The sequence below is a fragment of the Rattus norvegicus genome, chromosome X, assembly GCF_036323735.1.
Source record: "Rattus norvegicus strain BN/NHsdMcwi chromosome X, GRCr8, whole genome shotgun sequence".
Taxonomy (NCBI): Eukaryota; Metazoa; Chordata; class Mammalia; order Rodentia; family Muridae; genus Rattus; species Rattus norvegicus.
The window spans coordinates 18,077,446-18,149,196 of NC_086039.1; the positions used below are offsets into that span (position 1 = coordinate 18,077,446).

At 41.5% G+C, this 71,751-nt stretch overlaps 1 protein-coding gene across 2 annotated transcripts; it reads right to left on the minus strand.

The window, feature by feature from the left end:
• Positions 1–29,810: 29,810 nt before the first annotated feature.
• Akap4 (A-kinase anchoring protein 4) lies at positions 29,811–40,104 on the minus strand. 2 transcript variants are annotated; one of them, NM_024402.1, is given in 6 exon segments: positions 29,811–30,154; positions 30,510–32,624; positions 34,612–34,713; positions 35,073–35,120; positions 36,427–36,522; positions 40,024–40,104. In NM_024402.1, coding segments are annotated over 6 exon segments (2,544 nt in total). In that variant the 5' UTR covers positions 40,051–40,104; the 3' UTR covers positions 29,811–29,998.
• Positions 40,105–71,751: the final 31,647 nt, after the last annotated feature.

The window sequence follows — 71,751 nt, forward strand, 5'->3', positions numbered from 1 at the left end:
CATCTGCTGTCACCTGAGTTTTTGATCTTAGCCATTCTCACTGGTGTGAGGTGAAATCTCAGGGTTGTTTTGATTTGCATTTCCCTTATGACTAAACATGTTGAACATTTCTTTAGGTGTTTCTCAGCCATTCGGCATTCCTCAGCTGTGAATTCTTTGTTTAGCTCTGAGCCCCATTTTTTAATAGGGTTATTTGTTTCCCTGCGGTCTAACTTCTTGAGTTCTTTGTATATTTTGGATATAAGGCCTCTATCTGTTGTAGGATTGGTAAAGATCTTTTCCCAATCTGTTGTTTGCCGTTTTGTCCTAACCACAGTGTCCTTTGCCTTACAGAAGCTTTGCAGTTTTATGAGATTCCATTTGTCGATTCTTGATCTTAGAGCATAAGCCATTGGTGTTTTGTTTAGGAAATTTTTTCCAGTGTCATGTGTTCCAGATGCTTCCCTAGTTTTTCTTCTATTAGTTTGAGTGTATCTGGTTTGATGTGGAGGTCCTTGATCCACTTGGACTTAAGCTTTGTACAGGGTGATAAGAATGGATCGATCTGCATTCTTGTACATGTTGCCCTCCAGTTGAACCAGCACCATTTGCTGAAAAGGCGATCTTTTTTCCATTGGATGGTTTTGGAACAACTTTTAAAATGGTCGTTCCTCATTCCTTCTGCCATGTCCCATAAGCACAGTGCTAAGTTCAGGAATGTGACCTTATCCCAGGTCTGAAACAATTAGCACGTAACTAACTACTCCTTGGCTACAGTGATTGATTCGGGATACAGTGATTTGGTCTCAAAAACTTTGCCGAGAACTCTGAGTGAGACACAATTCTTTCTCTCTTCTTCCCATGAGGAAGGAACTGTACTTGGAAGCTGTTATTACAGTTTACCATCACCAAGAGATGGCCTGCCGATGAATAAAACCAGTAGCAGGGCAGCCATGTTTGATAGCCTGTCTTTTTAGTTACACAAGCCGTTCAAGTTCCAATTTTGTTTAAGCCAGTTTGAGTTTTCTGTTATTTGCACTTGGGAACAGTTTTTGTTGTCCAGATAAGTTCTCCTTATGTAGCCCACACTGTCCTCAAACTTGTGATTTTTCCTGCCTCAGTTTCCTGAGTGTTGGTGTTATGGGCATGTGCTTTGATATTTAGTTAATTGTAAGCATCTTGACAAGAACCTTTCCTTTATCGCAATGATCAGAGCCTGTGACAGGCCCTCTGCACTGACTCATTCAGTATTAATTATAACCTTTATTGTGTGTCTTCCTGTATTTTGGAAGGGGAATGGATTATGCATCTACTTTTCACTTTTTGGCAGCCTGAGTTCTAAGTGTGACCTAAGTTGGAAACAGGGCTAGCTTGAGGCTTGCCTCTGGTTATGAAGTAGCCGGTATAGAAGCAAGTCTTAAGTCTGTTCAGTAGTGCAGATCATAGTGGGGGATGGTGCAGTCTCAGAATCAACTGCTAGGGTGGCAGCTGTGTTGTTTGGTAGACGGAGCAACTGTTTGGTGGCGTCTTTCTATGGTGTGGATTTGGGGAGCATTCCTCCAAGCAATATCTAGATCCCTTTTCTCTACCCTACTACTGATAACTCCATAAGCCATTTAAATATCACTAATCCTTTCATGCTGAAATTAGCTAGAAACGATTCCATTCTTGAAGTAAACTCTGGTCATTGAGGAGCCTCCAGGCCTATGACCCTGTGCTCAGGGTCATGAGGGTCAGATTGTGTGGCAGAAATACGGCAGAAGCTTACAAGTGTGCTTATTTCTAGGTATTCATAGTTATTTCTCCCCCTGCTAAGACTGCTTTTTTTTCCTGACCTGTCTAGACGAGTCCTAATCCAGTCTGGTAGCCTATGAGCAGTTTCGTGCACTCTAACGTCATTATTCTCCTGCTGACATTTTCCTTCAACTCCACCCTCCAATAATAGGCTTCTTGACTGAGGCACATCCATTATTGTTACCAGCAAAAGGAATTATGGGGGGGTCAGAGGAGTCAGTATGATGCCTGTGAAGTTTGAACATTTCCAAGCATTGATCAGACTCATAAATCTCAGCTCTGTTTGACTAGAAAAGATGATACCAAACAGTAATTTCCAGAAACCATCAATGCAGAAACCTTAGTCAATGAGTCACGCAGACCAATTTTTCCCTGCCAGAAAGTCAGCATTTGATTATACTTTCAATTTAGCTCTTGCTTCTTGCTACTCCAGGCACAGGTCAGGACATGCAGTGGACAGTCAATAAATATAGCCTAAAGAAATGAATTTTGGACCAGCTCTCTATTGCGGGATGAGGATTATGCTCAGAAAGCAAATGTGAGCTAGACAGAGCCAGGGTGAGGATTCAGCCAACATATCCAGGTTTTAAATGCAGGCGCAAGAAAGAGGCTATGAGGAATGGATAATTTTGATAGATAGTCCCAATAAAAACTCATTATTCATTTAGCAAACATTTACCAAATGACAGCCACAAAGTGCTGATAATGAAGAAATGAACAAGGAATAATTCTTCTTACAAGTTTAATCCAATGTCAGGATACACGGAGCACAGTCTGAATTCTAATTTGTGATTAGTAATTGGAATCACAAGGTGCAGTGGGAAGTCAGTGACAGATTCATTGCTTAAGCCAGGCATAGTAGTTCACACCTGCAGTCCTAGCACTCAAGACGCTGGACTGAGGAAGGTCCTGCAAGTTTGAGGCTGTCCTGGGATGCATGGAGAGTTCTAAGCCAGTCTGAGCTACAAAGTGAGAGGCTGTTTTACTATTCCTTCCCCTGTTAAAAATTATTAATTGACTAGCTAAAGTTCACTTAGGCTCTGAATATCTTACTAGTCACACCTGTATTATTTCCTTATAAGCAAGAGCTCCCCACTGTTACTGTTTCATTCCTGTCACTATATGATGGGGTTTGTCGTCCTCTACCATCCCCAGATGACCCGTCCTCAACAATCACCCAGAATCTTACCTTTTATCTCTGCTAGTAATTTTTCTTTCTTTCTTTCACCTTTTTATTTGTATATGTATGTGTGTATGTATGTGTGCATGCATGTATGTGTGTCCACACCTGCCTATTTGGAGGCCAGAGGACAACTAGTGGGAGTCAGTTCTCTTCTTCTGTTATGTGGGTCCTGGGGATCACATTCAGGTCAACAGGCTTGGTAGTAGCCACCTTTACCCACTGAACAACCTTGCCAGGCTGTCTTAGTAATTTTTTCTGTACACTGCCCCTATACTATATCACAGCAAGAGAGTCCCACTTGTTCATACTGTATTCAGAGTTGAATACAATCTCTTCCTGTGCAAATATATCAGTTTGTTGTCCCTATTCCTATAGGGTTGGTCCTGAATAAAGTCTGCTTTACCAGTATCATTAAAGTTTCTTTAACAAAACCAATAATTGTACCTGCAAGACCCATATAAAGCAATAGACTATATGGAGTTGGGCATATGCAATATTTGGTAATGCGATGCCATTCACCTAGGGCAATATTGGATTACTTGTATAAATGTCTAAGGCACTATAAAGGTGGGTCACCTTGAACCAAAATCATTTAAAATATTTATTCTTTGAGAATTTCATAAATGTATACAATGTAGTTTATCATATTCAATCCCCATCCCTCCTTGAACTCTTCCAAGACCTCCGCTTAAAACCCCCTTCCAACTTTATTTCCCTTTAAAAAGAAAGACAATCGAGTCCAATTAGTGATGCCCATATGTTTATGAGTGTGAGGTCATACACTGAAGCAGAGGCAACCTAAGAGGCTACAGACTTCTGAGGAAAAATGACGCTTCCTACCTTAGCAGCTAGCTGTAAAATTGCCAGTAGCTCTTCAGCTAGGGGTGGGGTCTCATGATCCCAACCTCCACCCCAGCTGGATGATGAGTGGCTTAGTGTTATGCAACTTTGGCACAGTCACCTATATAAACACAAAATAAATATTTCAAATACTAGTATGGATACATAAGAATACACCAAACATCTGAACGACTAACAGTCAGTCATTATAAAGTAAACATCCTACAACTACCTTTTTTTTTTTTTTTGGTCCAGCATCCTGGGAACAACCCGTTGGATGGCCTAAGGTCTTGGTTTGCCTTATTCTGTTCCATACATTAAAAAGTCTTAACTCCTAGAAAATCTGTCTCAGTTTTCTACGATGGGCACAGAAGATTGAGGAAGAGGAACTCAAATCCCACATGGGGAGCCCTGAACAGGGATTGAAAATTACATAGCTCTTTGTGTGATATGGATGTGACACATAGATTATACACCGTCATTATTTCTTTGACTGCTTTCTTTCCTCCTGACTGATATTGACAGCCATCATCTCTGGTTTACAGGAATGGAGAACACCCATCACTCCCAGTGAAATTGTGTTAGTTACATTTCTGTGGCTGTGTTAAACACAACGAACAAAGCGATTTACAGAAGGATGAGTTTATTTGGGTTTATGGTCCCTGAGGATTAGAGTCTGTTATGATGGGAGCAGGGTCATGGCAGCAGGAGAGCAGGAAGCTAAGAGCTCACATTTCAACCATGAGCACAAAGCAGAGAGATCAAATTGGAAGTAGCTTGAGGCTTTAAATCTCAAAGCCTGCCTCAGTGATATACTTCTCCCAGCAGGGCTGTCCCACACAAAAACCAATCACCTCAAACAGTGTCAACAACTGGCAATCAAGTGCTCAAATTTTGGGACTACGGGGACATTTCTCATTCAAACCACTACACATAGGAATCAATTGGGATTTGGTTTAAGTTAGTGCTAACTTAACCTTGAATGTTGTGAACATGTACACTAGTTTTCAGGGGCTGTCATAACAGTATCACAGACTGTATGAGAAACAAAATAAAATAGCAACCATTGTCATCATCACCACTCCCACCACCACAACAAAATCCCAGGAATTTTTTTCTCACAATTCTGAAGGCTGTATGCAAGTCTAAGGTCATGGAATTGTCAGGTTTGGTTTCTTAGGAGGCCCCCTTTCTTGCCTTGTAGATGGATAAGTTGGTTATTTTTTTTCTTTTTTCTTTTTTTTTTTTTTTTTTTTTTGGAGCTGGGGACCGAACCCAGGGCCTTGCGCACCACTGAGCTAAATCCCCAACTCTTTTTTTTTTTTTTTTTTTTTTTTTTGCTATGGCCTCACATAAATGTCCCTTTGTGGCCCTGCACCTGTGATATATATACCTTTGCATGCCCCAGTTTCTTTTTCTTCTACGAACAACTGAGCCACCTGGACTAAGGAACGTCTGAACGACTTTATACTAATCACTTCTTTATGGCCCTACCTCCAGATACAGTCACACTCTGAAATGCCGAGAGTTGTGGTTTCAACATTTGAATATTGAGCATACATAATTTAGATCATAGTACTCGGTTTTGTCATCATTCAGGCCTATATAGTGCTGACTCTCACAAGTCCAGGATGAGATCTGCAGCTATCCAGCATCAGCCTAAAGCTTCCTCTTCCCACAATGGCATGTTTAACTAAAAGTAGTGACTGCTGCATTAGCTTGAGCATACCACACACACAAAACACCATCACTCTATTATTCCCTTGATGGCTCTATGAAATGAATTCAAACCTAAAACTGTATTTCGTGAGTTAGAGGTTATCACTAAGATGTCCTGTAGGGGGAAATCTTGACAACATTTATATTGGTCCTTGCCATAGCACTGCAGATTCTGTCAGACCAAACAGCAATTATACGTCCCCATTTTATTAATGGATGTAGTTTATTGCAGCAAGAAAAGGGTTTCCCCTACCTATTAGGTCCTTTGATCTTTAGGAAATGAAGTTTGATATTGTCTTTTCAAATTGTCTGTGAAGATATTAATAAAACCACATTAAGCATGAAATAATGCAAACTAGAATCTATCTATGAAGTCAACAGATGGTACAAATATAAATCCTGGATGGCTCTATTTAGTCTATAAGCTTCTTTATTGTTGGGAATATGCACTATTTATTCATTTGGAGAGAATGAAAATAGAATTTGTTAAATAGCACCCATGTGCACAGGCACACATGGTGTAAAATTCTGCTAAAACAAATGTGTTTTCTTTATTCCTAAAATCAATGCATTCAAAATGAAAGTTTGGGGTTATTTTTTAGTTTCTTAAAAACATGCAGAAGCCCATAAGATTTTAAAATGTCTGTCAATGTCACCAGCAAAAGGAAAATATGAATAGGTCATAAGACATAATTTTAATGTGTCGAAAGAGAAGTATGTGTTTCTCTAATTTGGAAAGACATTGAGGATGAAAGTGGTATAAAGGATTATGGTAAAACAGAAACTCATCAGCTGTTCCTAAAATGAAGACCCTCAAAGAGATCATGCGCAGCCTAGGAAAAGTGGGCCTGACTATTTCAGAATTGCTCCATACAATATGTTTGTCACAACAAAAACATCATTTGGCAAACCATGACTCACTATTTGGGAAATAAGACGTCTTTAGAACTAAAGGTCAACCAGTGAAATTGAGCAACCTCAGAGAGGACATTCTAAATTTCTACATGAAGACTAATGTGTTCAGAATCCAATGTCAGAATCACATGTTTAAATCTGCTCTGGTCTTTAGAATTATTTTCTTTTCTAAAAGAGATTTAACTTGTGCTAATATCCAATTTTCTTTGTAGTATTTAAAATATTATCTAAAGATATCGATAGCACATACTTTATAGATGTAATAAGTCTGATTGAGAACAGCTGGTCTGTCAAAACAAATACAAAGAAGCTGGACATTCTTAGAAAACCTGCTGTTGCTAATAAGTAAAGTTCTAAGAATTCAAAATTCAACATTTTTTATTGTTGAACAGTTACTTAGCTTAGTGTCATATTAGACCACCAGTCAGAGTCACTATGATGGGAGTTTTCCAAGAGCAGACTCATGGGACAAAGTGAATTTTACTGTATATATTTTTGGCATGGGGTCCCACTATGAAGCTCAATGTGGACTGGAACTTGCTAATCAAGCTCAAGCTAGAGTTGTCTTGAACTCACCATCCTCCTGCTTCAGGCTCCTAAATGATGGGATTACAAGTGTGCATTCCCAGGCCACATCTAATTTTTACATTTTATTACATGAAATTTTACCATTGTAACACACACACACACACATACACACACACACACACACACACACACACACACACACACACACACACACAGAGAGAGAGAGAGAGAGAGAGAGAGAGAGAGAGAAGAAAAGCAAGTATTCTGCTATTCCATTGGACCAAAAGAAACATGGCATCCTATTTTTAAAAATCAAATATGGTCAATATCTGTTTAATTAGTTTATAATGCTTACATTTTCCTTTAAAAAGTTTTTGTTTTTAATTTGTGCACCAAAAGGACACAAGATAAAAATCCAGTGTCAGGTGCAGGGTATTTCCCCTTACGTTCTTAACGGGTGAGTCACAGAGGCCCTCAAAACCATACCTGCTATTGTTTTTGCTTTTGGTTGCCCACTAGAACTTTATATTAAGAGTCTATTGCTGAAGACATCTGTGATGGTTTGCATGTGCTTGGCCCAGGGAGTGGCACTATTAGAAGGTGTGGCCTTGTTGGAGGAAGTGTGTCACTGTGGGGATGGGCTTGGAGACCCTCATCCTAGGTGCCTGGGGATGCTCAGTCTGTTCTTGGCTTCCTTCCAGTAAAGATGTAGAACTCAGTTCCTCCTGCACCGTGCCTGCCTGGATGCTGCCATGTTCCCCCCTTGATGATAATGGACTGAACCTCTGAACCTGTAAGCCAGCCCAATTAAATGTTGTCCTTTATAAAACTTGCATTGATTGTGGTGTCTGTTCACAGCAGTAAAACCCTAACTAAGACCACACCACACACTTTGTTCACAGGACATGGAGTAATTAAGCTAGTATTAACCTGGAGATGTCTGCCCTGCCGGCCAGCTTTCAGAGTAGTAGAAGACTCTATGCAGGTTGTTGGGGGAGAAAAGCCATCAACAGTTTTACCCAGCAGTGAACTTTGTTAGTTACAATAATGCCTGGCCTAGTAATATATGCCCATGGGTGTAATAGTGTATTAAATGTTATAGGTGTAACAAAATGCTTTCTGATTCGATTTAAGGCTTACTTCACTGGAATGGTACTAGTACTCATGCCTGGTACTACAAATCTAGCCAAAACCTTGGGTCAGGAACATCATATATCTGAAGGGGGAACTCACTATTATTATGGTAAAGAGACAGGGAATCAAATTGCCTTCTAGATATTTATTCTTATATCCATAGACCAGTGCAATTTTCACCTTATCAGAGAATTCTTATTTATGCAGAAAATGACCATGAATGCAGACACAACTGGCCCAAGTGCAGAGAATAAGTATCCAAATAAGATTCGTGTGTATGTGAGCACCATGAATTAGATACAAAAGGCTATAGGAAAAGAAAGAAAAATTTGTAAAGAGGACATGATATGAAGCTGGGAGCAGGATATGGGGAAGGAAGAGCTGGAAGGCATTGGATGGGGAAGAGGATGGATATGCTCATAGTACATCGTATGTCTACTGTATGTCCATATACAAGTCTCAATAAGTAAAAATATTTTTACTGGGACTGGTGAGATGGCTCAGCAGTTAAGAACACTGTCTGCTCTTCCAGAGGTCCTGAGTTCAATTCCCAGCAACCACATGGTGGCTCACAACCATCTGTAGTGGGATCTGGTGCCCTCTTGTGGCATGCAGGTGAACATGCAGTTAGGGCAGTCACATAAAATAAAAAGTATCTTAAAAAATTAAAACTTCCAAACTAATGGAGTTAAAAAAATAACAGAATAATATAGTTTACAAAATTTAAAGATCCTTACTGGGTCTTAAAATTATTAAAATGAGTAGCTTTATCAAAAGACAGAAAGATCTTACTACATTCTACATCTTGGCACCCCTCATCGAAGAAGCTTCTCTTTACATCAAATGGAGAATGTCACTGAAAACCACAACCGAGGGGCCCAGCCCTGTAGACAAATCTACATCACAGATCCTGCATCTATGGCTCACTGAACATCAGGGGAGCAGAAGAATGGAAAGATTGTTAAAGCCAGAAATACCAGGAATGACTACAAAAAACGACTGGAAAAAATGGATACTATGGCTTCATTTAAATGATACAATGTGTTTTGTTCATATTTACCCCATACTTTTTTAGCCTAACTCCTTTAAAATTCACCCTAACTCTTTATCATCTAATTTTGTATCTTTTTTTTTTTTTTGAGCTGAGGACCGAACCCAGGGCCTTGTGCTTGCTTAGCAAGTGCTCTACCACTGAGCTAAATCCCCAGCCCCTAATTTTGTATCTTAAAAAAAATAACCATCAAGTTCAGTTTTAATGTCCTATTCCCAGATGCGGGGCTATCCACTGGAGTGTGCTTGACTTATCAGCAGAGGCCATACCCTTAGAGAAAACTGACTCTAACAATAAACATTTCTTTTATGTTAAGGCAATTAATACCACGTGTAGGATTATCTACTACATGCTATTTAATAACAGGGCTTGTTTGGTTTAGTGTGACTGTGTTCAGGTTAGATCTGTAAAACATTGCTCATCCAAGGTACTCCCTTTGCAATACAGCACATGTATGGAGGTCAGAGACAAATCGTGGGAGTCGCTTCTCCTGGGGCTGGAACTCAGGTTGTCACGCTTTGCTGCAAGCGCCTCTATTCACTAAGCTATCCCACTAGCTGGCCCCTGGATTTAATTCTACTCGATTCAGGTGTGAGTGTGAATGCTGACGAGTACACTGGAACTTTTCCATCTGATAATCTCAAGAAGCAATCCTATTCTTATTGTCTTTAAAGGTCCTACTTGTGACAGGGGAAATCCAGGAGCTGGGGTTACATACAGATTTACATTTTTCTATTTTCCATCTGAGCTGTTTTTCAGCTCTTGTGGAAAGCATTTCTATACATTTCAAAGGCAAGTCCCTACTTCCCTGTGGGAGCAGCATGCAGAATTGCAGGCAATATGGGAACAGGAACATTTTCCCTTACTCTGGATCCTTTCTTAAAGTAACATTTCTTCTGCTTTTGATAATGAGATAACGAGACTTTTGATTTGACAAGTCTGGCACAGGATACGACAGTTTTACTCCTGAGAAATCCAGGTTCTCGTTGTTGTAGTTGTACAGTGTTGCCTGCAAGGGTGGCTGAAATTAGTAATTAACAAAGATCTAATTCTTTCTTGCCCAGAGGTTTCAGGTGGAGAAGGTGAGAATATTTAGCTTAGTTTCTGATTACATCCTTATGGAATCAATTTAAAATTATCGTGTCTGTGTGTATGCACAGTGTGTGCACACAATGTGTGTGTGTGTGTGTGTGTGTGTGTGTGTGTGTGTGTGTGTGTGGCGAGAGGGGCTAATACATGTATGTAGCAGGTGTGTGGTCAAAGGACAACATTGTGGAGTTTTTCTCTCCTTTCACCTTTATATAGGTTCAGGGATTGAACTCAGGTCACCAGATTTGTAAGGCAAATGCTTTTACCCAATGAGCCATTTCTTCAGCCCCATAACTACTTTTGAGAGCATGAATGAAAAATTAATTGTTATTGGGTTACTTGTGGAACTGAAAGACATGTACAAATAAGTGTTACTGATCTTGGTGTTTCCCCCCCGAAGCTTTACACAGTTGACTGCCATCTACATAAAGGTCACCCAGTAGTAGTGTTTGTGAGACAGGAAACACAATATACAACATTACCTAGTCTAAATCTCCCAGTCTGGTGATGAAAACACTATCCAGTGAGAATAATTTCAGTTTTGATAACTGCTAGGAAGAAAACGAAAAGCTTTTTAGAGGTTAAGGCTTTACTTCATACTTGGACTAGGTACCCAAGTGTGGCCACTTTGAGAAGGTGCCATTTCAACTGACGTGTTAAAGAGTGCGAGGACTTGTGGCAACTAGAGACAGTATTCCAAGTGATGAGAGGAATGCTGCAGAGAGAAGAAACCAGAAGGAGTTGCAGGATTTAAATGTCCTGATCTAGATTGTACACATGGTTGATGACAAATGAGAGGAGAAATTTGAATGGAAAGTTTGTGGCATTTCTAGGTGGCCTTTAACAAGAGATCTTGAAGATCTCTGTTTCTCTGTCTCTCTCTCTCTCTCTCTCTCTCTCTCTCTCTCTCTCTCTCTGTGTGTGCATATAGTGTATCTCTCTCTCTGTGTATCTGTCTCTCTTCCTCTGACTCTTTCCCTCCTTCCTTCTCCTCCTCTTGCCCTCTCTCTTTCTCTCTTCCTTCCATGTCCAACAGAGAACCCAGGTAGCTGGAGACATGGTGGGGAACTAAAGGGTTGGAGATGTCTTTACAGAAGAACATATGGGTTCCCAAGAACACAGCTTACAGCTGTACACATAATCAAGAGCAAAAGCAAGAATGGAACCCATATATGACTTGTTCTTCATTCTATTAAATCATATCTTTAACCAGACTTTTCATTACTGTGACAAGTACCTGAGAAAACATTTCAACAGAAAGGTTTCTTTTACCTCATGGTTTTAGAGGTTTCAGTCCATGATCCCTTGTATCCCTTACTCTGGGCCTTTAGTGAGGGCGTGATGGCAAAGCAGAAAGAGCAGAGTAAGACACTTGAGAGCTCTACCCACAGTGACCTCCTTCCTAGGGCAGCTAGGGAGACTTTTCACCACCTCCTCAAAATATTGCCACCTGCTTGGGACAACGTCTTCCACCCATGAATTTGTGGGTGATATTTTCTCTCCAAATTATAAGTCACCTAAAATGATTTTATAAACAAATCTTTGGTGCTATTCTGTTGTTTGTAGACCAGTTTTATTGCTATATACTTTTGTAGATAGTACTGCATTTCATAAGTACATCTTCACATATATACACATATATGTATGTATATATGCACATATATATGTATATATATATATGGTCCTGCTCATTTTCATACCTCTCTACCGTCTCCTTTCTTTTCCCTTTCCTTTCCCATTAGTGTCTTGAATTCTTCTTAAACAGTTTCATCTCTGTATTCATGTAGTAAATATAAAATTTCATTGCTCTACATGTGGGCATCCAATTTTCTCAGGAGCATTTGTTGACTTGTCTACAGTGTGTGTTTTTGATAACATTGTCAAATATCAGATAACTCTAATTTCATGTTTTCTATTTTGTTCTGTTTACCTACATGGCTGTGTTTGTACCAGTGCAATGCTGTTGTTACTGTAGCTCTGTAATAAAACTTTAGGTGTGGAGTGGTAATTTCTCCAACATTATTCTTGTTCCTGTGTGTGTGCATGTGTGTGTGTGTGTGTGTGTGTGTGTGTGTGTGTGTGTGTGTGTGTGATTCTTACTGGCTTGTTCCTCATAACTTGCTCATCCTGTTTTCTTAGACCATTCAAGACCACCAGCCCAGGAGTTTCACTGCCTACTACAGTCTGGGTCCTCCCATTTCCATCATTAGTCAACAACTACACACCAACCACAGGCCAATCTGTCCAGGGTATTTTCTCAGTTAGATTTCCCTCTTCCCAAATGACTCTAGCTTGTGTAAAGTTGATATAAATCTGGCCAATACATAAAATGACAAATACCTTGTGCTTTCTCTTATTTGTTAATCCTAGATTTTACATAAATATATAAAACTATATTTGTTCATAGCAGCCTTATTTATAATAGCCAGAAGCTGTAAAGAACCCAGATGCTTTTCAACAGAGGAATGGATACAGAAAATGTGGTACATCTACACAATGGAATATTACTCAGCTATCAAAAACAACGGCTTTATGAAATTCGTAGGCAAATGGTTGGAACTGGAAAACATCATCCTGAGTGAGCTAACCCAATCACAGACAAACACACATGGTATGCACTCATTGATAAGTGGATATTAGCCCAAATGCTTGAATTACCCTAGATGCACAGAACACATGAAACTCAAGAAGGATGACCAAAATGCGAAAGCTTCACTCCTTCTTTAAAAGGGGAACAAGCATACCCTTGGGAGGGAATAGGGAGGCAAAGTTTAGAACATAGGCAGAAGGAACACCCATTCAGAACCTGCCCCACATGTGGCCCATACATATACAGCCACCAAACTAGATAAGATGGATGAAGCAAAGAAGTGCAAGATGATTGGAACCGGATGTAGATCTCTCCTGAGAGACACAGCCAGAATACAGCAAATACATAGGCAAATGCCAGCAGCAAACCACTGAACTGAGAACGGGACCCCTATTGAAGGAATCCTAAAAAGGACTGAAAGAGCTTGAAGGGGCTTGATGTAGGGAGCAGCGCAGTAAAACAAAGATGGCGCCGACATCCAGTCCTGTCTGGTAGTAAGCAACTTATCGCAGGCTTGTCCCCTTGCCAGGACAACCATAGGATAATGAGGTGATCCGGCGCCCTCCTGTGGCAAACAACAGTACTGCGCATGCGCGGGTTTGCACCTGGCCTCAATCTGGCTAGGGCAGTACCATGCTAATGGAGTGATTCATGCTCCACCAATCCCTGGAGGACAAGTAGCAGGGGTGATAGTGGGTGATTCGTGCGCTGCCAATCCCTGAAGGATAATTAGCATAGCCCCAGCCTGTTGTGTATATAAGGCAAGCGCTTTTTTTTTTTATTAACTTGAGTATTTCTTATTTACATTTCGAGTGTTATTCCCTTTCCCGGTTTCCGGGTCAACACCCCCTAACTCCTCCCCCTCCCCTTCCTTATGGGTGTTCCCCTCCCCATCCTCCCCCCATTGCCGCCCTTCCCCCAAGAATCACGTTCACTGGGGGTTCAGTCTTAGCAGGACCCAGGGCTTCCCCTTCCACTGGTGCTCTTACTAGGATATTCATTGCTACCTATGAGGTCAGAGTCCAGGGTCAGTCCATGTATAGTCTTTAGGTAGTGGCTTAGTCCCTGGAAGCTCTGGTTGCTTGGCATTGTTGTTCATATGGGGTCTCGAGCCCCTTCAAGCTCTTCCAGTCCTTTCTCTGATTCCTTCAACGGGGGTCCTATTCTCAGTTCAGTGGTTTGCTGCTGGCATTCACCTATGTATTTGCTGTATTCTGGCTGTGTCTCTCAGGAGCGATCTACATCCAGTTCCTGTCAGCCTGCACTTCTTTGCTTCATCCATCTTATCTAGTTTGGTGGCTGTATATGTATAGGCCACATGTGGGGCAGGCTCTGAATGGGTGTTCCTTCTGTCTGTTTTAATCTTTGCCTCTCTATTCCCTGCCAAGGGTATTCTTGTTCCCCTTTTAAAGAAGGAGTGAAGCATTCACATTTTGATCATCCGTCTTGAGTTTCATTTGTTCTAGGCATCTAGGGTAATTCAAGCATTTGGGCTAATATCCACTTATCAATGAGTGCATACCATGTGTGTTTGTCTGTGATTGGGTTACCTCACTCAGAATGATATTTTCCAGTTCCAACCATTTGCCTATGAATTTCATAAACGCATTGTTTCTGATAGCTGAGTAATATTCCATTGTGTAGATGCACCACATTTTCTGTATCCATTCCTCTGTTGAAGGGCATCTGGGTTCTTTCCAGCTTCTGGCTATTATAAATAAGGCTGCTATGAACATAGTGGAGCACGTGTCTTTTTTATATGTTGGGGCATCTTTTGGGTATATGCCCAAGAGAGGTATAGCTGGATCCTCAGGCAGTTCAATGTCCAATTTTCTGAGGAACCTCCAGACTGATTTCCAGAATGGTTGTACCAGTCTGCAATCCCAACAACAATGGAGGAGCATTCCTCTTTCTCCACATCCTCGCCAGCATTTGCTGTCACCTGAGTTTTTGATCTTAGCCATTCTCACTGGTGTGAGGTGGAATCTCAGGGTTGTTTTGATTTGCATTTCCCTTATGACTAAAGATGTTGAACATTTCTTTAGGTGTTTCTCAGCCATTCGGCATTCCTCAGCTGTGAATTCTTTGTTTAGCTCTGAACCCCATTTTTTTATTTTTTATTTTTATTTTTTTTATTAACTTGAGTATTTCTTATATACATTTCGAGTGTTATTCCCTTTCCCGGTTTCCGGGCAAACATCCCCCTCCCCCCTCCCCTTCCTTATGGGTGTTCCCCTCCCAACCCTCCCCCCATTGCCGCCCTCCCCCCATAGACTAGTTCACTGGGGGTTCAGTCTTAGCAGGACCCAGGGCTTCCCCTTCCACTGTGAACCCCATTTTTTAATAGGGTTATTTGTTTCCCTGCGGTCTAACTTCTTGAGTTCTTTGTATATTTTGGATATAAGGCCTCTATCTGTTGTAGGATTGGTAAAGATCTTTTCCCAATCTGTTGGTTGCCATTTTGTCCTAACAACAGTGTCCTTTGCCTTACAGAAGCTTTGCAGTTTTATGAGATCCCATTTGTCGATTCCTGATATTAGAGTATAAGCCATTGGTGTTTTGTTCAGGAAGGCGAGCGCGTTTGCCGCTCGAGGTCCCCGTATCAGCAAAGTGGTGGTCCTGCAATAAAGGCTGTTGAGAAGAATCCGACCGTGTTGCGTCTTCCTTGCCGGCCGAGGTGGTCGCGACAGCTCAAGACCCCATATGTACAACAATGCCAAGCAACCAGAGCTTCCAGGGACTAAGCCACTACCCAAAGACTATACATGGACTGACCCTGGACTCTGACCTCATAGGTAGCAATGAATATCCTAGTAAGAGCACCAGTGGAAGGGGAAGCCCTTGGTCCTGCCAAGGCTGGACCACCAGTTAACGTGATTGTTGGGGGTAGGGCGGTAATGGAGGGAGGTTAGGGAGGGGAACACCAATATAGAAGGAGAGGGGGAGGGGTTAGGGGGATGTTGGCCTGGAAACTGGGAAAGGGAATAACATTTGAAAGAACCCAGACACCCTTCAACAGAGAAGAAATACCCAATTTAATAAAGATGGAAAAAAACTATATTTGTATACACACATACATGTGCAGGTGTGTGTATGCGCATGTATACATACATGTATGTTAGGATATATAGGTGCTGGTGCCAATGGAGTCCAGAGAGCTTGGGTTACCCTGGGGCTGAAGTTACAGGTAACTGTAATGCTGCCTGATAAATCTGCTACAAACTGATCTTACGGCTTCTGAAAGAGAAATACCCATGCTTGAGCCATCTCTCCAACCCCAGGACCAGTCAGTGCATTTCCTGGTAGTGATGAAACCCAATTCCAAACACAAGGGAATACCCAGTTTAATCATATTGAGAATCCCCTCTGGCCAAACCTTCCGGACACTAGAGACTGCTGCGAAAGGTGGGGAGGTAACACCCAACGGTGTTTCCCAGATAGTGTGGACTAAGCCTCTACCATTTAGCTGGTATGAGAAAGAAAACTTGGAAGGTCAGGCAATGATACTGGGTGAGAAACCTGCCTAACAGTGTCAGAGAAAGATGAGGCAGTGAATATTGAAAGACAGAGGGCAGAGTAGTCTGTGCAGTTTGACATCTTTCCCTTGTTTGTCCTTTTACTGTGTGGTTGGCTTCCTTCAATGGAAAGTGCTATCAATTCCGAAATGATTGGGTGTGGCATAAGACAATAAGCTGTGAGGTTTTGGTAACCTTAGCAAATTACGTTCCTTCTTTGAGACAGGCTTTTCCTACCCAATGATGGTACCTGTCTCATAGGGTTACTGATGGGATTATGTAATTTGGAAAGGAATAAAAACAGAGATTGACATACACTAGGCCAACAGTGCATCTTCTTTATCCTTACTTTCTCTCACTAACTGAAAATACAAATGGATTTTGGATTGTCCAGGCCACTGTGTACTTTTTTGAGGCTGAATTATGGAGCCACTTGGCTGGAAGAACCGTTAGCGATCTGTTGTTCTTTCTTAATTTCATGCATGAAGAAATTAAGACCCAAGGGAGACACACACATTTGGAGGAAAAGAGAAAAGCTTTTATAAAAGTAAACAGTGTGGGAGAGAATGCATAAGGGGATTGGAGCACCTGCAATGCCATGGGACTGATGCGCATGCGCAGTTTGGAAGTGTGGACTGGAAAGAGGAAGAGGAGAGGCAAGGCCAGAGAAGAGGCAAATACCAGGATATAATGGTTTTAGTTGTAAAGTCAAGTGGTTAGATTTTATATAGACTATCATTGTCCATTAAAAATATAATATGAGGGCTGGAGAGATGGCTCAGTGGTTAAGAGTACCGACTGCTCTTCCAGAGGTCCCGAGTTCAAATCCCAGCAACCACATGGTGGCTCACAACCATCTGTAATGTGATCTGATGCCCTCTTCTGGTGTGTCTGAGGACAGCGACAGTGTACTTATATATAATGAATAAATGAATCTTTAAAACAAACAATATGAGCCACATATGCAATATAAAATTTCCTGGCAGTTGTACTAATAAAAAAAAAGGAGGAGGCTGGTATATGACTTAGGGGCAGAGTGCATGATCAGTGCACAAGAATTCCATTCTCGGGGCTGGGGATTTAGCTCAGTGGTAGAGCGCTTACCTAGGAAGCGCAAGGCCCTGGGTTCGGTCCCCAGCTCCGAAAAAAAGAACCAAAAAAAAAAAAAAAAGAATTCCATTCTCAGCACCATATTTACAAAATAATAAAAGTTATATCCAAAACATTATCATTTAAGCATGTAATAAATATCAGTGATTATCAGTGATATTTAAGTATTTTTCTGGACATGACATCATTATGTCTTTACACTGACAACATATTTTAATTGTAAATAGCCACATTTACAATGGTTCAGAAGCACCTGTAGCTGAGGGGTGGGGCTAATGCATTTGTGTCACTACAGAACTGGTATGATATATGCTTCAAACAAAAAAGTTTGTATATGACAGGAAGGCTATGTTCAGACAAGAGCCCACCCTTGAGTTTTGCTGGGTGTGGTTGGTTGGGTTGTGTGTGGCACAAGGGCTGTACTTAAACCACAATTCCATCCTGACACAACACTGTCAGCCCAGGAAAAAAGAGGATAGCCCAGAGGTAGTGTCTTTATCCTGATTCTTCTTATTTTTTTCCACTAGGTTGTGCTCCAGTAGTACTCCCTAAGAATGTCAGACAAGTGCCTGAGAAACATCACACCTCTTTAGAAATTTAGAGCAAATTCCATTTTTAATTCTTACTTCTTCAGTCTGGAGGGAAAATTACCCTAGGTTATTCTTGTGATCCCTCAGTTAGTTATGTGCCCAAGTTCTGAGGCTTTATTTGCACTGGAATATTGTCCTGTAAAACATCTATCTAATCCCATCTGCTCACACTGGCCACTGCTGAGATATTCCTAAGTCCCTGAGCAGGGTCTGCAAGTCTGGAAGCACAATGACGTTTGTTTGCTTGCTTTTAACGTTTGCCCATTGTCCTACCTTCCTAGATTCCCTTCCTCACTGTCCTGAGGGTTTGCTCGCTGTAAACTTTCCAGAACCAGGATAAGTAGGACCTGCAACTGGCACTGATTCTTTTCTCCTGTTGTGGTGAAACTATTTCCTTAAAGCTGAGGAAACTCCTTTCCCTGCATGTTCCTTCTTTTACTTGTCAACCTTACTTTCATCCCTCTGGGGCTCAGGAGGGCTATTAATAAACTCAGTAAGTGTTGGAAATGTCAGCTCTCTGATGTGTTAGAAATACTGTGAGAGTCAAGAGGGCAAGAGGTAGCTATCTGCTTGGCAGGAGGAAAAGAGAAGAGAAACACATAAACAGAAAAGGGACATAAATATGTCATCACTTGATACTGGTGCAAACACTTTGATAGAGTCTGATAATGTTGATCAATGTTGAACATGTTTATATTAGAAATATTTTAGATAGACATTCAGTATAAATGAGCACTAAAAGACATGTATAAAAGTCCAATCTAGAAACAATTCAAATGTCTAAGGTGGATGATATGAAATTCATTGAAAATGTTATATAGCTCAGAGAATAAAACAATATGCAACAGTATCATTGAATTTCACAAACCTAATGTTTAGCTAGAAAAATAGATGCTCAAAATCACACAGTATGATTCTCTCTATACATGAAGTTTTTTTTTTTTAATGGTAGAATCCTGCTGTGGTGTTAAAAGTCAGTGCTATGGTCACCTACAAGGAGAACGGAATGGGTAGTGTTTGAGAGGAAACATGAAGGGATCCCTGGAGGCTGGGAATGCTCTGTTTCTTGGCAATGGGTGGGCTCAGTTTGGGATAATACAATCTGCAAAACAGCCAACCAAAAGTGAAAGAAAGAAAACAAAGCACCGCCCATCGCACCTGTTGCTTTAGCAACACAACAGGTGAGAAGGAATAAAGGGCTGAATACTTTTAGTTGGTGGAAGGAACCAACACCTGGCTTACACAGTAAGGTGTAGCCATTAGGAAGAGTAAGTTACTAACCTGCTCCTAATTTGGACAGACGGGTAAACGATGGGGGCTCACTGGGAGGTGGGACATTGAAAGAGGTACGACTCGATGAAGAGGTCGTGCACTCTACAGGCACACATGATGCATTGAGATGTACCTGGAGGATCCTTAGCCAAATGTACCTCTAGTGTGTCTTGGAGGATGATTCCAGAGAGGACTGATCTGTGGCAGAGAAACTGAGGGAGAAAGAACCATGTTGAATGTAGGTGTCATCGTTTCAGGTCTGGTGACCTGAAAAATGGGAAATGAAGCTGGCCAGCTCATGCAAATACTTTCTCCTGAACGTGCATCTATTTCTATTGTCATTGCCTTTTTTTTTAATCTCCAAAAACATTTTATTATTTTGAGACATTTGCAACAAAATATTTCACATGAAGTCATAAAGCAGATTATTTTGGAAAGTCATAGTGAATAGTGTGATATCTACCCCTGCTGTCTGTAACTCTAGGTTTTGTATATTATTTAATCAAAAATATTGTAAAAAGAAAATATTAACTAATTGAGATTTTGATACTTGGCTATTTTTATTTTCCTAATATTCAAGAAGGGCTCAAAATGTCCTTCCTTTTAGGTTGTATGTAGAATTAGAGAAGTAGCTACATACATGGTGTTTGCCTTTCAACGAAAACTCCTACTGCCAGCTCTGTAGCCCTCTGGCTGACTGCACTATTGGTTCCTCAAATTCTGAGGTCACAAGTTTCTTAGACCGAGAAACTATTGGCTTTGACTGATCTCCAGCAATTGTTGGACTACAGAGCTTCCAATCATGTAAGATGATTCAATAAATTGATTCTTTCCCCCTAGAGAATCCTGACTTATATAAAACCTAATGAATGTATAGTGTCTAAAGGACATTTATTTGAAAAGGCACAATGATATAGGCTTTAAAAGCAAGCTGAGGGCTTTAGTGGTTGAGAGTGCCTGCTGCTCTAGGAGAGAACCAGAGTTTGGTTCCCAACACATCACCTTGATGGCTCATAACCACCAGTAATTCCAGCTCTGGAGGAAGGATCATAATCTCTCCTCTGACCTCCACCAGGAGGTCATGCGCATGCATATACACTGACACATACACAAAAGTCATTAGAAAAACCCTAATATAAAATATTACTTATAACAGTGCCATGAGTTTTACTTCTTTTACTTTTTTTAAAGAAATCTTCTTTTAAGATTTATTTATTATATGTAAGTACACTATAGCTGTCTTCAGACACACCAGAAGAGGGCATCAAATCCCATTACAGATGGTTGTGAGCCACCATGTAGTTGCTGGGATTTGAACTCAGGACCTCTGGAAGAGCAGTCAGTGCTTTTAACCGCTGAGCCATCTCTCCAGCCCATGAGTTTTATTTCTGAATAGACTGGAACTTAATCACAAAACTTCTAAGGACAAAAAGTGGATCCTTTCTCCTCAGTTTCCTCTCACCCCTCCCGTGTGGTCAGAAAAGCAAAATATATGAGGGAATATAAAAGATCAGGAGATTGGGCCTTTTGGAAAGAAAGCAATGTAAGGGTTGAGAGTCGAACATTAGACTTTATTCGTGATAGTCGAGTACGCCCTCAACCCAAATGCACCTTTCCTAAACTGCACGATGAAGACGCTATGACGTATGCTAACTGGTCCCAGATGTCAAGACTTAGAACGTAGATAATCCACTTCCACAAATCCAATGCTCAGAAGCCTTTTAAACTGCCCTCTTTACGTGAATCAACAGTTCTGAAAACTGCAGTAAACTGTCTTTTTAACGGACCCAACGCTTTTAGAACTCCGCTAAACAATCTTCCTCGTGACCCAACTGACAAACTGTTGTTTGCGTTGATCATGTGAGGAAAGTCAATCATCTCTACAGATCTGTGCAATGCACTTAGGACCACCCAGTACCTGACACATGTTACATTCTCAATAAATGTCTCTATGCTGTAGCTGTTCATTAGTTTATCAACCAAATGGCACAGGGAAGCCTCTATGTAATCGTCATTAGATTACTAGTGAAGTCAAGACTGATACTAAATTCATTTCTACATAAGACATACAACACTCCATATGTAGCTAAAGGGTAGTAGGGTGAAAATGGTTAACAATGGACTGTTTATCTAAAAATGGAAAAGGTGTGAATGTACTAATCTTACAGGTTTAAGGCATACAATATGTCTTGCCACCCATCCCTCCTCAGTGTGTGCCTCACCTTCTGAGTCCTTAGCTCTCCATTCTGACTTCCAGTTCATTCGTTTCCTATTCATGACCCCTCCAAACCATGTTTAAAAAAATTAATCTTGGCTGTAGATTATAATCTATCAGTCTACAAAACTCTTTTAAAAAGTGCCACTATCAGGGCTGGAGAGATGGCTCGGTGCTTAAGAGCACTGGCTGCTCTTCCAGAGGTCCTGAGTTCAAGTCCCAGCAACCACATGGTGGCTCACAACCATCTGTAGTGGGATCCGATGCCCTCTTCTGGTGTGTCTGAAGACAGCTACAGTGTACTCACATACATAAAATGAATAAATCTTTTAAAAAAGTGCCAGTATCACAAAAAAGGATAAAAGGCTAGGGAATATTCTAGATGAAAGAGACTAAAGAGACATGACAAATGCAATATATTGATTTTGGATGGTAGTGAGGTTAGCAGCTTTCAAAGCTATTATTGAGTTAAGAAGATTGCATATCAATTGTATGTCCTCATTCCTAGAAAATACATATAACATTGGTGATTATCATGGCATCTGCTCAATCTTAAAATAGGTCAGCAAAATTATTTATTATAAACTCTTTGGCTTCCTTGGGTACCTGTATTCACAGCCTCATGTTGTAGTGACATACAGTTATTTGTCGATTTAAAATTGCTACTTCATATCTGCAATTTTGCCACTGTTATGAAGTGTAAAGTATATATCTGACGTGTAGAATATCTGATATGTGACCCCCAATGGGGCCATAACCCACAGGTTAAGAACTGCTGCTCTAGGCTTTTCTGGACATCTTCCCTCTGCCAGATGGTCTATGCCACAGGGTTGCATGACAAAGTCACCTTCAATCTCTGTCAGGAGAATATCCTTTTCCAAGAGCAATGTCTCTGAGAGGAAGAGTGGCAGGGCAAGGTGTTTGCTTTCCTCTTTTGTTTTACTCTTGCTGAATTCGGGGTCACGATTTATATTTCAAGGAAGTGCTGTGTAAAACAACCCAAGGGGTCAGAGAAAATGCATACACTTGCCATCTGGAGTTGGGAAGACATGAGGGGCATATTTCCTTTCCCTTCTTTCCCTTTCTCATGAGCAGTATTGGCTCAGGTGCTGAGAAACCCTTTCTACCCTCAGTCAAGTTCATCAAGATTGGCATTGACTTTTCAGAAGGATAAATAAGGGGGTTGGAGAGATGGCTCATATAACTCTTGTAGGAGACTTGAGTTCAGTTCCCAGCACCCATCCTGGATGGTTCCCAACCACCTGTAACCGCAACTCCGAGTGGGTCTCATGTCTCTGGCTTCTTAAGGCCTGTCTTTACATTTTTATGGGAAAAGCAAGAAGAAGTAAACAATTTTTTAAAGTTAAGAAGTAAGCCACTTACTCCAATGCTTCCTTTTCACAGCAAAGGAAGTCACCATACCATAGTACATACCTCATCTGAAATCTCAGGGTTCAAATCCTTTAGGAAGGAGTCTTCTTGCTCTTAGGAGTCAGACCATTTTAGATACGCAATCTACCACCACCTGGCCCGGCTTTGTCACCTCCAACTTTCCCTTGACCACTGTGTTCACAACTATGTTCACAAGTTGATTCACCTCTGACTTTTTGCACATATATGTCCTCCACCAACTACGTAAGTCTAGCCTGGGAGTTAAAGGTGCATATTTCAGAATCATTTTGCTTGAACTTGATTCTACATAAAAGTAAGTTAATTTTTTTTATCTCTACTTCCTTAGCTGCAAAACATGGCTCCAACCAGGCTGGGGTGAATATACGATGAGAGAACTAGTGAAAAGGGCCTAACAGCATTATATCCCAAATCTGCATGCAGGTCATGCTTGGCTCAACAAACATTGATTATCTGACTGCACACTAGGTGGGAAGCTTTTGATGTCTGTTTATTACCATCTATTTCTAGCTCAGTTGGAAGACAAACACAGAACTCGGACTTTAAAGACTAAAACCTACTCAAGGACAGAACTGAGTGACACAGAGGCAACCTGGAGATTCTCTGCCTTCTATCTACCTGGTCCTCAGACTCAGGTCAAGTGTAATTCTGAATTCACAAGGCCTGGGGAGAAAAGGAGGCAGCATATACTTTCCAACCTAGGGCTGCTACTCAGTTTTTATGCAACACACCACCCTACTAGCTGTTAAAATGTTGAAGTACCTGTGTACTGACCCCAAATGCCCTATAGCCTTTCTTATCCCTTTACCTCTACATTAAGCTCCACCTCCACCATTCTGACTCTTGGGCACACTGTCCTTATCTCTTATTAGTGCGTTCCTGTGTTAACCTATGTCTAGTTGCTCTTTACCACACAACAAGCAATCAAGAACCTTATGAGCAAATCTTTTTTCTGGACTGTGTTTTTAACACTTGTACTTGGGGAGGAGGACAGATATCACCTATGCTGTGTCCCAGTGCTTTGCAATAGCTTCTGGCTTTTGGAGCCAAGTCACATGCCTGCAAAAACCTTTTGAAAACCCATGCCTACCTATAAGCCTGGATTCCTTCAGCCAAACTACTCATCTCATTCCAGAGGTTATGTAGCCTCTCTGGAACTCAGTCACTCCCTCTCTAAGATAATTTCCAGAGAGGTGTGTCTGAAATGTATTGATTATCTCCCTTTTGAAGTAGAGATGCTAACACCAGGCTATATAATGTGAGGTACCTAAGGTTAACGGTGACTTTTCTGATTCACTATTCAGTGCCGTTTTCCCCCACTAAGGACTATTGAAATTTTCTTTTTAATAAACATGCATTGAATTGCTACGATATGCTAAGCACTGTACTGCATACTCAGAGTACAGTATTGGGCAAGACATACAGATCCTTTGGTTCCTGAAGTCAGCATACTAGTGTGAAGAGACAGTCATTAAGCATCTAAATAGTGATAAACAGAATATATCATTTGTGTGATTAAAAACAAGGCAGGGTGCTGTAGGCAAAGTGACATGATAGTGAAGGAAGCCTCTCCTGAGGTGACAACTTTCGTGAGGAGGAGTTGACCTGGGGACCTCCTCACCTTAGGGATATAGCTAAGATATAGGAGGGAAGTTTCCATAAAGAAGAGTGTTCAAGATCCTATTCTGGTCCACCAGACAAAAAGAAAGAACAAAACAGAGGCCTACAGGTTAAAGATCAGAGCCCAGTCAGAAAGATGTGGAAATGAAGACTTTTTGAACAAGTTTCTCTCTTTCCGGGGGAGGAAAACAAGCTGGAAGCAGGGAAGCAATTGTTTCCCCTATAGGTATTTATCAAGTTTAACTATGTTTGTGTCTGTGCTGGGATTGAACCTAAACTTCATGCATCCTAAGCATGTGCTATGTCACCGAACTACACTCCTAGCTCTAAAGACACATTAAGCCAACCTTTTTTGAGACCTGTTAGGTTACTAAAATTCAGTGAATTTAAGGGTTTGATGACTCCTGAGAGGCATATTTCTTTTCTTTCTTTATCTATCTATCTATCTATCTATCTACCTACCTACCTTCCTACCTATATCTCTGTTGGGCATTTCCCTTATAAAGATTAGGAGAATATTTCTAGCACCCTAAAATATTCCCTTGTGCTTTTTGAAGTCTGTTCTGGTCAGATGTGGTACACAATATGAACTCACTTTGTGTCAGTCTCATGGTATTTTATACTTAAACAGGGTGTATGGTTTTTAAGCCAGAAGGAAATACAGATGATACAGAAGGAAATACAGCCATCTTCTCATATCAGATCAGGAGATACAAACAAACAAGGGAGTAAAGAGTTTCTCCAGTGTAAAGTTACTATTAAAAAACACCTTGGATATATAAGATTATCCTATAAACTTAAATTAATATCACATAAAGTTTCAATTTTAATGAGTATTATGTTTTTACTATATAAAGTCTATATATTGAATTAGAGTGTGCTGAACTGACAATATATAAAATCTACTTTGTAGAGTTTCAACCTGTCAGGAGCATAGTTTATTTTTACTCATTAGTTTTTACTTTTCTTTTGATTTTTCTTCCATGTTTTATAGCAGTGGTTTTCAACCTGAGTCATGACCCACTTTGACAAACCTGACTTCAAAAATATTTACATTATGATTCATAACAGCAGCAAAATTAGTTATGTAATAGCTCAGCAACATGAGGAACTGCATTAAAGGATCACAGCATTAGAGATGGTTGGTAAGCACTGCTTTACAGATTTTTGGTCTTTAATAAGTATAGCTCTAATAGGAACTCAGTGTGTGTTAAGGGCATAGAATTTGATCTGAGGTAAATCAGGATCTCTCAACTTGTACCTACGGACAGACCTTGAGAAAGGCAATTGAATCCACACCTCTGATTTCTCATTCATAAAAATGCAGCTAAATATGAAATACCTCAAAATAGTTTCTGAAAGGATGAAAACATCTAGTGCCCAGGATACCTCTTTAAAAAGCCAAGAGTCTGTTTTTTTTTTTCTTTTTTTCGGAGCTGGGGACCGAACCCAGGGCCTTGAGTCTGTTTTTACTATTGTAGTCTTTGGTATTTTCTCTAGCTGGGTGACTAGATTATTTTAGATTTATTTGGTGCTCTGACAGTGTACTGTGGAGGAACTGCTAGGTCTTTTTACAGGTTTCAGTAACTGTGGAGAAAGTGGCTGGGATTGTTTTATTTGGTGATAGATTTTTACAATTTGCCAATGGATGTACCAAAATATCACTGCAATAGTAGCAGTTTAACTCAACATTTTCCTTTTACTAGTTTTTTCTTCTTTTACCACTGGAAGTTTGTTAAGAGAGAATTGCAACAAGAGCAGTGGTGTGTGTGTGTGTGTGTGTGTGTGTGTGTGTGTGTGTGTGTGTGGTGTTGTTGTTGTTAACTTGTAGGCGGTCAATTCTCACTTTTCACCATATGGGTTTTGGGGATTGGACTCAGGTCATCAGGCTTGGTAACCAACAGTTTTACCTGCGGAGCTATCTCACTGGCCCAGATTGCTCATTTTACTAAGAAATTATCTAAGAGCTTGTGTTAGAAAAGATGTATTCCTGTCACCGTATGCCAGAAAGAAAGCGCTGCTCTACCACTCACTTGCTGCTTGGCTTTTTAAGGCTTAAGGGAAGTAAGTTTCACGAGTTTTCTGCCTTGCCTCTGGCTTTTAGGGCAACACAGTTTCTAAATATTGTCTTTCTTGACTCCTATAAAGTAGTATTGTCACAGGTACAATTTTTACCAGTGTTCCCTCTTTATTATGCTATGGCTGATCTTTTGTATTACAAATTTGTGGTATTTTATTCACTCTGTGGGGTCTGGCATTATTTTTAAATGTCATGAAATTTGACTTCTCTTTGTCCTACAACTGAAGATTATGACCTTGCAATGCTCAGGAAGCTCTGCTGGCTAGCTTTCTTGGGACTGGAAAGCGCTATGCAGGGCTGCCGAGGCAGAAAGACAACAATGGTCTTACCCAATGCTGGATTTTGCATACTACTGTACTGACCTTTACGGCAAGATATGCCCACTGACGTGCTAGCGGGAAGATTGCTTACGGATGTATCAACCACTCTCCTGGTTGGATTTAAGGCCTGCTCCTATAAACTTGGTAAAAACTCCATGGCTAAGGAAGACATAGACCCTAAGAAAGGCACTATTTCTTTTCTAAATGTTCATGTTGTCAAACTGCCTTTTAAATATGTGTTCGTATTCAGAGATTTGTGTTGCTTCAACCTTGGTGGGAGAAACTGATTGTAGTAGGTCGTTAATATAGACTCATAACAGTTCAAAGCCACCATGAGTACTGAGTTATGAAGTCCCAGCAGCCATGGTTACCAGCAAACGACCTACATGTCCTACCCCCTATGAGCTATTGGCAGTTAATAGCTGTTAGAAGGAGAATTACTTTTCTTTGGGGGAATGATCAACAAGTTCCTTATGACCCAGTGGATAACACCACATGTATAAGGGGGCAGCATGAATTCGGATTCAGTGGGCTATAAAAAAGGTGGGGGAGATGAAGTTTGAAAGGAGATTTATAGGGAGTGCCTGGAGGGGCTGGTGGGAAGGAATGGAGATGAATAGCACCAGATATGTGGTTTGCATGTGTGGAATTTCTCTTGATACCTCAGTTTTTGACACAGACAAGCAGCTCTTTACCTCAGCACAGTGCAGCTATGGTCCTGTGATAATCTAGAGAAGTTCCACTCATGACTCTTGAAATGGAGGCCTCATCTTAGAGAGGCTGAAACTGTTATGAGCTATCAAGAAGATTGTACTTGCCAGGAGAGGATCACGTTTCCCTGCCTTGCTTCCTTTCCCAGTAACACAGGCCTCTCAGTTGAGCAGAAGTCCTGAGCTTTTCCAGCTGCTGCCATTGAGCCACATTACTGTTGGGATGCCTGGGATCACTTCTCATTGACAGAGGTCAAAGGCCAGGGCCTCACTCTCCAGGAATAAACCCTGAGGACTATTGAGCTTCTCCAGACCCCTGTCAGGCCTCTTGTAGCCCAAAGCATTCCTTTCCCTGCTGGGATCTGTCAGTTAGTTCTGGAAAAGATCAAATTTCCTCACCCCAAATTTGCCTATTATCCACACACGGTTCCTGGAGAAAGTCTGGAGAAAAGACATGTTCTCATAATCCTCAAATGTCATAACTGAAGGTCCCTTAGAGAGGATCTTGCCTCAGGCTGCCTCATTTAACAGAACATGTAACTTCCTTTGCTCTATTTCCACATTTCAAGGAATCCCCAAGGCTGTCTTATAATACAAATCAGGAGCAAGGTAAGAGCCAAGTTAATCAGGAAAGTAAGCTCTCATGGGACCCAGCTGTGCTTGGGAAAGACTCAAGCATTATAAATACAGCCTTGGCCTTAGGAGTTTGTTATCAAGGATTTTCTTCAAGGACAAAAAGAGATCTGTGCTGACTCAACTCCAGAGCTTTCCCCAGGGTTGGGTAAGACTGGCAAACGTTTGATTTCTCCTGGCAGGCTTTGAGATTTGAAAGGTCCTATTCTGAGGAGGCCTGTCTTTCCTTCCTCCTGGCCCCCAGGTACTGTGAACCGTTGGCAATCTTGACCTATGACCCTTGCATCTTACCTGCCTCTTACCTGAGTCCTTTTATGCTGATGGTTCTTGTGTTCAGCTCTGAAATTAAAGAGAAAACTCCCGACTTTGTTAGGGCAGGTTTTGAGAAGTGTGGATTTTTTTTCACATCTTTACATTTGTAACAAAATCTACCGGGTGCAACACACTATCACCCCCTTCCACCCCCCACAGTTTAGTCTCAAAATAGTGTGAGTGGAGTTTTCAGCTACATTTTACAGATGAAGGCTCGAATATGGAGACCACATTTTTGTACCACACATAGCACCTTGAGTGACAAAGCATGACATTAGTATGTAATTGAGTCAACAGAGCCCACAGAGTTGAGACCACTGATAGATCTTGTCTGCAATGAATTCCCACAATCATGATTGATCACTGGGAAATGTAGAATACATGCAAGATCTCACTGCCTAGAAGACTCTGACATTCTGTAATATCAGGATAGTTGGTCAACTTACCATCTTTTAACTTTATTTTCTTGGGATAGTTTTCTTTCAGGGTAGTGATAGGAATTCTCATCAACTGAAATTCCATGGAAGCTTAGTCGAGAATCAGAATGTGTTAGCCATGTATTATAGTGAAGTGTGTGTGTGTGTGTGTGTGTGTGTGTGTGTGTGTGTTGGTCTCTTTGTGTCTCTGTGTGTCTGTTTTCTGTGTCTTTGTGTGTCTGTGGGTATGTCTTTGTATGTGTGTGTATGTGTGTGTATGTGTGCATGTCTGCGTGTATGTCCGTGTGTGTGTGTGTGTGTGTGTGTGTGTGTGTGTGTGTGTGTCTTTGTAAGTATGTGTTGGTCTCTGTCTTTGTGTCTCTGTGTGTCTTTGTTTTGTGTCTTTGTGTGCCTATGTAAATGTCTTTGTATGGGTGTTTTGTGTGCATGTGTGTTTGTGTGCGTGTGTGTTTGTGTGTGTGTGTGTGTGTGTGTGTGTGTGTGTGTTTTAAACAAGTCTGTCTATATGTACGTTCTTACCAAAGACGAAGAAAGGTATATGCCTGCCTGGGTTGCCACCATTCTAACAGAAACAAGGCCATAGATGACAGAATTCTAAACAGACTCTGGATGAGGTTTTGGTGAAACAGGGTAGAGACCTTGTGTGTTGAGTGCTCAGAAGAGAGCTCTGTGGGAGATGTGGACACACATTCAGGGCTATCAGCAGCCGTGAAAAAGGAGCCCATTTTCCCCTACCTTTTCTCCAGCATCAAGAAAATGACAAGTTTTTGAATTTTTTTTATTCATGTTGCCCAGGAGGGCACCCCGTATTTTCACAGTTTAACTGCTCAGATGTATTGGTAAATGTGATCACAATTGTGCAGTTTACCAGCCTGATGGTGAGGGTGGCTCCAGCTGGGTGGAATTGCTGCCGGGGAGAGGATGGATGGAGGGAGTCAGAGGAATTCTCAGCTTACAGGTTAGCGAGAAGCCAGTCCAGCAGTTGCTTTCTAGCCATGTTGCCCACGGCTTCATCCAGTTGTCGTTCTTTGGCAAACTTCATGACCTCCTGAAGAAGATCTCCTACACTGTAACCTTTCTCTGCTGCCTTAGCTGAAACTTCAGGGAGCTGTGAAGAGAGCAGTTATCTTGAGTAAGCTGATACTTTTTAGGAGGACCACCCAGTGGGTAAAGTGAACTAACATCTCCCTGTGCCTGTCCCCTAAGGTTAAAGTCCTGTCGCTAGGAGATGGGTGTAAGGAGAGTTGCATGGTTTTATTTCAACTCCTATACTGAAAATGATTTCGCTATGTTTTCTCTGAAATCTGATGTTGGAACTGCAAGTGTGTGTGTGTGTGTGTGTGCGCGCGCGCGCGCGCACACACGCATGCAGAGGTAGAGAATGCAGTTATATATGTGAATGCTAGTCTGCTCACATCTACCCGGTCTATCTTTAATCTCTCGGGCCTTAACGCATTTCTTACCTTCTCTAGTTGTCCATCATCATCTCCCATGAAGTAGAGCATGGGCACATTAAACTGAGACGCTGCAATCCATTGCAGGACAGCCTGCAGCTGCTTCTGCAAGTTGCTTGTAGAGCACTGATTGTTGACGATAACTTCAGGGCCAGGAGTTTCAGGATAACTTTGTGACATCACAGCCTCACGGCCACATCTGGGGCCATTGCTTGCTAGGGCTGCTTGCTCTTCTAGCTCAGCTAGTGCTGCTCCATTGTTGCTGTACTTAGCCATGATCAGGCACAGTTTCATCACCGATTCTACTAGTTGGTCTATAAACTGCCGGTTCATTTGCTTCATCCCGCTGATGAAGTCCATTTCTGTGCTGTCTTGGCTTTGATCTTCAGGTCTCTTGGCCACGGGAGCTGCTTGCTTTGATCGAGAATCACAACAACGCTTATTCTCACTTTCAGATAGTTCATCACAGCTGAAAGGGCTCTCACTCAGAAGTTTCTGAATCAGGGACAGAACCATGTTTGACATATCCATCTTCTGGGACTCAAGTTGATTTTCCTTCGCACATGTAGATGGTCCAGGAGCTCCACGAGATTCAAAATGCTTCATTGAAAGTGATTTAGAACTTTGGCCACCTCCACTCTTTTCATATTGTGCACTTTGCGACATATAGCCCATGGAGGAACCAGGGCACTCCTCTTCACATGGATCTTTGCCCTTCGCTTGTTGGGTCAGATGGTATTGAATGAGCATAAGGGCAGAGACAATTAGATCCTTGGCCAGTGAGTCTGTGGAAGGACTGATCTTCTCTCTCTTTTCATCTTTACTAGGGCATACTTTGTTAGGCACCCTGCCTTGGGTTCCTTGCTTCTGGTTGTTCCACATAGTAAGGCTCTCTTTGAGGATATGTTCGCTGACTCTCTCAGCACTTGTCAGTGATTTACAGCATGGATCTCCTTTAGTTTTGCCTTTGTCCTTTCCTTTCATTTCAGCTTTCATAGCTGAGAACTCAAGGCTCTGATTCTTGCATTTCGGGTCATGAGTTCCAGCTTTTAAGGTTGCATATGCCAAACTTTGAGATTTAGTCTCCTTCTTCTCACCAAGAAGAGCACTGACCAGACGCTTTAGCATGGCCTCCATGATGTCTGCTGCATTTTGTTTACCATGATTGAAAAGATTCCTCTTGACAGCAGAAACGAAGTCTGAGTCTGTCATCAGGACTCCTGTTATATTATGCAAGTTCTTCATGCATGAGTCAATCAGATCAGATACAATTTCCTTGGTGTGCTTTAATAGTACCCTCTTCAGGACCACACAAGCTGGAATTGGCTTCCCACAGCTGTGCACTTTCAAGGTTTTCATAACAGAGACCATCATGTCAGATGCTACCTGATTTGCATAAACCATAAGCCCCTTGCTGATGGAATCTGCAAATTCTTTGCTGTCTTTTGGGCACATCTGCTGCTTCTCTCCACACTTGTTCTTATTAGATAACTCACTATACAAAAAGGTTTTCCGACCATCCCTGCCTTCTTCTCCATTGCCACGCATTTCTGATGAGGTCAGTTCAACAGCTTCATGGGCCATCTCAGAAGCAATTTTGCTGACAGCACTCCGGGGGCTGGTTTTCCCCTTTTCTCCTGATGTATACATGGAATGATGGAGGCATTTGTTTCCACCTTCCAATTTGTCCTTGATTTCCTTACGGGCCATTTGGATTACTAGAGATGACAATCGGTTGACATAGTAGGAGAGGTCGTCCATCGAACATTCTCCATCAGGAGTGGCAACTGACCTCTGATTGCTAGGAGATTTAGTTGCAGGATTTGAGGGACTTTGGTTATTGTTGGTATTTTTGGATGCCGCCATTTCTAGGCGAAGGTTTTGAGGTCCTTTGTTCAAATAATCTAAGTTTACTTGATCAGCATACACACTGTAGCAGTTCTCTGAGGGAATTTTGTGATAATCACCCTCTAGGTCTCCTACTTTATGTTTACAGCTAGAGGCTGAGGGACTTAATGCATGTTGGAAACCCAAGGCGTACTTCTGGAGATCATTGAGGAGCCAGTTGAGGACACTTATGGGGTCAGAGGGAGCTTGTTTGAAAAGGCATACAGATCCCTCCGTCTAGAAAAAGAAGAACACCTCGCCATAAGACTTTGAAGAGTTTGGGTAGACTACCTCTGCCCTTTTGTTTTCTGGTTGTTAGAAGACATAGCTTTGTGAGTAACAGAGATTTGACTTTTCATTAGCATCTAATGATAGTCATTAATAAAATTCAGGCACCATGGTAGCAACAGAAACTTGGAGTCTATAGAGTATATATGCTTGTAGATATAACTATTTACCAGTGCTGCCAAAGTGTTTGCCAATTTCATTTGAGTATGTGTATGTCTTATTGTGTCAACGATGTGCCAGTGTACATTGTGTGTATAAGTATGTCAATATGGCAATTCACATGTTTGGGTATTTCAGTAGATATGAAAGTGTGTCAATCTGTATTGTTGGTGTTCAAACTTGCTATTATATGTTATATATATAATATATATGTATATATGTATTTGTCTGGCTATGTATAACCATATATAATAATGTGTTAATATCAGTACCTATTGTGCATGTAAGCCAACACAACCATACATTTTGTACATACTAGTTAATGGAAAAATACACTTGTATATGTCAGTATGTTTGAATATGTAAAGTACCCACTGTGAGTTTTAATATGTTAATATTTAAAATAATAATCATTTGTGGTGTATTCTATATTTATAGAATCTGTAGGTATTTGTGTATATAAATGTTGCACATACTCTGGGTGTTTTAAGTGTCATAGTTGAATAACTCTACGTATATCACTACATTTGTGTAAATGTGTGTATGCATGTCAGTCATGATTGTGTATTGTCACATAGGTCTTTCCATATGCATTTATAGTTGTGTATATCAATGTCTAAATTTGTTAGGATCACTGTTCTGGTCAAGGTTTACATGTGTTAATGTGTGTTGGTGTGTATTTATGCATTGTGTTTTTATTATTATAAATATGAGTGCTTATGTTTGCCACATGTGGGCACATCAAGTATGTTTGACTGACTACATGTCTTTGTATATGTTAACTCTATATGTAAAGGTCAATATATCAATGCATACATGTGTTTATACATGTGAAATGTAGCATCACTTACATACCTGGTGCCAACGGAGGCCAGAAAAGTGTTGGGTCTCCTGGAACCGGAGTTGCAGCACCATGTGGGTGCTGGGAATCAACCCTTTGTTCACTAGAAGAGCTGTCAGTGCTACTAACCTCTGAGGCATCTCTCCAGACCCAAGATGTACCTTTCTTAAGACTACAGGATGGAACTGGCACCCCCAAATCATCCCCCAAATGTTGAAGAGTGTTTCTATGACCTGTTTTTCTTCTTTCAAGGCCACTGGCCTCATTCCAAATGTGTCTGAGAGATCATAAATGATATTTTTCTTATAACATGTGAGCCTAGAGATAGAGAACAGAAATCATTTGACCTCTTTGCATTTGATGTTAAGTATCATTTCCATTACCAGTCAACACGCTTATAGGAATGCGGGAGTGTTTCAGTACTCTCCAAACAATGAGCCTAACATATAATTTGAAATACACAAAAACAAGTCCATAGCTTCTAATTTGAACCTTTTCAACAGCTTGCGTATACGATCTACTAGGTACTCAAGTTCTTGGTTGGTACATGTTTTCTCTGTTCCACATCTTTCTTCCTCATTAAATAGTGGGCAATTTGAGGCAAAGGAGCATAGTACAAGTCAGCAAGGGACATTGCAAAGGTAAATACTAAATGTACACCTTTCTTAGAACAAGGAGAGCAAAGATCTGTTTGGAGTAGAGATCTGCAAGTCAAAGAGTAGTAGTTTGAACCTTTGTGATTAATGAATTATTTTAAAATGTTGCATGTGGAACTTACCGTGGCCCTGAACTTAGTCCTGTGTTTTCTAGAATGCCACATGTTCCAGGTTGGTGGACTATTACCCAACTATTTCCTTACCATCTCTGGACCAGAGCCTTCAGATTTAATATTGGCCCTAGAAATTAGGAATGATAGAACCTCAGAGGCTAGGTCACCTTAGACTGGTCTTGTTTTTCTGTGTCCTTGATCACGATAATCTCTTTTTCTTCCAGATTCTCCAGGTTTAATTCGCCCTCTGACCTGGGACCAGCAGCACCCTGTGGAGTTAAATGGTGAGATTTTTAAAGAAAAGTTGAGTTTTGTGATTTCTCCAAGCTGTCCTACCCCTTAGGCTACAACTTCACAACATGAAGGTCATGCTCCTCATCGTCCTTTGTTTCTTCAGGAGAGGCTACAAAATGTGATGAGACAAGGTTATTTCCACAAATTGCTAATGCATCTTCTGATATCATTTAAGCCTATCCATCTCTGTTATCCACCATTTGGGACAGATTATGTGTATCCATGTTTATCGCCTAACCAGTGATGTGAGTAACCTGGGCCTTCCACCCAAATCCCTTCTACCTTTCTTCTCTCTGCCTCATGCTATCTTCCATTTGGAACAGAAAATACATACCTTGGAATCATCTTCCACATTCAAGGTGGACACATCCACAAAGCATATCTACATAAAATAAGAGGGCAAATTTAGATACACACTAGAGGAAAAGTCATTAATTTCTTTCTTGGAGATGATAACACTTACCTCGGGGCATTCTTGGGAAAAGCGATAGTGTGAATTTCAAATGTTTTAGTAAAACACAAGTGAACATTTCTATGTTTAATAGGTACATTGTACTATGTGGTATTATGAATATTGCTTAGGATGATGAGCATGTTTAAATATAAATAATTTTGGTACTTGATCAGGATCAAAACGTGAAGTACTATACAAATAACTTGAAATTTGGGAAGAAGTATGAAATAGTTGAAGTAATTTGCACTCCTGAGTGGACTGAGAGCAACTTACCGGTAGCTAAATATTATGGCTTTAGTGTTAAGAAATAGAAGCTGGTTAATTAGGCAACTATCACTCCTACCTCCTCTTAGGCTCCTACCCCTCTTAGATTCCTCACTCCTCCTAGGCTTCTCCCTTCTTAGGCTCCTCCCCTTTAGGCCCCCTGGCCTCACCCTCCTCTTAGAATTGTCCAGCTCAGACCCCTCCTTTCTTGGGCCATCCCTCCTCTTAGGCCCCTCCCCTCCTAGGCCTCTCCCCTCCTAGGCTCCTCCCCTCTTAAGCTCCTCCCTCATAGGCTCCTCCCAGTCTTAGGCTCCTCCCTCTTGGGCCCCTCCCATCATAGGTCCCTCCCACTCTTAGGTTCCTCCCTCCTAGGCCCCGCCCTCCCTCCTCTCAGATCCCTCCCTACAATCAGGCCCCTCCCCTCTTATACACCTCCGTCCTCTTGGGCTCCTCCCATCATAGACCCCTCCTTCTTTAAGGCCCCTCCCACTCTCAGGTTCCTTCCTCCTAGGCCCCGCCTCCCTCCTCTCAGGCCCCTCCCCTCTTATGCACCTCTCTCCTCTTGGCCCCTCCCATCATAGGCCCCTCCTTCTTTAAGGCCCCTCCCACTACTAGGTTCCTCCCTCCGGGGCCCCGCCCTACTCTTAGGCCCCTCCCACTCTCAGGTTCCTCCCTCTTTTACACCCCTCCCCTCTTAGGCCCCTCCCTCCTGTTAGGCTCCTCCCTCCTCCCTCTCTACAGGTTCCTCCTTTCCTTCACATTCTTCCCTTCGTCTCTTTACTCCTTACTCTGCCCCATCTTTGATTCACCCCTGTGTGATATAGGTGTGTGTTGACCCCTGACAGCCCTTACTGAGATTAGATGCTTGGAGAAGCCACATATCAAGTTCCATGAGTTTTATCTTGGGCTCCAACCTACCAATACCTGTATGCTAAGTTTTTCTACTCCTTGGAGTCAGTTTGTATCTTACCACTTTTCGGTCCTGATCTTGTTGTCCTTTTGGGCTGTAAAGATCTACCTTGCACACGCCCCTGCGGCTGTGTAACCAGTCAATGTCATCAGACATCTGCAGGGAGAAGCAAAAGAAATGTGAAGCTCTTACATATGGTTTATAAAATGAAGTCAGTTTAAATAAAACTTGTGGCGCCCCAATACCCATCTGTGTTTCATCAGAGTTTGGGAAAGATGTAAAAAGTGGGGAATAATGATTTAAAGTCAAGGCACAGGACCAATCGCTCTTATTAAAATATGTGGTTTCCTTTCACTTCGACTTACCTTACTAAGTATCTTGAACATGGTATTACTTGTTAAGAAACCACTTGATAAGCTATCAGCAAGTGATACACAAATAAGCAAATATGTTTAAAGACTAGGGTTTATATTTAGTGATTTATATCTACTTAAATAGCTGTCTCACAAAGTATTCCAAGAAAGCTGCTAACAGTCTTACATGGAGAAGGAAATGACACCAGGTTCTGAAAGAATCAAATTTATTGTTTTAGAAAGTTGCTAACTCCCTGCAGTTCTACTTTCCCAATCCAGCCTGGAGCCAAAGGGACAAAGACAACCAAAGTGGTAAAAATTTGCTGTTCAAGGCCAGTGAACAACTTAGACTTGTGTTTTGGTGTCTGGGGCTAGAATTTAAAAGGAAACATTTCTTCTACTAGGTGTTAGGGAGCTGTGGATTTCCTTTTAACACATACATTAAGAAAACCATATTCTCCTTCAGCTTCACTAGATCTTTCTTCTTCCCTCTACCTCTTCAAACTAGTCTCACACTGTTCTCCCTCTACCTCCCTTTTCTTTTCCTCCTCCCTCTCTTTCTCTCCTCTCCCCTCCTTTCCTTCCCTCCCCTTGCCTCCCTATGTTCCTGCCTCCTCTTCTTCCTTCTTCTTCCCTTCATTCTTTATCGTCCCTCTATGCCTCCTCCCTCTTCTCATCCATCTTCCCTCCCTCCTCCTGCCTCTCATCCTCCATTGCCCTCGCCTCCTAACTTCATTTTCTACTTACTCCATCCCTTGTTTCTCCTTTACTCCCTCTTCCATCTCTATTCTCTATCGTCCCTTGCTCTTCTCTTTCTCTTCATCCATCTTCCTTCCCCTTCACTCCTCCCCTCCCTCTTCCCTTCCCTCCTCGACTCCTCCTTCCCTTCCCTCCTCCCCTCCCTCCTCCCTTTATTCTCCCTCCTCTTCCCTCTTCCCCTCCCTCCTCCCTTTATTCTCCCTCCTCCTCTCCCTCCTCCCCACCCTCCTCCTCCCTTTATTCTCCCTCCTCCCCACCCTCCTCCCTTTATTCTCCCTCCTCCCCTCCATCCTCCCTTCCCTCCTCCCCTCCCTCCCCCCTCCCTCCTCCCCTCCCTTCTCCCTTTATTCTTCATCCTCTCTTCCCTCCTCCCTTTATTCTCCATCCTCCCCTCACTCCTTCCTCTCTACTCTTCCTCCCTCCCCTCTCCTCCCCTTCCTCCTCCCCTCCCTCTTCCCTCCTCCCCTCCCTCTTCCCTCCCTTTATTCTCCATCTTCCTCCCTCCTCCCTCTCTTCACCCTTCCTCCCTTCCCTCACTCCTCTCTTCTATCCTCCCGCTACTCCTCCCTCTCTACCCTTCCTTGCTCCACACTCCTCTGCCCTCCTCCTCTCCCTCCTCCCTTTATTCTCCATCCTCTTCCCTCCTCCCCACCCTCCTCTTCCCCTCCCTCCTCCTTTCCTTCCTCCCTTTATTCTCCCTCCCCCTCTCCCTCCTCCCCTCCCTCCTCCCTTTATTCTCCCTCCTCCCCTCCCTCCTCCACTCTCCCTCCTCCCTTCCCTCCTCCCTTTATTCTCCCTCCTCCCTTCCCTCCTCCCTTTATTCTCCATCCTCCCCTCACTCCTCCCTCTCCACTCTTCCTCCCTCCCCTCTCTCCTCCCCTTCCTCCTCTCCTCCCTCTCTTCCCTCCTCCCCTCCCTCTTCCCTCCCTTTATTCTCCATCTTCCTCCCTCCTCCCTCTCTTCACCCTTCCTCCCTTCCCTCACTCCTCTCTTCTATCCTCCCGCTACTCCTCCCTCTCTCTACCCTTCCTTGCTCCACACTCCTCTGCCCTCCTCCTCTCCCTCCTCCCTTTATTCTCCATCCTCCCTCCATCCTCCCTCCCTTCACCTCTCTTGCCTTTCCTCCCTTTCCCTTTCCCTCCCCCTTTACCTTTTCTTTCTTCATCGTCCTCTGCTTCCACACCCTCCATGTTCTCCATCCTCCCTCCCTTCTTTCTCCCTCTCTTCAACCTTCCTCCCTCCCTTCTCCTCCCTCTCTGTTCATACCTTTCATTCCTCCTTCATTCTCTCCTCCCTTCTCCCTTCACCATCCTCCCTCTAACTACTTCCCTCTTCCATTTGCCTTCTCCCTAACCTCCCCCTCCCCATCTGCTCTTTTCTTGCCTCCCTCCTTCTGTCTCCCCCTACCTAGGATTCTCCCCTTTCATCTCTCTTCCTTTCCTCCTTCTCTCTCCCATTCTTTCCCTCACTTCTTTGCCCTTTCCTCTCTTCTTTTGCCGTATTTCCTTCCTCTCTCTTCTACCCTGTGTTCCCTTGGCATCACTTTTTTAAAAAAAGTTATCTAGTGACTCTCTTTTTACACGATACTTATCTTGACCATGTCCCTGGGTGTTTAGGGATATTTCCAATTAAGAACTCTACAAAACTTTAGAAAGCACGAAGAAAAAGCCTTACTACCCCCCTTAGATGAGAGAGCTCCCTTTTTGAACAGCTAGTGAACAACTACTAGCCCCCCCCCAAAGTGAGAAGCTACAAGATCCCTTCTGATCCCTTCTGAGAGTTGGATCCTAAAAATCCCATAAAAAATAAGATGTATAAACTCATTACCTTGATGATAGAGATGTTTTGTACCTTTGACTGAATGTGTGCCACCCAGAAGGGAGATGTGCCCCTTTAGATGGAAGGGGGCAGTGCCAAGTTCTTAGGCACTTGCAGCTGGCTGCCACCCCGGTCAGCTGTTAGACCAGACTGACGGGCCAAGCTGTTTCCTGCTGGCTCTGACCCTGGGGTATGACAAGTATCTTTGTTGAGTCATAATACTGGGTGCTGTAGCAACCTGAGCAAAGGCATGGCACCCCTGTAAAACTCAGTAAACTTTTCATATCCAAAGTATGCCAAACTGCCTACTACAGGACAAATATTCACTATGTCTCAGTGGGTCCATGTATTTCACAACATTTTCCACAGATCACAACCTCCTGATATCAAGCATCTCATTCCTTCCCCTACTAGACTCTGAGAACAATATAATGATGGTCATTACCAGTTTGGTGGGGGAGGTTGTAGTTTTCACACACAGAAATGTTCCCAGTCTTTGCAATTGAAAACATTTCCCACTTGTGTTTACTTCTCTTTGAATTTCCCACTACAGCATGAGAGTTATGTGGCAAGAGATACTTAGATTTATGTTGAAAGAAAGAAAGAAATTTTGACCAAAGACATTCTTAGTTATCCCAGATAAAATGGAAACTAAAAACCAGAGGCTGCCTTAGCCACTAAGACACTTCCCATATTATCTAAAAAAGAAGTCAGAAGATGTTTCTACCTTTGTAGTGCCACAGTAAGCAATCATTTGGGACCTTGGGATGGTATTTTTTTTGGAGAATTTGGATGTTGTGATGACTCTTCCAGTCTGTCTCAAGATGTTAGGTCTTTCCTCAACCCTCCATGCTCTCCTAATGCCTTCTTGCCAGCTGGTACTAGAACTTAAAATTCATGACATCACTGTTTCTATAGAGAACAATGACAGCACAAAATGGTGGGCCTGAGCCTTAGGATTCTAGGTGATCTATATGGTTCAGCCATGAAAAAGTTTAAGGCCCGCTTACTGTTTCCCATTTTGGCCAGTGACCATTGAGATATATATCCATCGAGATGCCTTCTATTTAAGCCAGTTTAAAAACATTAGCACGCATCAAAGGAGGGTCTCTCATCTGTGTCCAAATCATACTTTATTTTACTTTGTCCTTTTTCTGTGACTCTTCTTTCACCAATTGAATGTAAATAAACTTAACCAAACCCAGAATCATTTGAGATGTTTCCCTAGATAATACAGTTTCATGTTGTGGTCATATCTTCACTTTCTTCTTGTTGAATGAACTTTCCTGAAACGAATCAAACAAATTTCTATTTACCCAAGATAGGGCATCTATGATAAATTAAAAAAATGATTTTATCAAAGTCTAGTTCAGTGAACCAAAGAGTTTATTGGGGTTATATATAGGAACATATGAAGGGACTCTAGCCATCTTGAGTGTGGCTAGCACGGCTCTGGCGGGTCTTGCCCTTCTTCTTGATTCCTTCTGCCTTGCTAAAAGCTGTTAGATTACATTCTTAGAGCTACGACCCCAAGGTTTATTCATTTATTTGGCCATGTCCTCCTTCAGAGGCTGACTACTAAAGTCCAGCCACCAAAGTATTGAAGTCCCGCAATCAAAAGCCCCCTTTGGCTCACCTGATTAATACTCCCAGTTAAAATTATACACCTCTTCCTAACACAGCTTTCCCCCTTGTACCTTTATAAACTGTCATTTTTCTATGTGCCATATCTGTTACTTCTATATTCAGAGTCAGTCCTTTGTCTCCCAGGACAAATACCACTCCTCCCTCTCCCTTGTTCCCCTTCCCTTCTCCTTCATCCTCTACCTCTTGTCTTTGCCCTTTGTCTTTCTCAGGCAAATAAATCTCCTTTGTGCTGAGAACTTGGTCATGGCGGTCCTGAGGTGATACATTTCCTAAGAACAGAGATGAGGGGTTTCTTACAGGACCATAGATGACTCTTAATGGCAGCTGTACCACCAGAAAGCTTACTCCATCACAGGTTATGACTAAGGACTGCTGGGTCCCCTGAACAACTTGGGGACATGTTGGCCACTGGAGATTATCCTCTCCTCAGCAATTGTGTCCTGATTATTCAATCTTGGTAGGGATGTCTTCAGAAATTTTGTAACTTTCATGGCATTTCCTGAGGCTTTTAAGTTTTGTTGCCATCTTGAGTCATATGAGCCCCTCTCCTCCCTTCAGGAGGGAATGTTTCAATGTGGACAATGTGGAGAAAGAGAGATATACGATGGTAATTCCTGCCCTGTCTTTTTTTTACACTTTTCCTACCTTCTCCTGTGATATTTTCTGAGCCTTGGAGGAGGTGTATAATGTCTGACTCCCTTTTCCCATTTGGGGGTTCTGAGCATTAGACATGCGCAACAGTCACTTAATTTCAGGAACCTAAAATGGTTTAGAGTCTCTCTGTAAGACATAACCTATTTCAAAACATGTTAGTTTCTCTCTATGGCAGACTAAACTTAACAGCAGTAGTAATATTATGGTACATGGAAGGATCTTTTTCAACCTCTTTGAGGTATCTTTGTTTAATATCCTGAACTGCTGTTTTCGTTGTCTTTTCAAATGTTTCTACAGATATGTAAGACATTCAAGAGTTGGCAGAATATAATGAAACATTTTTACATGGATGGTTAGGACAGTTAAAGGCCCCTCGTTGTTCACTGTAAGTAAGTGCCAATTGGAATTGGATAGCTAAGAGGGTAGTAAAAGGAATTGTTTGAAATGTCAGGTACAAGGGGGGAGGGGGATTTTGCCCGGAAACCGGGAAAGGGAATAACACTTGAAATGTAATAAGAAATACTCAAGTTAATAAAAATAAATAAATAAATAAATAAAAAAATAAAAAAAAATAAAAAAAAAAGAAATGTCAGGTACAGCATGAAAAGGTCCTATGCTACTTAGATTTTTCACAGCTTGATATAAACCAAGACATATCTGGGAAGAAGAATGCTCAATCAAGAAATTGCCTCCATCAGATCAATTTTGGGGCCTGTGTCTAGTTATTGTTCTATTGCTGTGAAGAGACACCACGGCCATGGCAACTTTTAAAGGAAAGCATTTAAATGAGAACTTGCTTTCCATTTTAGAGGGTTATTCTTTAGCCATCATGCTGGGGAGTGTGGCAGCAGGCATGATGCTAGAGCAGCAGCTGAACATTTCTATTTTATTAGTAAGTTGGAGGCAGAGGGGAGGGAGGAAGAGTGAGAGAGAGGGAGAGAAGGAAACTGAGCCTGGCATAGACTTCTGAAACCTCAAGCCTACCCCCAGTGACATACTTTTTCAAACAAGTCATATCTCCTAATCTTTTCTAAACAGTCCCCCAACTGACCAACTGTCAACCAAACATTCTAATACATGAGCCAATGGGGACCATTCTCATTCAAACCACCACAACAAGTCTATGATTTTCTTGATTAATAATTGATATGGGAGGGCCTAGCCAACAACGGGTGGTTCTACTTGGCAGTTGGTCCTGGGAAAGGTAGCTGAACAGGAGCCTGGGAAGAAAGCCAAGAAGCCATATTCTTTCATGGCTTCTACTTCAATTCCTGTCTCCAAGTTTCTGCCTTGACTTCCTTCAGTGATGGTCTGTGTTTGCAATGTCTAAGCTAAATAAGACCCTTCCTTCCCACATTGCTTTTGGTCATCATCTTTATCACAGCATTTTTTTCTTTTTTCTTTTTCTTTTTCTTTTTTTCGGAGCTGGGGACCGAACCCAGGGCCTTGCGCTTCCTAGGCAAGCGCTCTACCACTAAGCTAAATCCCCAACCCCATCTTTATCACAGCAAATGGAAGACAAACTAGAACACATCCCCCCACTTTTATAAGTTATTTTATCAAAAATAATGTTGGGTACGAAATCATGGATAGGAGGCACTATTCCATATAGCCATCTATAATTTACAGCCATTTTTTTGTGAACTGTTCAGTCTCCTTATCCTGGGGTGCTACCTCTGCAATAAATTTTCTGTATATTTGTTTACCCTGATGGTTTATTGAGATAGCTTTTGCTATTCAACCCAACTCAGGCCCAAAGAGGACCAGAACTATACCATGCTTGCTTCTGGAGCTAACATTTTGGTTTTGACAGGTTTTGATCCGGTACCATGACCCTTTCTTTTCCAACAGTCATAATTGGGTCCTGAAAAGGCCTCAGTTTAAGTAGATAATGCTCATTGTCAGTATACTTTCTTTTAAGGAAAATCATACACATCATATGCTATGGAGAATAAAAGCCCAACCCTAGGACACACTTAATAGTTTTCACTTGCAGCATTTTGTTATTTTTGTCTTCTGTGAACTGTTGCTCATCTTGCCAGCCTTTCGGAAACTCACTAACACAGCATTTGGCTTTCTATCAAGTCTGTTCCCCAGAAATGCTGGCTCAACACAAATCTTGCCACATTTGTCTACAAATGGCACAGAGACACCATTTCTTGATTACTTTATAACTTTAAGAATCCAATTTATATGTGATTTAACCCACTTATATGTATCAGTTCCCCTTCTTACCTTGTAAAGATCTCATCCCACTATAAGGCTCAGAAATACCACTAAAACCACATACCGGGGTTGGGGATTTAGCTCAGTGGTAGAGCGCTTGCCTAGCAAGCTCAAGGCCCTGGGTTCGGTCCCCAGCTCCGAAAAAAAAAGAAAAGAAAAGAAAAACCACATACCAGATTCAAGGTAACTGCTCAATCAACATCTTTCTTTTTTAAACAAGTGTTTCCATTATTTTTAATTATGTCTACATATGTGTGTCTAGGTGTATGTATGTACACATCTAAGTGCAGTATCTCTAGAGATCAAAAAGAAGTACCATATTCTCTGAAGCTGGACTTACAAATGGTTGGAAGCCACTCAATTCAGGTCCTCTGGAAGGACAGCAAGACTTCTTAACCATAAAGCTATCTCTCCAGCACTCAGCATTTCTCTTAACCTTCCTGCAAAAACAATTCTATTAGGTCTGGTGAAATGGGCACCAAACACTACCTCTTTTGTACCTAGTTCTCTTAGTAACACCATTTCCCCTCTATTATCTTTATATCCCTGATGAGGACCTTAACCATGATAACCAAGTACCTTTACTAGCTTATATAAGCCAGTCCATCAGCAACATCAGGGAATATGATTTGCCTCATATTGCCCTAAGTTATACATCCTTTGTCTTGAAGGGGAGATGGTTAGTTAAATTACTCCATTTCTCTGTTTCCATGGCACTCAAATGGATCCCACCCATTCCCATATTCTACAACCTCCTAAGCAAATCTGCGAAGGGCTTTTTGCTTAAAAATCATACTTAGTTCAGATGCTGAGTATTTCTCCTGTTAACAGATTCCCTATCTACATGCTGAACTATGGATTTTATTAAAGGTCTGGTCTGAAGAATATCTTTCAGCACTGGTACTTCATGTTCTCCTTACTGCCCAATTTTTCTCATGGGTTTCAGTGTTTGGGATTTCAGAAGGGCCCTAGGAAATATCCAACTTATATTGGCTTCCTCTTACATCCTGCCAGTGGTAAGAAATGGCAGGTCATTTCCTCCATCTTATGCTCTATTTCCCCTGATTTTTTCCCTAGAAAATTAAAGACTAATGTGATGTGGAGGATGCCACATGTCTTTGGTTCACCGTAATTTTCCCTTACATGAGCAAATTCTTTCTGGGCAAACATATCAGTTTCAGTTGTATGTCTTATCACTTAGAGCAAAGACTACACAAAAACTTCTACAACCTGCTTATGAACCTACTTCATATATGCAAATTTTAGGAGTTAGAGTGTATTTCTGAGCCAATCAGTTACTTGGGGGCATCATTATGCTCACAAGGTAAACCTCATTCCTGAAGGAGGCTTGCCTTTCTATACCACACAGAGGAAGATGGTCACCTGTGAGTCCCACCAAAAGATGCTTCACTCTCTGATGGATTGGTTTTGAGGGTGAGGGTACAGTAAAACAACTAAATTAAGACACTTCATGGGTAGAAAGAAATGTTTATTGGGGGAGCAAAATGCCAAAAGTATCACTCAGGGGAATAGAGAGAAGTAAATGTCAGAAAAGCAAGCAGATTTTGTATGGCAGTCAGTAAGGCAGGAGTCTTTGAACTGTTTGGATTGACCAAGAACTAAGTGCTCTTGCCAGAAGAAGATGACCTTTGGGGAAGATTAAGGGGGGTTCTGGTAAACATCTCTTTTAGGAGATCTGCTTTCCTGATAAACTGAAAGTCATCTTATGAGATTCCTGAGGTGCTGAATTTAGGCTCTGTATACTCAATAATAATCCTTCTGCTTCCAAGGTCATATTGCTGTCATTTTGGGGGCCCATTGTGGACCTAACTTCTAAGACTTTTGTTGATAAGTGTGACAATACTGTCTACTTCCTGTTGATTGGGGGCTTAAAATGTTGGGTTTTGGAATGCTGGTTCAAAGCAGGGGTTCAATGCAAGATGGTAGGAGACCCAAGGAAATTCCACCTGGTTACTGACTGCTGTTTTGTTCCACTGGAGGAACCAGAAGAGACAAGGGATAATCATTATTATGAGACAGATAGAAAAAAATGGGCTGAGGAGAGATAGAAGCCAAGGCTTCATAGAGGACCATAACAGGAATCTTGCATTGGAGTTGATCCCTAGAGTTTGTAATTTGTAAGCCAGTTTATGTAAGTTATTAATCCTTTCTTCTATTTGGTCAGTTGGTTCACATAGTAGCAATATCAGCAGCAGTTTCAGGGCCAGAGATTGACTCCTAGATGGTATCTGATGGGTGGAAATCTGTTGAGACAGATACAGACTAGGGAAAGAATATAAAGTTAAGGAGCTTAGGGGGAATTTTCATCTTAAAATGGTTTAGGCGATAGGATCAGTGGAGGGCTGAGGGAGGACAAGGTCAGCATGTTCACAAAGAAGGTATCTTAAGAGGGGAAAGAAGGTAAGTAGTCATGGAGTGGGACTGGTTCCAGAGGAGATAAATTTCCCCAAACAGAGGGATGGCCGTACCTAACTCAAATAGTTTCAGGAAGGAGGAGGTTCGGTGTGTGGTATGAATGTAAATTAGGGATAGAGGTAGGAGTTAAGTTCAAGAAAGGTAACGTTCAGAAAATACTTATGGTAAGTGTATCTTAATAAGTCCACTAGCTCTTTCTAACTTTTCTGAAGGTTAGAGGTAGTAGGAAATGTGAAGGTGCCATTGTACTGCTAAGTAAGACCCTTGAAAAGAGCTGAGTGACTATAGATAGAGGTGAATGCAAGGCTATTATGTAATTGTATGGACTTAGGAAATCCAAATATGACTAAAATATTATTCATGGGCTGGAAATGTTGTAGAGTAGCACCAGAGAAGACAGCTTAGATATGGGTTTGAGCCAATAGAAAGTCTTTATTAGACCCAGAAATGAACCCACACACCTATGGTCACTTGATTTTTGACAAAGGAGCCAAAACCATCCAATGGAAAAAAGATAGCATTTTCAGCAAATGGTGCTGGTTCAACTGGAGGTCAGCATGTAGAAGAATGCAGATTGATCCATGCTTATCCCCCTGTACAAAGCTTAAGTCCAAGTGGATCAAGGACCTCCACATCAAAACAGATACACTCAAACTAATAGAAGAAAAGGTGGGGAAGCATCTCGAACACATGGGCACTAGAGAAAATTTCCTGAACAAAACACCAATGGCTTATGCTCTAAGATCAAGAATCGACAATGGAATCTCATAAAACTGCAAAGCTTCTGTAACACAAAGGACAATGTTGTTAAGACAAAACGGCAACCAACAGATTGGGAAAAGATCTTTACCAATCCTACAACAGATAGAAGGCTTATATCCAAAATATACAAAGAACTCAAGAAGTTAGACTGCAGGGAGACAAATAACCCTACTAAAAATGGGGTTCAGAGCTAAACAATTCACAGCTGAGGAATGCTGAATGGCTGAGAAACACCTAAAGAAATGTTCAACATCTTTAGTCATAAGGGAAATGCAAATAAAAACAACCCTGAGATTTCACCTCACACCAGTGAGAATGGCTAAGGACAAAAACTCAGGTGGCAGCAAATGCTGGTGAGGATGTGGAGAAAGAGGAACACTCCTTCATTGTTGGTGGGATTGCAGACTAGTACAATCATTCTGGAAATCAATCTGGAGGTTCCTCAGAAAATTGGATATTGAACAACTACCTGAGGATCCAGCTATACCTCTTTTGGGCATATACCCAAAAGATGCCCCAACATATAACAAAGACACATGCTCCACTATGTTCATAACAGCCTTATTTATAATAGACAGAAGCTGGAAAGAACCCAGATGCCCTTCAACAGAGGAATGGATACAGAAAATGTGGTACATCTACACAATGGAATATTACTCAGCTATCAAAAACAATGACTTTATGAAATTCATAGGCAAATGGATGGAACTGGAAAATATCATTCTGAGTGAGGTAACCCAATCACAGAAAAACACACATGGTATGCACTCATTGATAAGTGGCTATTAGCCCAAATGCTCGAATTACCCTAGATGCACAGAACACATGAAACTCAAGCAGGATGACCAAAATGCGAATGCTTCACTCCTTCTTTAAAAGGGGAACAAGAATACCCTTGGCAGGGAATAGGGAGGCAAAGTTTAGAACATAGGCAGAAGGAACACCCATTCAGAGCCTGCCCGACATGTGGCCCATACATATACAGTCACCAAACTAGATAAGATGGATGAAGCTAAGAAGTGCAGGCAGACAGGAACCGGATGTAGATCTCTCCTGAGAGACACAGCCAGAATACAGCAAACACAGAGGCGAATGCCAGCAGCAAACCACTGAACTGAGAACGGGACCCCCATTGAATGAATCAGAGAAAGGACTGGAAGAGCTTGAAGGGACTTGAGACCCCATATGAACAACAATGCCAAGCAACCAGAGCTTCCAGGGACTAAGCCACTACCTAAAGACTATACATGGACTGACCCTGGACTCTGACCTCATAGGTAGTAATGAATAGCCTAGTAAGAGCACCAGTGGAAGGGGAAGCCCTTGGTCCAGCCAAGACTGAACCCTCAGTGAACGTGATTCTTGGGGGGAGGGCGGTAATCGGGGGAGGATGGGGAGGGGAATCCCATATAGAAAAGGAGGGGGGATGTTGGCCCTGAAACCAGGAAGGGGAATAACAATTGAAATGTAAATAAGAAATACTCAAGTTAATAAAGATAAAAAAAAAGGAAGTCTTTATTACCCATCTGGCAGCTACGTTGGGTGTTTGGGATCTCAGTGTAGCCCTGAGCCTTTTACAGGGTGAGCTTTTAAGCAAAACAACCCTGTTCTGGGCTGACATACTTCAGTTAACAAGAACAGTTAGCCAGAAGCAGAACTACAGAAGCTAAAAAGTAAGGATAGTACATTTAGAGACTTTCCAAGACTATAGACTTTGGTGCATTAGGCATTTGTTTTAGTTTTGGCAGGTGGTACTGTCTATGTGTTGAGTTTTATAGTCTAAATGGTACTCCCATCATGGAGTCAGTTATGCTAAGGTCTGGAGCCTACGAATTCTGGGGCACTGTTACATTCCCCACTGATCTTAGTGAATGATTCAAATCATGGACTCATACTGCTCTAAAGAAGCCTATTTCGTTCTAAGGACCATTAATTTTATTGAGCTGACATATAATTGGCCACATAGTTCAAGATGCAGGGCCCCTCCATTAATTCAAACAAAATTAGAATTAAAGCCTAGTCAATTCTGACAGCAAAGGAGTTAGCAAGAGGGACTAAGAGAACCGAGCATGGTGTCAATTATTTGATATATGCCTTTGTTTATTTTTCTCTTTGAAATTTTCCCCAACATAACAAGATTAAAATAAATATTCCTGATAAAGAAGCATAAAAACAACAGGTTTCTCCCAATGCCAGATAGTTTCTGTTGTCTCATAAGAATAAGCCTCTACAATATTGCAGAGCCATTTCTGAAAGGGAATCTAACTGTTGTTTTAATTCAGAAATGGTAACTTTTAATATTTTTATGTCTGATCAACCAGTTTACTTAGTTTGGAAAGTGTCAGAAGAGGCAAATTCAGTCAAACCATGGTACATGCTCACCAAGTGGTGATCTCAGGGCTGGGTAATATTGCTATTATCTCAATGAACTGACTCACAAGACAATAGCAGACATCAGAGTAAGGGGAAATACTTAGGTTAAAGTTTTGGATATTAGACAACTTTTAGTCCCTTATAAATCCTCTAACTGTAATTTGGGCTGTCCTCAGTCCAGTCAGTTGTTTCAGTTAATGGGCTGACACTTTGAACTGTTTCTAACCCTATGTAGTACAGGGGCTGGATGTCTAAGCATAACCAACAATCCTGGCTGATTTTTGGCTGGGAATGATTAACTCTATCTTCAGGGTCCTTTCCTATAGCATAAAGTCTGAGTTCCCAGGTTTTTCCTATTTCCCAGCAACCAGAATGTTTTAAAAGGAAAATTTCAGGAAATCTCAATCTTATAATCCCAATTTTTGCAACGGAAGCTCCCTTGTTTCTGGCAACTATGGGACCTAGCCACATAGAATTATTGACTCTGATTCCTATCTCAAAAGAGAAGTTCTCTTATCTTTTTTCTCCATATAACCAGGCACTGAAAGTGGACATCAGTAAGTAACATTCAATACAGAATACTGGTTGCTTGTACAGTAGCTACTACCTTCCCTGTATCTGTTTTCCTCAGTTCCCACATCCAGTCCTGAGAGCGGTGGTAGGTGGACCATAACCTCATATTTATACCCACAATATAAAACACAAGACTCAGGAGGAGGTAGACAGAGAGCAGGATGGCCTGGAGACTTATAAAACCTTAATTTCAGAGAGTTTATAGTCCAGAGACAGTCCATTTGGCAGTGGCATCTGTGGCTTCCCATTTCTTGACCTTCATATGGTGGATCCATAGTGTGATGCCAGGATCCATATATCTTCCCAGCTATAGGAGTGGAGAGAATAACCTTGTAGGGTCCTTCCCAAGTTGGTTCCATTGCCCCTCTGGCTACCTTTTTGACCCTGATGACATCACCAAACTCAAACAAGGGGAAACTGGTGGTAGACACAGGCTGGCTGGGTGTCTTGAATAGACGAATGAATAGCCTGTATGAAAAATGGGAAGGCCTGTAGTGACTTGAGAAAGGAATGCTTAGAGAGTGCTACCAACTGTCTCTGAGCATGGGAAGCCATAGGGAAGGTCTTCCAAACATCATCTCGTAGGGGGCGAATCCTTTCCTGTATGGGGTGTAGTAAGCCCAAAGCAAAGCAAAGGAAGGAGGCCTACCATCCTTCTCTGGACTCTGAGAATTTTGTTAGTTTCTTTTAAATGTCTTTATTGTTTTTACCTAGCCAAACCTCTGAGCTCTATAAAAACAATACAGTTTTTAATCTATGTCTAAAATTTTAGCTATTGAGAGGTTTTGGCTCTGAAAGCTAGGCCATTGTCAAACTCCATTGCTAGTGGGAGGCTGAATCAGGGGACCAGTTCCTGGAGGAGCTTTTTAGCTACTATTTCAGTCGTTTCAGTCTTGGCGGGGATACTTCTATCCACCCAGGAAGAGTATATACAAAAACTAGCAAGTTTGGTGAGGTCAGTTTTCCCAGAGTTCACTGAGGTTTTAGTCTCTCATTTAGACCCTTTCCTGGGTAAGGGCTCTCTGTTTCGGATCCACTGAAGCACAAACCTGGCATCTGGCTGAGACACCCCACACAAGACTGTCCAGTCTAGGTATAACATACCTTAGTCTGAGCAACTCAGAAAGTTTTGTGGACCCCAGATGAGTAGTCCGGTGAATGCCAGTTACCAGGGTCCTGTCAGTTATTTCTGGGAGAACAATCTTTCCTTCTGGTGTTCTTCATCAACCTATGTGTGGGTTTGAGCTGTCTATTTTGTCTTTACCATGTAGTCTCAGGCAGAACCAGGTCATGGTATGTCATCAGAATAGGCCCTAGAGGTCTGAGGGCCATTTGTGGGGCTGCCAGGTCAATGGAAGATAGTAATTTGTAGGGGAAGCCAAATAGCCTCTAGGAGGGATTTTCTTTGTTTTCAATGTCCTTTCTTCCATTGGTGAGAAGTCCACTTTCTCTATTGATATGCCATGGACATGCGTAGTACTAAAAGCATAGTGACTGTCTCTGTATATGGTAGTGGACTTTCCTTTTCCCCATCTGAAATCCTGGATCACATTAAGTTTTGTTCTTTGGGTTGAGGTACCTGACTTGAATACCAAGACAGTGCACACCTGTTTCTCTGTAAGACTCAGACTCATGAGAATCAGAGACCCCAAGTTTCTTCATAAGCAGTAGAGGCATAGACTGGCAGGGAACCGGGATGCCTGTTTCTCCAAGCCAGACTATATGGATGGCTGCAATTTCCATTTTTGTTTTCAGAGTCATTGAGTATTTTTTAATTGTTCAGGGGATAGCTGAACTGGTTAGTTGAACAATATAGAAGCTTAGTGTTGGGCCAATCCTGGGAGGTTTGTTTCTGCCCACACCTCTGGGAATCTTTGTTGTCAGTCTGAGAGATAGGTCGGCTGCATCTTTTGATTGGAGGCAGAACTTTTGGCTAGGAGTTATTCTTCTGACAGAGGGTAAGACATCAAAATTGTGCTGGGTATCTCTAACTGCATCTCATCATTAAAGAAGGTGATGGTGGCTTTCAGTTTAAACAAAAGGTCTTCCCCCAGTCAGCTCTCTGTTATTAAACACCTTTGAGTTTGATGAATTAGGTATTTGTTTTAGTTTTGGCAGGTGGTGTTGTCTATGTGCTGAGTTTTACAGCTTGAATGGCACTTCAATCATGGAGTCAGTTGTGCTAAGGCCTGGGATCCAACTAAAGTCTGGATGGATCCCTGTTACAGGAATAGACCACTCCTAAAATCTCACCTATAGTAGGGAAAACATTTATCCATCCTGAGAAAGTCTCTACCATATTAAGAATATATTTATGTTTTGGTTTAGGAGGCATATATGGGAAATCTATCTGCCATTCCTCTCCCAGATAGATTACCCTGAAATTAGTATTGGTTGAAGGAAGGAAGGAAGGTGTCACAAGCCTGCTGTGGGGAGGTTTGAGTGCAGGTAGAGCCTTAAGAAGGGCAGAAATGTTAGGGTGCAAGACTAGATATTGAAGGAAGTAGTAGAGAGGTTGGGACCCAGGTCAAAAAGAAGTTGTGAATAACTGTCAGGAAGGGCTTTGCTTGAATGTCAGGGAGGCAGTACCTGTCCTGTATAAAACATACTCCTGAGGGCCCCATAGTATCTCCCATAGCCCAAAGGGATTCAGGGTAGGTAGGAGTTAAGTTTGGAGGAGCCAAAGGGAGAGTAGCAGAATCAGGGTCAGGGTGTTGCTTGGCCTCTTTAGCATCCCTGTCAGTAAAGAAGCATTTCCTAAAGCTGTATTATTAGTAGGGGCCTGGTAACCTGACAGTGAATGACTGCTGCCTGCTGGGGAAGATAAGAGACTTCTAAGAGCTTTAGGATTAGAGGCCCATTGGTAATAGATATGCCCTTTATGGTAAGAAAGCCTCTTTCCTGCCAAATGGAGGCATGATAGTATAGGGTGTGAAATGTGTATTTATTATCTGTGTATATATTGATGGGTTCGGGTTCGTATTGTGCTAAGGAGAAGTCTAGTGAAAGCTGTGAGTTCTACTTTCTCAGAAGCACTGCCTAGTGGTAAAGGGACAGACTCTACAATTCAGTCAGAGGAAAACCAGAGCAGGAACAAGTGGAGTTGGGAGATGAGCTTCCAGCTACAAACTAACTATAGTTAGACTATGACAGAGGGCAGATAGAAAGTTGTGGATTTTTATAGGTAACAGTTTCAAGAGATTCTAGGCAAGAATGGGTGAGGGTTATGGCTTTTTTTTTATTATTATTAACTTGAGTATTTCTTATATACATTTCGAGTGTTATTCCCTTTCCCGGTTTCCGGGCAAACATCCCCCTCCTCCCTCCCCTTCCTTATGGGTGTTCCCCTCCCAACCCTCCCCCCATTGCCGCCCTCCCCCCATAGACTAGTTCACTGGGGGTTCAGTCTTAGCAGGACCCAGGGCTTCCCCTTCCACTGGTGCTCTTACTAGGATATTCATTGCTACCTATGGGGTCAGAGTCCAGGGTCAGTCCATGTATAGTCTTTAGGTAGTGGCTTAGTCCCTGGAAGCTCTGGTTGCTTGGCATTGCTGTACTTTTGGGGTCTCGAGCCCCTTCAAGTTCTTCCAGTTCTTTCTCTGATTCCTTCAATAGGGGACCTATTCTCAGTTCAGTGGTTTGCTGCTGGCATTCGCCTCTATATTTGCTGTATTCTGGCTGTGTCTCTCAGGAGCGATCTACATCCGGCTCCTGTCGGTCTGCACTTCTTTGCTTCATCCATCTTGTCTAATTGGGTGGCTGTATATGTATGGGCCACATGTGGGGCAGGCTCTGAATGGGTGTTCCTTCAGTCTCTGTTTTAATCTTTGCCTCTCCCTTCCCTGCCAAGGGTATTCTTTTTCCTCATTTAAAGAAGGAGTGAAGCATTCACATTTTGATCATCCGTCTTGAGTTTCGTTTGTTCTAGGGATCTAGGGTAATTCAAGCATTTGGGCTAATAGCCACTTATCAATGAGTGCATACCATGTATGTCTTTCTGTGATTGGGTTAGCTCACTCAGGATGATATTTTCCAGTTCCAACCATTTGCCTACGAATTTCATAAACTCGTTGTTTTTGATAGCTGAGTAATATTCCATTGTGTAGATGTACCACATTTTCTGTATCCATTCCTCTGTTGAAGGGCATCTAGGTTCTTTCCATTCTCTGGCTATTATAAATAAGGCTGCGATGAACATAGTGGAGCACGTGTCTCTTTTATATGTTGAGGCATCTTTTGGGTATATGCCCAAGAGAGGTATAGCTGGATCCTCAGGCAGTTCAATGTCCAATTTTCTGAGGAACCTCCAGACTGATTTCCAGAATGGTTTTGCCAGTCTGCAATCCCACCAACAATGGAGGAGTGTTCCTCTTTCTCCACATCCTCGCCAGCATCTGCTGTCACCTGAGTTTTTGATCTTAGCCAATCGCACTGGTGTGAGGTGAAATCTCAGGGTTGTTTTGATTTGCATTTCCCTTATGACTAAAGATGTTGAACATTTCTTTAGGTGTTTCTCAGCCATTCGGCATTCCTCAGCTGTGAATTCTTTGTTTAGCTCTGAACCCCATTTTTTAATAGAGTTATTTGTTTCCCTGCGGTCTAACTTCTTGAGTTCTTTGTATATTTTGGATATAAGGCCTCTATCTGTTGTAGGATTGGTAAAGATCTTTTCCCAATCTGTTGGTTGCCGTTTTGTCCTAACCACAGTGTCCTTTGCCTTACAGAAGCTTTGCAGTTTTATGAGATCCCATTTGTTGATTCTTGATCTTAGAGCATGAGCCATTGGTGTTTTGTTCAGGAAATTTTTTCCAGTGCCCATGTGTTCCAGATGCTTCCCTAGTTTTTCTTCTATTAGTTTGAGTGTGTCTGCTTTGATGTGGAGGTCCTTGATCCACTTGGACTTAAGCTTTGTACAGGGTGATAAGCATGGGTCGATCTGCATTCTTCTACATGTTGCCCTCCAGTTGAACCAGCACCATTTGCTGAAAATGCTATCTTTTTTCCCTTGGATGGTTTTGGCTCCTTTGTCAAAAATCAAGTGACCATAGGTGTGTGGGTTCATTTCTGGGTCTTCAGTTCTATTCCATTGGTCTATCTGTCTGTCTCTGTACCAATACCATGCAGTTTTTATCACTATTGCTCTGTAATACTGCTTGAGTTCAGGGATAGTGATTCCCCCTGAAGTTCTTTTATTGTTGAGGATACCTTGAGCTATCCTGGGTTTTTTGTTATTCCAGATGAATTTGCAAATTGTTCTGTCTAACTCTTTGAAGAATTGGATTGGTATTTTGATGGGGATTGCATTGAATCTGTAGATTGCTTTTGGTAAAATGGCCATTTTTACTATATTAATCCTGCCAATCCATGAGCATGGGAGATCTTTCCATCTTCTGAGGTCTTCTTCAATTTCTTTCTTCAGTGTCTTGAAGTTCTTATTGTACAGATCTTTTACTTGCTTGGCTAAAGTCACACCGAGGTACTTTACATTATTTGGGTCTATTATGAAGGGTGTCGTTTCCCTAATTTCTTTCTCGGCTTGTTTCTCTTTTGTATAGAGGAAGGCAACTGATTTATTTGAGTTAATTTTATACCCAGCCACTTTGCTGAAGTTGTTTATCAGCTTTAGTAGTTCTCTGGTGGAACTTTTGGGATCACTTAAATATACTATCATGTCATCTGCAAATAGTGATATTTTGACCTCTTCTTTTCCGATCTGTATCCCCTTGATCTCCTTTTGTTGTCTGATTGCTCTGGCTAGAACTTCAAGAACTATATTGAATAAGTAGGGAGAGAGTGGGCAGCCTTGTCTAGTACCTGATTTTAGTGGGATTGCTTCAAGTTTCTCTCCATTTAGTTTAATGTTAGCAACTGGTTTGCTGTATATGGCTTTTACTATGTTTAGGTATGGGCCTTGAATTCCTATTCTTTCCAGGACTTTTATCATGAAGGGGTGTTGAATTTTGTCAAATGCTTTCTCAGCATCTAATGAAATGATCATGTGGTTCTGTTCTTTCAGTTTGTTTATATGATGGATCACGTTGATGGTTTTCCGTATATTAAACCATCCCTGCATGCCTGGGATGAAGCCTACTTGATCATGGTGGATGATTGTTTTGATGTGCTCTTGAATTCGGTTTGCCAGAATTTTATTGAGTATTTTTGCGTCGATATTCATAAGGGAAATTGGTCTGAAGTTCTCTTTCTTTGTTGTGTCTTTGTGTGGTTTAGGTATAAGAGTAATTGTGGCTTCGTAGAAGGAATTCGGTAGGGCTCCATCTGTTTCAATTTTGTGGAATAGTTTGGATAATATTGGTATGAGGTCTTCTATGAAGGTTTGATAGAATTCTGCACTAAACCCGTCTGGACCTGGGCTCTTTTTGGTTGGGAGACCTTTAATGACTGCTTCTATTTCCTTAGGAGTTATGGGGTTGTTTAACTGGTTTATCTGTTCCTGATTTAACCTCGATACCTGGTATCTGTCTAGGAAATTGTCCATTTCCTGAAGATTTTCAAATTTTGTTGAATATAGGTTTTTATAGTAAGATCTGATGATTTTTTGAATTTCCTCCGAATCTGTAGTTATGTCTCCCTTTTCATTTCTGATTTTGTTAATTTGGACACACTCTCTGTGTCCTCTCGTTAGTCTGGCTAAGGGTTTATCTATCTTGTTGATTTTCTCAAAGAACCAACTTTTGGTTCTGTTGATTCTTTCTATGGTCCTTTTTGTTTCTACTTGGTTGATTTCAGCTCTGAGTTTGATTATTTCCTGCCTTCTACTCCTCCTGGGTGTATTTGCTTCTTTTTGTTCTAGAGCTTTTAGGTGTGCTGTCAAGCTGCTGACATATGCTCTTTCCTGTTTCTTTATGCAGGCACTCAGCGCTATGAGTTTTCCTCTTAGCACAGCTTTCATTGTGTCCCATAAGTTTGAGTATGTTGTATCTTCATTTTCATTAAATTCTAAAAAGTTTTTAATTTCTTTCTTTATTTCTTCCTTGACCAGGTTATCATTGAGTAGAGCATTGTTCAATTTCCACGTATATGTGGGCATTCTTCCCTTATTGTTATTGAAGACCAGTTTTAGGCCGTGGTGGTCCGATAGCACGCATGGGATTATTTCTATCTTTCTGTACCTGTTGAGGCCCGTTTTTTGACCAATTATATGGTCAATTTTGGAGAAAGTTCCATGAGGAGCTGAGTAGAAGGTATATCCTTTTGCTTTAGGATAGAATGTTCTATAAATATCCGTTAAGTCAATTTGGCTCATGACTTCTCTTAGTCTGTCTACATCACTGTTTAATTTCTGTTTCCATGATCTGTCCATTGATGAGAGTGGGGTGTTGAAATCTCCCACTATTATTGTGTGAGGTGCAATGTGTGTTTTGAGCTTTAGTAAGGTTTCTTTTACATATGTAGGTGCCCTTGTATTTGGGGCATAGATATTTAGGATTGAGAGTTCATCTTGGTGGATTTTTCCTTTGATGAATATGAAGTGTCCTTCCTTATCTTTTTTGATGACTTTTAGTTGGAAATTGATTTTATTTGATATTAGAATGGCTACTCCAGCTTGCTTCTTCTGACCATTTGCTTGGAAAGTTGTTTTCCAGCCTTTCACTCTGAGGTAAGTGTCTGTCTTTGTCTCTGAGGTGTGTTTCCTGTAGGCAGCAGAATGCAGGGTCCTCGTTGCGTATCCAGTTTGTTAATCTATGTCTTTTTATTGGGGAGTTGAGGCCATTGATATTGAGAGATATTAAGGAATAGTGATTATTGCTTCCCGTTATATTCATATTTGGATGTGAGGTTATGTTTGTGTGCTTTCATTCTCTTTGTTTTGTTGCCAAGACGATTAGTTTCTTGCTTCTTCTAGGGTATAGCTTGCCTCCTTATGTTGGGCTTTACCATTTATTATCCTTTGTAGTGCTGGATTTGTAGAAAGATATTGTGTAAATTTGGTTTTGTCATGGAATATCTTGGTTTCTCCATCAATGTTAATTGAGAGTTTTGCTGGATACAGTAACCTGGGCTGGCATTTGTGTTCTCTTAGGGTCTGTATAACATCAGTCCAGGATCTTCTGGCCTTCATAGTTTCTGGCGAGAAGTCTGGTGTGATTCTGATAGGTCTCCCTTTATATGTTACTTGACCTTTTTCCCTTACTGCTTTTAATATTCTTTCTTTATTTTGTGCGTTTGGTGTTTTGACAATTATGTGACGGGAGGTGTTTCTTTTCTGGTCCAATCTATTTGGAGTTCTGTAGGCTTCTTGTATGCCTATGGGTATCTCTTTCTTTAGGTTAGAGAAGTTTTCTTCTATGATTTTGTTGAAGATATTTACTGGTCCTTTGAGCTGGGAGTCTTCACTCTCTTCTATACCTATTATCCTTAGGTTTGATCTTCTCATTGAGTCCTGGATTTCCTGTATGTTTTGGACCAGTAGCTTTTTCCGCTTTACATTATCTTTGACAGTTGAGTCAATGATTTCTATGGAATCTTCTGCTCCTGAGATTCTCTCTTCCATCTCTTGTATTCTGTTGGTGAAGCTTGTATCTACAGCTCCTTGTCTCTTCTTTTGGTTTTCTATATCCAGGGTTGTTTCCATGTGTTCTTTCTTGATTGCTTCTATTTCCATTTTTAAGTCCTTCAACTGTTTGATTGTGTTTTCCTGGAATTCTTTCAGGGATTTTTGCGATTCCTCTCTGTAGGCTTTTACTTGTTTATTAATGTTTTCCTGTGCTTCCCTAAGTGTGTTCATGTCTTTCTTGAAGTCCTCCAGCATCATGATCAAATATGATTTTGAAACTAGATCTTGCTTTTCTGGTGTGTTTGGATATTCCATGTTTGTTTTGGTGGGAGAATTGGGCTCCGATGATGGCATGTAGTCTTGGTTTCTGTTGCTTGGGTTCCTGCGCTTGCCTCTCGCCATCAGATTATCTCTAGTGTTACTTTGTTCTGCTATTTCTGACAGTGGCTAGACTGTCCTATAAGCCTGTGTGTCAGGAGTGCTGTAGACCTGTTTTCCTCTCTTTCAGTCAGTTATGGGGACAGAGTGTTCTGCTTTCGGGCGTGTAGTTTTTCCTCTCTACAGGTCTTCAGCTGTTCCTGTGGGCCTGTGTCTTGAGTTCACCAGGCAGCTTTCTTGCAGCAGAAAATTTGGTCTTACCTGTGGTCCCGAGGCTCAGGTTCGCTCGTGGGGTGCTGCCCAGGGGCTCTCTGCAGCGGCAGCAACCAGGAAGACCTGTGCCGCCCCTTCCGGGAGCTTCAGTGCACCAGGGTTCCAGATGGTCTTTGGCTTTTTCCTCTGGCATCTGAGATGTGTGTGCAGAGAGCAGTCTCTTCTGGTTTCCCAGGCTTGTCTGCCTCTCTGAAGGTTTAGCTCTCCCTCCCACGGGATTTGGGTGCAGAGAACTGTTTATCCGGTCTGTTTCCTTCAGGGTCCGGCGGTGTCTCTGGCAGGTGTCCTGCTGCTCCTGGGCCCTCCCCCACGGGAGCCCAGAGGCCTTATACAGTTTCCTCTTGGGCCAGGGATGTGGGCAGGGGTGAGCAGTGTTGGTGGTCTCTTCTGCTCTGCAGCCTCAGGAGTGCCCACCTGACCAGGCGGTTGGGTCTCTCTCTCACCGGTTCTGGGAGCAGAGAGCTGCTGCGGGCCGGGCGGGTTATGGCTTTTGGAAGAGGAAAGTAATCAAGTGAGACATCAGGATTTTCTAAGAAGGTAATATGAAAAAAGTTGAAGCGTAGAATGGGTCAAAGGTGAGATATTCTTTGTGTGATATGAAGTCCTTGAGCCACTGTAGAGAAACAACAGCCAGAAAGCAACCAAAGGTGACCTTAGAGGTCTCCCGGGCCAATAGAAAGGGTGCTGCTAACACCCATATACAAGGTTACTATGTCCTAACTGTTCTATCTAGCTGCTTGAAAAGATAGGGGCAAAGGCAACAGGGGCAAAGGTTGGTCATCTCATTTGTTCCCAGACCTCAGTTTTCACAGGAAAAATGGTAGGCCAAGGTCTGAGAGAGCCAGAGTGGGGGCTTATAGGAGTGCCTCTGAGAGGAGGTGTGACAGACTGAGTAAGACCTAGAGTAAAGGTTCTCAATTTGTGGATCACAACCCTTTGGGAGTTGAATGACACTTTCATAGGGGTCATTTATCAGATACCCTGCATATCACATATTTACATCATGATTCATAACAGTAGCAAGATGACAGTTATGAAGTAGCAATAAAAGTAATTTCATTGTTGGGGGTCACAACCACACGAGGAAGTATATTAAAGGGTTATACTATTAGGAAGGTTGAAAACCACTGATCTACAGGTTGAGGACCCTTGGTTGCTTTATAGAAGGAGTGAGAAAGGAGGGCAAAGTTTGAAATCCTGGTTCTAAGGCCAGGCTGAAGAAGGAGAGAATCTTTTCCTTGGTGGTTGGAGGTGTGAGGGACCACAGGTACTATCTGTAAACAAGAGTGAGTTCATAACTGTTAGAGGATAATAGAAAGCCTAGATATTTGAGCTGAAAGATAATATATTGAGTTTCAGAGGAGAGTGACTCTGTATCTTCTGTTTCTTAGAAAGTTTTGAAGCTGAACAATATGTTGTGGCAGTGAGGGGCTGCATAGAAGAAGGTAATCTATATATTAGATTAAGTGGCTGGGAGAAGGTCAAGAGAAAGGTCAGTGGCCAGAGCCTGGCTTAAGAAGTGACTGCTATCTCAGAACCCCTTGGGGGAGGACAATACAAGTAAGCCGAGATATGATTCTGATAATTCTGATGTTGAAAGCAAAGAGGTCATGTGAATCTGGGTATAAAGAAATGGTGAATAAATTGTTCATAAAATCTAGAAAAGTAAAAGTACTTCTTACAAGAGAGAATCTGAGAAAATAGAGTATAAGGGTTAGGCATTATTAAAGACAATAGGAAGGACAGTCACATTAATAATCCTGAGGTATTAGACCATGGTATAGGAGTCCTTAGACTTTATGATAGACAAGATAGAGGTATTATAGATGTGTGTGCCTTCTTAAGAATACCTTTATTAAGAAGGTGTTGTTTAATAGGTTTTACACCTTGTCTATGTTTTAAGGAGCTATGGTATTGAGAGTCATAGGAATAGTCGGTAGAATCCCAGAGTAGGACCTTAGTGGAGGGATGAAGGAGAGCTACTAGCTTTTTGATTCTGTCCACATTTTCGGATCAGCAAGGGAGTCTGGAAGAGGATAGTGTAAAACATTAGTGCCAGCCAGTAGATAGGAGACTCTTCAGAGAATAAGAGAGGAAACATTCTTGAAAGAGTTGGATGAAAAGAAGAAAAAAAAAAGAGAAAAGTATAGTTTAGCAATGATATTCCCACTCAATAATGGATTGGGCATTTAGGCTTAACAAGGAAGGCACAAGCAATCAGGTAGCCTCAGATAGAATAGAGGAGGGGACCTGTAGCCCTGGGTTTGTGGGGCTGGCCAATAATACCCATCACACAGGTCTGAGTAGAATAAGTTTCATCAAAGTAAGCAGGAGTTATAAACCACATATCTTCTGCATCTGTGAAAAAGGACAAAGGCTTGTCCCCTACCTAGATAGTCACCCTAGGCTCCTCTGTGATTTGTTGGGACTCCAAGGTTCTAGGGCAGCACCTGTCTTTGGCCATCCTGCCAGGAAGTTTGAAAGACTTTTCTGTGAAAGGAACTTGGAGATGTGGCCTATCTTGGTGAGGCAGAAAGAAACAGTTGCTTCTCTAGTAGCTTGCCTATCCATAGCCTGTGGAAGGTCCTGGTGGTGGGCAAGGTTTCCTTGCCAAGTAACCAGCTTTGTCACACTCAAAGCAAGCTCCACATGGAGTCCCTTGGTATCATCAGGGCTGCTGAGAACACCACTTGGTGAGCATGTACCATGATTTGACTAAATCTGCCTCTTATGATACTTTCCAACTAAGTAGACAGGTTGATCTCCCAAAGCCAGGTATAGTTTTCTTTGTCTCATGAGAATAAGCCTTTACAATTTTTCAGAACCATTACTGCAAGGGAATCTAACTGCTGTTGTGTCAGTTAATGGGCTGATAGTTTAAACTGCTTCTATCCCTATGAGGCATGGGGGGCTGCTGCCAAGAGTTTCTGTCTTGGGAAGAAGCCCATTCCATCCTTTTCTGATCCTCTCTTCCATCAAACACGATAAATGAACTTTAAATTTACTATAAACTTGTTTTCAGTTACATGCTTTGGTTTTAACCTTGTCAGCATATGTAGAAGACTATATGATATGAAATATGAATTGGTCTCCTGCTCCAAGTTTGTCTCTGTAAATGAATTACATTTGTACTTGGCATGACTGCAAACATAGTTCTGAGCACATTAAATAATTTGATCATTTATAAGGTGACTTACCACTAACTTGTACATCTTCAAAATAAACTTTAAAAGTTATGACTGGAGAGACTGCAAAACATATTTTCCTATCCCTTTTAGAGTGTACTTTTACAAAATATTACATTTTTTTCTTAATGACTCATTTTCTTCAAAGAACTCAGCAAAGTTAGCAAAGTGATAAGTGGTTAGACATATATCTTTGAGTCAAGTCAGTTTTTATTAGCCTGAATACAATATGATAACCGTAGGAACTCATAAACCATAACCAATCATATGTTGTTAGTAAGTGCTGTTTATCATAAACCTTGTTCATGCTTTGTCCTCATCTGTTGCTTTTCATTCTTTTGACAAAAATCATCCTTATCTGAAATATCTTAGAGCTATGGTATTTGTTCCTACCCCTATGTAGTAGGCAGTCTGGGTGTCCAAGCGTAACCAGAAATCCTGGATGATTTTTGTCTGGGAATGATGAACTAGAGTTCATCTCACAGGGTCCCTTATTGTGGCATAGACTTAGAATCAGATTTACAGAGTCTGATTCCCCAAGTTTTTCCTGTTTCCCAAAGGCCAGAATCTTTTAAAAGGAAATTTTCAGGAAGCCTCAGTTTTCTAATCCCAATTTTTGCAATGAAAAGTCCCTTGTTTCAGGCAATGAGGGATTAGCAGAGGACAGGTGCAGAATTGTAACGGTGTATTCCTATCTCAAAAGAGGAAGTCCCACACCTTTCCTTTTCTCCATATGACCAGACACTTAGAGTAGACCTCAGTAAGTAAAGGTCAATCTAGAATCCAGGCTGCTGGTTTGTAGTCACACTAGCTAACACCTTCCCTGTATCTATTTGTCTTCCTCAGTTTCCAGTTTAGGGTTGAGGAGGACAGTTGAGCTGGGCCCATGACCCTGTTATTCATACCCATAGTACAAAACACAAGACTCAGGCGGATACAGAGGGGCATGGAGTGGTGGGGCCCTGGGGCTGAATTAAACTCTAATTTCATTTGGGTCTGTTTGGCAGCAGTCTGTGGCTTCCACTTTCTTGACCTTAGTTTGGTAGATCCATGTTTTAGTTACAGCACCCCTTTGCCTACTCACTTCGCCTAGGTGGTATAACTGGACTTAAAATAGAGGAAACATGGTGGTAGGCTCAGAGGTTGGCTGGGTCTCTCAGGTAGTCGAATGAATATAATTTATGGAGAACTGGAGTGCCTATAATAACCTGAGAAAGGGATAGAGAGTTCTGCCAATTGCTGCATTCTGGGAAGCAGTAAGGGAGATCTTCCAAACATAATCTCATGGGGGGGGTAAATCCCTCCTTATATTGGGTAGAGCAGTTTGAAGCAAAGCAAAGGAAGAAGGCCTATCCACCTTTTGCTGGACTCTAATGAGAGTTTTAATTTCTTACTGTTTCTCAAGCTTCTCATTGTTTCTATTTGAGTCTCATACAATTTTGATGGGAAATAATCTTGTGTTTACTTGAAGTGGAAAGACAGTGAATGAAAAAGGAAAATTTAACACTATATAAATAATAGGTAGAGTTGATTAAAGAAAAATCAGAACATTTAGAGCAGAAAACCATGTTAGAGTTTCCTTTACTGTCCTGTTTACTCTTTTTTACCTAGCCCGAACTCTCAGGTCTATTTGCACAATGAAGTTCCCAATCTATGTTTAAAGTCTTAGTTCCTAATTGAGAGATACTGGTGATCAAAGTTAGGTCATTGTTGACCCCATTGCTAGGGAAAGGTCAAAGCAAGGGACCAGTTCTTGGATGGGCATTTTAGCTACTATTTGAGCATTTCCAGTGTAGGTGGGGAATATGTCTTTCCACTCAGAAAAGCTAGCTACAAAACCTAGCAAGAAAATTTCTCCTCCCCTAGCAGGCTGGATCGTGGTAAAGTCAGTTTTCCAAGAGTTTACCAAGGTTTTGGTCTTTCATTTGGATCCTTTCCTGAGTAAGGGCTCTCTGTTTTGGATTCACTGGAACACAAACCTGGCATCTGACTGGGACATTTCATGCTAGGTTGTCTAGTCTAAGTATAACGTACCTTGCTGTGAGCAACTGAGAAAGTTTTGTGGACCCCAAATGAGAAACCTGGTGAATGTTAGTTATCAGAGTCCTGTCAGTTAGTTGCTTCTTAGAGAGTGATCTTTCCTTCTGGTGTCCTCCACCAACCTGAGGGTTGAGCTGTCCATTTCTTCCTCATCATGGAGTCTCAGGCAGTATCACATTTGTGGTTTGTCATCGGAATATTAATAGGTCCCACTGGTTGTAGGCTGTTTGTCAGGCATCCAGGTCAGCAGCCTGGCAGCGGAAGAGAGTAGTTTACTATGAAGCCAAATAGCCTCGAGGAGGGCCAAGACTTTTTTTTAACATGTTTTATCCCAGCAGTGAGAAGTCTTCATTCTCGATAGACCACACCATGGACATGGCCCGTAGGTAAACCATAATGATGGATGGTCTGTGTATTTTGTGGTGGACTTTTCCTTTTCCACATCTAAGAGCCCGAGTCAGATCTATCAGTTCTGCTCTCTGGGGAGAGGTACCTGGCTTAGGCCCAAATCGTTTCAGTTAAAGTAACAACCCCATCTCTCAAATACCTGCTTTTATCTTTTATCTCCCAACAGTCAGAGATGAGCACCTGTGTCATCAGGCAGGAGGGTGGCTCAACTGATGGAGGTGGGTGTCTCAAACCTGACTTGAGGGTGGGCCAGGAGTAGGAATGGTACATGGTCATTAGACAGCCAGTGTTCTAGTGCTCCTTGGAGGGCCTCAACCACATCCTACTGTGCTGTCAGTATATGATTTTGACCCAGAATTAACTTGTCTTCTCTCTTTTATTAAACTGGTAATAGTACTAATAGTGCTAGTAGTAGTGGCGGTGGTAGTGAACAGCTCTTATGGGTCATTCTGTGGCTACAGGGTCTAATTGTTTGCTTTTATTCTGGAGTTGAGGACTGAACCCAGGGCCTTGTGTGGGTCTAATTGTTTAAACAGGGATATCTCAGGGCATTTCCACAGCCCGAGATAAGGGTTTGTGTTAAAAACCCTTTTGTAATGTCTTTTGCTTTGTGGACAAACAGATGAAAAGATTTTGAGACATCTGGAATTTCTAAGCCTGAAGCAGAAGTCAGAGCTGTTTTTAAAGTTTCAAGTACCTTCTGTTCAGTTTTGGTCTAGATTAGGTGCTCAGTGCCAGTCTTACGGTTTTACTGCTGTGAAGAGACACCATGACTATGGAAACTCTTATAAAGGACAACATTTAAATGGGACTGGCTTACAGATTCAGAGGTTCAGTCCATTATCATCATGAAGGGAAGCACGGCAGCATCCAAGCAGGCATGGTGCTGGAGGAGCTAAGAGATCTACATCTTGATCCACAGACAGCAGAGGGAGACTGTACACCACACTGGGCATAGCTTGAGCCATCTGAGACCTCAAAGCCCACGTCCACTGTGACATACTTTCTCCAACAAGATCACACGTCCTAAAGGTGCCACTCCCTAAGGGCCAAGCATTCAGTCTATGGGGCTATTCCTATTCAAACCACCCTGGGTCTCCCGTTTGTGCTGGCCTTACTCTTTCCTCAAACTCTGGTATCTAGAGACACCCATATCTAGCCGTACCTGGGAATTCTTGAACCTGTTTCTTAGTCTTCGGAATTGGATCAAAGGATGGCAACGATCCTACTCTGAGACAGTTTCCTTTTTTTTGTGTTTTGTTTTGTTTCCTTTTTTTGTGTTTTGTTTTGTTTTCTTTGGTTTTGGTTTGTTTTGTTTGGCTTTGTTTTTAAAAGCTGGAGCATTAACTTTGTGCCCAGGCTACTTCTCAGCAGACAAGTGGTGGGGCCAATTCTGCTCTACTCATACCCTGGGGTTGGGTCACGTGGACCTCTGCTGCCAGGGCCAGCTCCACTGTGCCCCCTGGGCAAAGCACAAAACTAGCCTTCCTGGGAGCTGCTGCTGACTACCCTAAATTTCTATAAAAACAAATTTTCAGATTCCATGTAAGTGAGATTATATGGTACTTATATTTCTATGCTTGGATTACTTCACTCAAATTAATATTCTACAATCCCATCCATGCCGTACCAAATAGCAGGATTTCATTCTTTTATAGCTAAATAGTATGAGTAGTGTCTGTCTCATGATATATATGTACTTCTTATTTCTTTATCCACTGATCACCTGATGGACACAGATTTTTTTATATTGGATATTGCAATTAATGTTGCAACTAAGAGGACAGTATAGACCCTTCTTTAATGTAATGACTTCATTTATACCCAATAGTGGAATAGCTATATCATACAGTAGTTCATTTTCTAATTTCTTTTTTGAGAGACTCCCATATGAGTTTCCATAATGACCATATTATTTTATGTTCCTATCAGTAGTGTCCTCTTCCCCAGCACTTGAGATTTTCTTATTTATTATAATAGTTATTTCTACTAGAATTAGGTGCTATCTCATTGGGGTTTTCATTTATACTTCTTTGATGAACAGTGATATTCAACATTTTTCATATGTATGTTGCCTATTTATACATCCTCTTTTGAGAAATGTCTATTTCAACCAATGGTGCTAGTGAAATGCCTGTTTTATGCAGAATAAAACAAGAACATTACTTCTGACCAATTAGAAGAATCAGTTCCAAATGGATTAAATAGCTAAATGTAAGTCTGAAAATATGAAGTTAGAAGAAAATATGGTGTGGGAACTGGGATCCAGGTCTGGGTAAGGGAGACAGAGTCACAAACCTGGGGAAACAGACTCCAGAGACCAGCATCAAGGTACAGATCTACTTTATTGGCCAGCAGCAAGATTTTTTATACAGCCTTTGGACCAGTGAGGAACTGATATGAGCTCTGGAGTAGTTAACCATCCAACTGACACTGAGGAGGTGCCAAGCTGCCAGCAGTCTAGGGGCCTTCTTTATAGACAGTGGAAACAGTCACCATTATGTTCTGGGGCCATTCTGAGGTTCCACTAGTTCGCTAGGATACTCTATTATGTGTCACATGGTATGCCAGTGGACACGGGGACTCATACTATTAGGGTAATGTGGAAGCCTCTCTCACCATCCACAAGGCCCCACCCAGGGGCCTTAGTGCCCATAATATAGTATAACACTTCTATGATATTGAAGTGGGTATGGATTTTCTTAAACAAAGCTCTAAAAGCACAGAAAAGTAAAGCAAGAACCAGACCTTAAAGCCTTTTATGTGGTGGAAGTGAAGATACAACCTACATAATAGGAGAAATATTTTCAAATTATATATCTAACAAGAGTTTAGTATGGAAATAAACAGGTGACTCCAAACAGAGAACGTTTGGTACTTAAAGACAAAATCAAGTCTCTTATGGTTGATTGATTGGTTTTTCTTTGTGAAATAAGAAACAAAGGAAGAAAATATTTATATGCTCTACACATGCAGCATGCATTCATAAGAGAAATTAAATTTTGTTGTCTCTCAGACCAGTATCTTTGGGACATGTCTTATCAAATCCCCAAATGACAGAGAGAAATGTAGATGATTAGAGCATTGTTCAATGATACCCAGATTTTACTATCCTGGGGGTTAACTAGAATCAGACAAGAGCAGCATTTACATGTTAAACAAATAATGGAAGAGTAAGAAAAGAACAATATAACCATTGCTCCTTCTTTGTCTGAAGTTGCTGAAGTTCTCAAAATGGCATGTACTGGGTATGGGTGATTGCAAAAAAAAAAAAAGAGATTAAAGACTCAAACAATATACCATGTTAATGAATGATACATATGCATAATATATACTCAAATAATACATACTTAAAAAGACAAAACAGTGTTAAACACAAATCCTAGCTGGCTTTGGTAGCACATACCTATATTATCAGCCTCTGGGAGGCAGAGATGGCTAGTTCAAGACCAGCTGTGGTACACACAGTAGTGAGTTCAAGTTCAGCCTTGGCTACATAGCAAGCCTGTGTCTTCTTTTTTTAAATTTTTTTTTATTTATTTACATTTCAAATGTTAGCCTGTTTCCTGGTGTCCCATCCATAAACCCCTATCCATCCCCCACCCCCTTCTTCTATAAGGGTGCTCTCCCACTCACTCATCCACCCACCCCTTCCTGCCTCGCTGCTCTGACATTCCTTTACACTGGGGGAGGTGTAGCCTTAGCAGGACCCAGGGCTTCTCCTTCCACTGATACCCAACAAGGTCATCCTCTGCTACATATGCAGCTGGAGTCATGGGTCAGTCCATGTACAGACTTTGGGTAGTGGTTTAGTCCCTGGGAGCTCTGGTTGGTTGGTATTGTTGTTCTTATTGGGTTGCAAGCCCCTTCAGCTCCTTCAATCCTTTCTCTAACTCCTCCAGTGGGGACCCTGTTCTCAGTCCAATGGTTTGCTGCTAGCATTCTCCTCTGTATTTGTTATGCTCTGGCTGGGCCTCTCAGGAGACAGCTATATCAGGCTCCAGTCAGCATGCACTTCTTGGCATCAGCAATATTGTCTGGGTTTGGTAGCTGTATGTATATGGGCTGGATCTCCAGGTAGGGCAGGCTCTGATTGGACTTTCCTTCAGTCTCTGCTCCAAACTTTGCCTTCATATCCCCTCCTGTGAATATTTTTGTTCCCCCTTCTAAGAAGAACTGAATCATCCACACTTTGGTTGCCTTCTTCTTGAGCTTCATGTGGTCTGTGGATTTTATCTTAGGTAATTTAAGATTTTAGGCTAATATCCACTTATCAGTGAGTGTACACAATGTGTTTTTTATGATACTTTTTAGTTTCATCCATTTCCCTATGAATTTCATGAAGTCATTGTTTTTGATAGCTGAGTAGTACTCCATTGTGTAGATGTACCACATTCTGTATCCATTCCGCCATTGAAGGACATCTGGGTTCTTTCCAGCTTCTGGCTATTATAAATAAAGCTGCTATGAACATAGTGGAGCACGTGTCTTTGTTGTATGTTGGAGCATCATTTGGGTATAAGCCCAAGAGAGGTATAGCTGGATCCTCAGGTAGTACAATGTCCACTTTTCTAAGGAACCTCCAGACTGATTTCCAAAGTGAGCCCATGTCTTAAAAATCAATTGCGGAAAGCAACAAAAACAGTAACAAAACTTAATCTTTTCTCATTATTTCCCTAGTATTACCTATCTATATTTCCCTGCTACACTCTCCCTCCTCTGATTTTATGAAAGACAGCATCTTATGGAGTCCAAACTGTCCTAGTACTCATTATGTTGTGTAGGGTAGCCTTATACCTATAAATATTATGATCTCTTTGCTACCTATATTATTTGGATTACAGGTGTGTGTCACCACAACTATTGTGCTTTTTCCTACCACAGCAGTTTCTCTTCCACACAGACTTCTAAGTAAGAGTATAAATACTTTTCACTTTACATTTGATTTGTAAAAACTCTTAAGACAATACAAGTGAGATACACTTCTCTTTTCTTCTTTTTAAAGTTTATTCTTTGTTTACATATTATATCCCAATCACATTTCCCCTTCCCTCTCCTCCAAGTCTCTCTACCACCTTCTGCCCACTTCACCCAAATCCACTCCTCCTACTGTTTCCCTTCAGAAAAGTGTAGGCTTACTGAGGATATCAACTGAACATGGCATAACAAGTTATATTAAAATGGCAGAGACCCTCATATCAAGGGTGGACAAGGCAACTCAGTAGGACCAAAAGGGTTCCCAAAGCAGGCAAAAATTTCAGAGATAGGCGCTGCTCCACTGTTAGGAGTCCCGAAAAGCACCAAGCTGCACAACCGTAGCGTATATGCAGAGGGTGGAGGTCAGACCCATGCAGGCTCCCTGGCTGTTGGTCCACAGACCTGTATTTCTAAGGGAAAGGTTCTGAATCATAAAAAAGAAACTACTGATTCAAACATATGATTCATAAAATCATAGTCTGCCTATTTGTCCTGCTAAGACAGGGTTTCATTGTGTGGCCATTCCTGACCTGTAACACGCTAAGTAGGTCAGACAGGCCTTGAATTCCTAGAGATCTGCCTGCATCTGCCTCCCTGAGTATTGGGATTAAAGGTGCATTCTAGCATGCCAGCCTTATTTACTTCATATTTATTTATTTTACCTTTTTGAGGCATGGTCTCATTATGTTTTTGAGGTTAGTTTCTAGTTTACAAAGTTATTGTCCAAATTGTCTGGGCAGTCCTGTATACTTCCTGTACGGAATTATGTATTGAGGGAGAGTTAGCATGCTGGGTACTAATATTATATTTGACACATAATCCTACATCTTCACGGGTTACAAAGTGATATTGTGTCACACCCATGCATTCTATAGTGATTAAGCCAAGGTGAAGGGAGCATCCATTTTCTCAAACATTTTTATTTTTCTGGTTTCAAAAAGCACAATCTTTTCACATCTACAAAGCTCCCCTGCACTTAAGGTTCAAGGAACATCGTGGAAGAAGGTCTGGATGGGACAAAGTCCACAAGGAACAATAGGTAACTGAGGGAAGTTAGGGGTGAGAGACATAGCGTTCCCTAGGGAAGAGCACACCCATTTATTGCCCAGTGCCAAATAGTGCTGAAAACATGCATACAGAGAGCATTCAATAGATCGAATAGGTTATATTTAGGAATATGTATGTATATACAAATACATATATGCATGCAAAACAGTGAAAAAGAAGGGATGTTATTATCTTATGTATCATATACAGCTGTCTTTGCCTATGGATGAGAAGAATAGAGGGAAAAAGATAGAGGACTTAAATATTGAACTGACTGAGGTGATGCCATCCTGTTCTGACTTTATTTTGTGTCTCCCTAGACACTTCTCAGCCTTCCTTCCCCCAGTAGCCACATCTGCCTTGGCAATGTTATTGAGGCTGTCTGGGATCCTGGCCACAGTTTATCTGTATCAACTACAATAATTAATGTTTGTGTAAGTTAAAGCAGAACATAAAATGATTAGAGAAAGTGTAGATCAAAAATAATGGTTGCATTTTGTCTAGAAAACACTGCTAATCTCTGCAAAAAGACAGATGTTGCAAAGCTACTTTAGCCTCCTTGAACACTGATGTGGTTGTGCTTATTTATTTAGTTATCTTAGTAAATGCTCATTTATTTAGTTATGTTTTTAAATGCTCTTGATCTGGCCATTATTAAGGGAAAGATTCTTATACTCTTAATTGCCTCAGTGAGTGTGTTTGTCAGTGACTAGCACTGGTCATTTCAATATCTCTAAACAATTTCTCTTTTTTAATTAATAGGGGAGTTTTTAATGCAAATGTAAATTCCTCTGCAGCCAGAAGCTTAATTAGACAGGTAGAAAATGACAACTGCTTTTCAAAGGTAGGTTTGGTTTGGCAGTAGAATTTGTAGGAGTATATATAAAGGTTTGAAGGGGGAGAGAAAAGGGAAAGATGTTATAATTGTATTATAATCTCAAATAAATTGAGTTGGACCATC

Coding starts and splice junctions, on each gene's coding strand:
- Akap4 (XM_039100088.2), bottom strand. CDS start 36,522: ATGTCTGATGACATTGACTGGTTACACAGCCGCAGGGGCGTGTGCAAG. Junction 35,121..36,426: donor AAGATCAGGACCGAAAAGTG/GTAAGATACAAA, acceptor TATTTTATGTAG/ATATGCTTTGTGGATGTGTC. Junction 32,625..34,611: donor AAAAACAAGACCAGTCTAAG/GTGACCTAGCCT, acceptor TTCTTTTTCTAG/ACGGAGGGATCTGTATGCCT.